Genomic DNA, 72,089 nt, shown 5'->3' on the forward strand with positions numbered 1-72,089 from the left:
ATTATTCCTAGTAATCAGCTAGTCGTACATATATATAGGCGCTAGGCAAAGTTTTACTTTTGAGAAGAGAGATAGCAGTCACAGTGACCCAAATCTTGGGAATAGGGTGGATGCTCCACAATTCATATTGCAGATCCCTTAATTTTCCCATTGCCAAAACACCTTTGTGGGCAGGCGCAATGTCCTGATAAAACAAAATGCCTTTAGCATCCCAAAACACCGATGGCATGACCTTGCCTGCTGATGGAACTGCTTTTGTCTTCTTTGGCGTTGAACAACCGGCTTCTGTCCACTGTTCTAACTGCTCGTTGGATTCTGGTGTATAACGGTGAATTCAAGTCTCATCCATAGTAAAAATTCGCCGTACAAAATCAGTTTTATTCTTGTTAAAACGCTCCAAGCATTGTTCAGAGATTTTCATGGAAGTGCGCTTTTGATCTGTGAGCAAGCCCGGCACCCATCTTGCACAAAGCTTTTTCATATGCAATTTCATATACTTCATGCAAAATATATCCTACACGTTCTTTTGATATACCTATAGTCTCTGCATTTGACAGGCCGCACTTTGACAGGCCGGTCATCCAATATCATATCGTGCACTTGATCGATGATTTCTGGTGTTGTTACACTTTTTGGACGTCCTTCACGTGGATCAAATTTAAGGCTGGTACGGCAACGATTAAATTCGTCACCCCATTTCTCAATTTTGAAATTTTTTCATTGTTGAAATGGTTTGTAAGGAGAAGAGTGCCTATAAATTTTTATGAACTTCGAATGAATTTCTTTTGGCGTTAAATCTTCTTTTACAAAGAATTTTATAACCACGCGATAATCAATTGTATCCATTTCAAGAGATACAGACAACACTTTTGCTTCAAGTAGCTATATAAAACAAACTGCTTGATAGAATGACTTGCAATTTCACAGGGATGGTTATGACAGATGTACTAACTTAGAACAAAAATCTTGTCGACAGTGTTGCCATCTATGGTCGAGACTGAGAACTTTTCAGACCACCTTCGTATATGTACACGTATACGATAGAGAAAGAGAGAGAGAGAGAGAGAGAGAGAGAGAGAGAGAGAGAGAGAGAGCTAACTTAATTTATACGTGGATTGTTTGAAACGTCTGGTAAAAAAATAGGTTAAACATAAAAGTGTTTTTTTTTGGAAAAAAATCACCCTTTATTTCTCAACATAGTCTCCATTGAGGTCACCTTCGGTTCAGAGAGTTTCCAATTTTTTCATCCCATCTAAAAAGTAGTATTTGTCAAATTGTGAAATAGTCATTGACAGCACTGATGACATTATCGTTCGAAGAAATGTTTTCCCGTTGAGCCAAATTTGTAAGTTTTGGAACAAGAAGAATAACATGGAGCCAATTCCGGTGAAGACGGTGGATATGGAACCAATTCGAACCTCAGTTCGCAATTTTGCCATTGCACACATCGGCCAATGTGTGGGACTATGCATTGTCTTGATGAAAGAATACTTTTTTTGTGCACCAATCTTGGCTTTTCTTCCTCTTCTTCTTCTTCAGTTCTTCTTTTAAACGGTCCAACAATGAAGAATAATAGACTCATGTTATTGTTATTGTCTTACCCTTTTCGGTGAGTCTATCATGATAAATCACAGGGAATCCTGAACATTACTGGCCATCACTTTCCCAGCTGACAAAACGGTCTTCGCTTTTTTCAGTGCTCTTTCACCGGGAATTGTCCACTGTTTTTTTACTACTGCTTGGACTCAGGTGTGTGGTGGTGGATTCAAGTTTCGTCTACAGTCACGAATCGACACAAAACATCCTACGAATTGCGATTAAACATCGCCAAACACTGCGCTGAAATCTCTTTTCGCACTCGTTTTTGATCAGCAGTCAACAATCGCAGCCCCCATCGCGCACACATATTTTTCATGTGCAATTTTTCGTGCATGATATTGTACACCCGTTCATTTGAAATGCCTATGATCTCTACAGTCTCAAGCACTTCCACGAGGCGGTCTTCCATAATGATACTATGGTTGAAATAAAGAGCGAAAAGGCTTCACTTCGGCGATGCAAAATTATTCAAATTAAATGCATGTTGAATCTAACATTATTTCAAATCCGAATAGAGAAACTACAATAGTTTCGTTTCGAATATAGAAATTATAAAAGTTTCGGCGAATCCAAGCGTAAGCAAACCTTTGATTACAGGGGAAATTCGTGGTATAGGTGACGTAAGCTCTGATCACTTTCCTTAGTATTTCTCATAATGTAAAACACATCTCCTTGCAGACATGCATGATGCTGTACATTATGGACGGGTCACTACCCAGACCGGTTTCGACTTTTGTTGAGGCCTCATCAGTATATAGGTAGACCCAGGTGTAAATATCCAGGTTGAAGTGATGAAGAAGTTATACATTACCATACGAGTTGCCCATCAGGTGTCACTTCACAAGAATTACTGTAATAAAGAGCCAATTCGGCTTTGAAATAATGCTAGATTCAATATCCACTTAATTTGAATAATTTTTCATCGCCGAAGTGAAGCCTGTTAGCTCTTTATTTCAGTATTTAAATTAAGGGGATATTAAATCCCACATTGTTTTAAAACCGAATAAGAAACTCAGAGATTGGAATCAGAGAGTTTCATGCCGAATATAGTAAACTATAAAAATATCGGCGAATACTATCGTGAGCTAATGCAAGTAGTCCTAGTACGTAGTGCAATATCGGGCAAGTCGTTGCAAAGGTGAGTAAAATTCTGATCGCTATTCTTTGGTATGTTCCATAATGTAAAAACACACTTCCTAGGAAATGTATGCTGTTATTACATTATGGTAGGTGGTCATTACCCAGACCGGTTTCAGCCTTTTTTAAGGCTTCATCAGTGAGTAGTTAGACCAAATTAATTTGAGTAATTCCTGGCTATGAAACACACTACATTAATCTGTTAACTGACTGTGTGTGTTTTCAAGATGGACAGTGCGTTTTGAAGGACGAAAACAAACTCAGGTTTCTGGTAAGAAGGGTAACCGTCTACGTAATATAATGGCTAACGAATGTTAACGCTTTTTTTTCTTTTTTTTAAGGTTAAATTTGTCAAAATGCCTTTTTCCCCCTATGTGAAAATGGAACCTTGGTCTTTGTACCAAAGAGCAATTTCGTTTAACCCTAAACGTAGAGTGACGTGTTTAATTGCGGATGTAACGAATATAAGAATCAAAAGCCCTAATCCCACAGTATGGATAGTTTGCGAATATCTTAAGGTGGAAGATGAATTTCATCGCTAAATCTTAGTAAACTATTGTGATTATTAGACACCCAAAGTAGCCTGAAAAGCACGAATATTTCCTCTAGAGCAGGATTTGATATCCTTAATCCAATACTAATATTTATTTACTAGGCCAACTCCCTTTCGTTGGCAAGATTAACATAGAAAAAAAAGACATATATTTTTGAACTATTGTAGTAAATTATTTCGCTAGATTGGCCACTCCGATTCCTACATAAACAACCATAAACAACACTATAATGACAAGTTTTAACTTAACAGAAGCAAATTATTTCATTTAATTCATAACATTGATTCTTCACAGTTATACTCCTGATCTCGAAGTGCAAAACAAGAAGGGAAGCGGATTTCAATTTGCAGACTTTCTTAGCAAACTCATTTCTGTGTCCATTTGGGGATTACACAAGAGAATAATACACCAAAGAGATGACGTATTTCGCTATGTATGAACAGGTAATAACAGTCGTTTCTGCAAATTGCAAATTCCGAATGGAAAACGTTTTATCGAATTATTTGAATAATCTGAAAGCCTATGTTCATTCATTCCACTTTACTGTAGATAATTAGAAATGGATTATACAAGACAAAGTTAATTTGCAACATCGTTCTGTTTGGGTACTTGAAATAAGGGACGACTTTTGTTTCCTTACGTACACCATAAACAGCAACAAACTGTTCTGATTACCTTAATACCAGACGAAACTGCATTTTCATGCCACAAGATTTCCTTCCTTTAATTACATAACTCACGCTACTACTCCTTTCTTCTCTCACCTAGTTCGCTCAGGTGTATTAATGTGATTACCACCAGTGCTTCCAGCGCAGTTTACACCCTAGTGGCTACCCAGGACTGTGTGCAGTAAAGCAGACATTTTCATCTGGTGGCAAATTTTGCAAAAGGGAATATCTTTCATAATCATTAACATTTATAAACTACTTCGTTCCTTAAATGAATGCGGTTTAATGTGCTTCCAATCATAATTTGTTAAAACAAATTTTACATCTGAGATCTTTATTATTTTAACATCTTCCGCTATTAATTATACTTATTATTACACCATAAAGATTACCTTTGCCTGTATTTGTTCCATGAAATCCTTTCGATAAACAACACATAAATGTCTTCATACTCTTATGAGATTTAAAATATTAATCACTTTATTTCAGGATCCTAAAGAAATAAAAATATATATTTAAAACTTTTAACACAGTTCGTTACTAATAGTCTCCCTAGCACAATTGGTAAAACGATTTATATTTCGACTTTCGATTGGAAAATTAGTTCGCTTTTAGTCATGATGAGAAGATTTTTTATTTTTTATTTTTTATTTTTTTTTATTCATTTATCCGATCTCATACGGTGGTAGCAGGAATTTTTCTCCCGGAAACTGGGATTTTAAATCCCGCATACAAACAAATCAGTCTTGCAAACACACCCAGTTTACAGACAAGAATATTAGTGAAGGTGGTGGACAATACATGACCTTGGTGTAGGTGATGATGGTAGTAGCAGCTCGCTGTAGTTGATGGATAGAGTGGTGGAGACAAAGGGTTGTAGAGTAGGTGTCCTCCCTCGATGAGTCTTCGGACTCCTTGGAGGTGTCATGTAATAATGTAAATGTAAATAGATTAGTCTATTAAGTTCACTATAATACGAAAAGTAAGTAGAATGAGAACAAATTGTTTTATTATTACAGAAATTAATTTCTCTTATAAAAAAAATTCACAGAGGAACTGGAAATATCCAATCTCCATCTTTTCGTGGTGCTGCCGTTTATTAGTATTAAATTAGTATTAGTCTAGTATTTTAAGCGTACTAGAATAGATTGGCAATTTGTGATCTAGCCAACCAAAATGTATTGTCTTAAACTACAAACAAAAATTATGGTAAATCTTAATGAAATCCCACGCGGGATTGGACATCCAGGATTAAATAAGGCCCACTATTTTTGTTAGGAAATCAGCGAGACGAGAAAAACGACAGCATTTAGAACAAATTCAAATCGAGGATTCAAGCCAAGAACCATTAGCTTAAGAAATGTCATTGGAAAAAAGTAGAACACGTTAAATTATTAGAGAGGTTTATCGTGGTGAGATAATTGCCGTTACTGAAACTAAGAACACAACTAAAACAGGTGAGAATCTGAAAAATAATAACTATAATATATGATATCCTTATAGTAGAGTGATGTCAGTAAACTTCTAAATAGGAAAGTTGACTATGAAATGACTACAGATATACAGAATTATTTCAGAAAAATTTGCAGAAAAGAGTAAATAAATAACAATCGTGTCTGTTGGATATCTGTTCAGGACATTTGTTTTTCCATCATTAAAAGGAAAAATAGACAAACTACCTTGCTGAAGTTTCAAGGTAAGATTTATTCAAACATACTTTCAAAGAGATAAAGATCAACTGCTGGTGAAAATTTTGAGGAAGAACAACATAGATTCATATCAACAGCGATTATCTCTTTAAGACAAATAATTGAAAAATCACGAGAAATATAATTAGGACGTGCATTTAAGAAATTCAGATATGGCAAAGGTATGCAACAATGTTTCAAAAGAAAAGTTGCTCAATTCTTTCCAATTATATGAGAGTAAATATAAGAACATTATAATGAGCAATACACAGTCTTTACTTCAGTTGTTGAAAATAAACTATTAGAACTGAAGAAAGTAAATACAGTAAGGTGGTTTGAAGTGAAAACAGGTATCACAAGATAAACATCATCTTGACTATTATTCATCATCTCTATGGATCACATTATAAAAAAAAAATGGCATTAAACCTGATAACAAAATTGGAAATATTCAACTTAGGTTATGTTTATTTCAAATCTTTAAGACTCTTTAACTGAATAATAACTTCTATAGAAAGTTTGATATTAGCAATGAAAAGACGAAAACTCTATAAGAAACTATACAATAGGCAGGAAGCTGAGAAAAATCGGTTACATCCTCAGTGCACATGATCGGTTATATCGTCAGTTCCTAGAAATGAAGTAAAATATTTCAGCTATTTACGTATAATTTTTAATTAAAATGGCAAAATAATTTGGAGATAAGTAACAAAATAAACAAAGTTGGTTTGGAGCTAATTGAATACATTTTATAGGATAAAAGAGAAATTATCCAAACTCTAAATTAGTAGTATACAAGAGATGTTACCTTTGGTTTTGGTTTTGGCTGATAGATCTGAGAACGGGGTCTGAAATAAAGCAGTTGACAAAAAATAATAAGCTACAAACCTGTTCTGAAAAAAATAGGATCTGGATCATATGGCTTCTCTGGCAGAATCGCAATAAAATAAAGCTATTAGTAAAAAACTGGACATTATTAATCTTCAAGAATGTGTGATCAGAGCTGATTTAAGATAGTAGAGTTAATTGAATAGAATTATAGAAGGCTCACAAAGTAGGTGTTTGGTTTCAGAAAAAGAAAAATACCCAAAGGTGACCAAGATGTTGGTCGGCGGAAGCGATCCAAATTGCTTTCGAAGACCGAAATGTTAGGTATGATCACATTAGATATATTGGATATATATAGAAAATCAATTTGCTATGTAGAGAATTTGCTATATAATACTTAGAGAATTAATGTATGTTTTACTGCTTGACGTTCGAAGGGGGATGTTACATTAAAACAAAATCTTTGCCACATTTCTTTATTGAGAATACTTTGCAATCCAACCACTCTATTTTCGTAAATGAACTTTAATCCATTTAAATCGTTTATATCCCGTAACTTTTTGCATTTGCAAAAGAAAAGTTTTGAGAAAAAAAAGTCCGAATAACAGTTTCACTGATATATGAAATAAATAATTTCTTGTCAAATTCATCAAAGTTCTATGTTTCTTTTTCTTTTTTTCAAAAGAGATCTAGAGCAGAACGAAACACATTTGATACCAAAATAAAATACTTCAACTTAAAAAAAAAACTTGCTTCTATAGTCTACCTTTACTCTCGTTCCATAGAAGAAATATTCCAAACTTTGGACAGTTATATAGTATATATAACCTTCAACTGTTTTAACAAATCTAAATGTGTCACTTCTTAAATCAAAAGTTCATTTCAAATTACTCGACTTATTTTTCTGTGAACCAATCAGGTATCTTGGATATAGTTTCGACTTACAGGGTGCAATTTAAACCAATGAGCTTAGATTTCCCCATATCACTATCATGTGAAGCCATTAATCTCTTTCATTTGAAAAAGCCAATGTAAATACTCCGTGCGATTTACACAGGAGCTCAAGCTCTTGTTACTATTCTTTATATTATTTTCAAATATAAATTAGTTATATAAATTAGTTCCAAAGGACCTGTGTTAGACGAAAGTGGAACATCTTGAACTATTATTCGTTTAATTAAATTACAATATCCATAGTCATGTAATTAGTCATTCTCAAGGGGATATTATAGAATTCTTTCCAAAACTCTGGTGTTTCATTCCGAGAAACAATGAAAGGCGACAACGCAGCAACTTCCATGCGTTACATTGGTCTCATACTCATAGTTACTTCGGCTGTAATTCCAAAAGCAATTTCACCAAGGCTGTAATATCTCTCCGTTCTTCATAAAACGTTACTGACATATTCTTGTACCCTGCAATGAACAAAGAAAAGTCTATTACGAATGTACATAAACTTTCTGCTTTAAATTATACAAAAGGCATTTATAAAAATATTGTTTTTAATGAATAGATGTACCAGATATGAATAACAATGATACTTTTCGATGACGTGGTGGCCAAATGTTAGACCACCACCACCACCACTCGCTGTTCACAGGCTGCTGGCAAGATACCTGGGTAGGAAGAGCGTGATGAAATTACAAATGCCATTTGGTTACATAATACTAAATAATATGTTTATAGAAAACAGACGTGAAATAGAATAATGCTCAATAGAATTTGAACAAATTTCGTGAATTTAGCAAATGGCTGTCTTATAAATCTTTCGAAAAATATTTGACGAATCAAAATGTGATTTACACAGAGACTTTCTCTAAATTCCAAACATTGTTTAACAGGAAATAGCTGAGAGTAGCACTTTACTGAGTTATTTAAAGAACAACCAGCGCTAACATCATAAGTAAAAACTGCGTCTTGGATACTTGTGAAGCCATAAATGTGTTTCTAACATGCTTGGAAAAAAGCGTATATGAAATGAAAAATGTTTTGATCAAAAATGTTTTGTTCAGATCAAACAGTTATTTAAATACCGAAACTGATGACCTATCTAAAAACTAACCTTTATCTTAGAAAGGCAAAGTTTAGGTTTTAAGATATCCTCTGATTTTACTCTTCATTCCAATTTTTGTTTCTGAATCAGAATTATTGTCAAACAAATAATACAGGCATAGAATGTTTACCACATAAAAATGGTAGGAGGATGTAGTATGATAAAGGTCATTGATATACAAAAGGGAAAAAAACTGTCACGTTATCTGCCACTAGACCTTTTATATCCATCATCTAACATCACATGTAGTTAGCTTCTAGAAAGGAAACTGCAACCAGAGTTGCAAAAGGCAGCAGACAGACCATGAAATAGGAAGATTACCAAGGAATCATTTTCTGTCAAATGCAATCATGTCGCCATCTACCATTGAGTTTGGTTAAAAAAAAAGCACGCACGCACGCACACACACACACACACACACACACACACACACACACACACACACACACACACACACACACACACACACACACACACACACACACACGCACGCACGCACAAAAAAAACTACAGTATTCAAAGATTTCTTTACTTATCTACATAGGTAAAAGATTGTATTGTTAGTCAGTTGGATTATATTACTATAGTTTCAGATGAGGATTTGATCACACACAGTGCAGTCCATAAGTTTTAGGACAAAAAAAACAAACCTAAAAACACATGACAGAAAAATGTAACATTTGTTATTCTAAACACGATTCTTTGGCATTTATACAAGATTTTACTCGGTCGTGGACTTTTCGGAGAGCAGCAGAAAATTCCGCTTGTTCGATTGACTTTAAATCATTGTTTACATAGCCAAATCATTTAAATCATTGTTTACAGACTTTTAGGATGGCTAGAACATCCACAAATTGATGTCCTTTCATCTTCATTTTCAAACTTTCATTATTATTTTTTTTTCATTTTCAGTAATTTCGTTTTCATTTTCAACGAACACTTTGACTGAGTTTCAGTATACGATCCATAACTTCTTTATAAAATTCCCATTCACTGTTATTCTCCGCTCCTTTACGAATTCTTTGTACAACACGCCTTTAAAAAAAAAAGAGTAGAAAAAAAAATGAATATTTTTGATGCGTGACTTTTGTAATGTCAATTTCTTCGATCAATGAGATATCCCAACAACCCATTCAGAACTCTGTGGCTTTGTTTTGGGATCGTAGGTGAAACATCAACTCTCATATTCCGTAAGGATTTGTCCAAGAAATTTTCAGATGTATCCACCATCGCGATAATGTTTCTGACCAGGCATGACTCGATCTTCTCTTTTTGCTCAACTCTCAAGGCATGTGGGACAAAGTGAGCACAAAACTTCCTCTTCCCCCAAATCTTTACTTAGAATTGCCAGGAATGAGGGATGTGAGTCGACTAGTGTTCTTCACCAACTCAACGAAAGCAGCAGTATTTTGATGTGAAACGGTCACTTTTCTCGTCATCTTATAGCGTTTCCTTCCTTCACAAAATAACATATACCACATGAATACATTAGATCGGTTCAGAGCCTCATTTTCATACGCTTTTTGTATAAATTCTAGGGTTTCTATAGTAGAAAGACCCGCTTTGAAACAAAATTTAATCTCAATTCTCTGTTCCGTTTTCATCTCGCACACACTACAGAACGTTAACTAAACTCCCCCTTTGGGTGTGGACATTAAATGGAATTACTTAGCGCGTTTACCGATAGATCTCCCTATAACTGTACACCCAACAAATCTTATCATCTAGTAGAGAACTGCCACTTTACTTAGTACTGGAATTAAGCAGTTTTAAAATATCCATGTTAATTTTTATAACCTGTTTAGCTCAGCAATACTAAATCTATGCTAGGATGTGACATAAAAATGCTCTCTTGAAGGATTTTGTTTTTTGTTTGCATCTTATGGGATAAACACTTTAAAATCGATCTCAGAGAAGATAATTGAAAAAAAAAAAGAAAAAAAGAACAACTTGTTTTTCTTGCTTGGTTCCAACCAAATTCTTTCTCATTTCGTCCACTTTCCAATAAGTGCATCTTTGTAGTAAGATGGAAATGCGACAGGATATATTTTTAAAGATAGCAACATCGAACAGTAATTAATAAAGAAATTGCTCTAAATTTCATAGTCTAACTGGCAATAAATAAAAATGCATATATTATTGAATTTTGTTTAGAAGAACTGTTATTACAATGTATACAGTGAGAACAAAATGAAGATCAAAACCAGTTATTAAAATTTATCGAAATAATGAAATTCGATACAGTTTAAAAACAAATGTCTAAGTGGTGGAAAGATAGGAGGCGGTTTAAACGCTTTTCAAGCCAAAAATATTATATGATTTTATATAAAAAAGTAAGTAAGAGGGTTCCCAGGGGGAATTTATAGTTTCATACTTAGAATATTAAATAAATAAATATTTAAAATTTATCAAAAGAAACAGGAAATAGGCAAATTGAAAACTCTTCTGGTTTTCTTTGTCTATGGCACGCTTACCTCAACTGTAAAGATAATTGTGTATTTTTTAGTCCTTTCTTCCATAACAGCTGAATAGATCATTGATGATTTAATGAAATCTAAACACAATAAAAAAAAGTTTTATTTTTCCTTCATAAAGGATGGTATTTTCAAACCGCATATGATCAAAACAAATATAAATTTAAAATTTAAGGTTTATTGTATAAGTATCCTTCATGGAAGGGATAAAATGATTTCTATAAATTATAACGGCTTGTTTTCTTTTTATAACAAAAAAGTCAATATGTTTGATTCAAAATATAAGTTTCTTTTGAAAGCGAGGTATTGCATTGATAATAAGCAATAATATAATAGTCATCATCATCATCATCATACGTATCAAGGATTTAGGCCTAGTATGGCCTGTTCCGGCCTTAGAAGTCATCGTTGAATCGTTTAAGAGGACGTCCTGGTTTTCTTTTTCCTAATGGCTTGTACTTTAAGGCTTGTTTTGGTAATCTTTCTGTTTTCATTCTTTGAACGTGTTCTATCCATTTATGTTTATATTTTTTAATTTTTTCAATTACTGGTTCTTGGTTTAATTCTTTCATAATATCTTCGTTTCTTTTGTGATCAAATAGGGTATACTTTGCAGTTTTTCTCATAAACTTCATTTCTGCTGTTGTTAATATATGTCTTTTTGTTTTATTGTCCAGATATCGCTTCCATACATTAAGACCGGTAGGGCTAATGTATTGTATACTTTTTGCCTGGTTTGTTTTTGAACTAGGTTTGGTTTAAATATAGAGTTAATTACTCCTGTTATTTTTAAATATTTTGCAATTTTTATGTTTATATCTTTTTCATTTTCATAAGTGATCATACATCCTAGGTAGGTAAATGAATTCACCTGTTCTAAGATCTTGTTATCTAATTCTATTTTAGTTCTTGCTGGATCTTGTCCTTTAAAGGCAATAGTTTTTGATTTTTCCGTTGATATTATCATACCATAATCTTTGGATATCTCATTTAGATTTAAAATAGCTGTAAGTTATCTTCAGAATTTGTAATTATTATTTGGTCGTCTGCAAAGAGGAGAGTGTTTAAGTTAACTGTAGGTGAAAGTTTAATTCCTTGATGTAAATTTTTACTCCATTTTATTATTATTTCATTTAAGTAGATATTATAAAGAGTTGCTGAGAGGGGACATTCCTGTTGTACCCTTTGGTTTATCTCTCTTGTATATGATAGCTCATGATTTAATCTTATTTGTATTTGATTATTTTCATATATACTTGTGACAGCTTTTAGGATATTATTTGGTATGTGTCTTTCTTTTAATATGTTTCTTTTAACTTTGTCAAATTCTTTTTCAAAGTCAATAAATGCAATATGTGTTTCTAAATTATATTCTCTTCTTTTCTCTATTATTAATTTTAGGCAGAATGCTGGGTCTATACATGATCGTCCTTTTCTAAATCCATTTTGTACCTCTAGAATAAGGTTTTCGGAATATTTCATTAATTTGTTATTTAAGATTCTGCTGTATATTTTGTAACATGAATTTAGTATACTGATACCTCTATAGTTTTTAGGGTCATTTCTATTACCTTTCTTAAAGATAGGAATCACAATTGCTTTTTTTCCATTCTATTGGGGGGATACCAGTTGAGTAAATTTTATTTAAAAATAATAAGAGTCTTCCTTTGAATCTTGTTCTTGCGTATTTATATAGTTCTGAACCTAGATTATCTTCCCCAGGTGATTTTCCGTTTCTTGTTTCTTTCAGGCTGATTTCTAATTCTTCTTCAGTTATTTCCTTTTCATTTTCGTTAATTGTTTGCCAGTTGTCTTTTTTAAAATATTTGTCTGTCCACAGTTCTGTGTAGTAATTTAGAAATTCTTCTAATTTCAATTCAGTGTTTAATTTTATGTTTTCATTGGTATCTGCATTTAGGTGTTTCAAAATCTTATATACATTGAGTCTTATTTCATATAAATCATCTCCTAAATTAGAAACAAATTTATTCTATGATTCTCTATGTCTTTTTCTGACTTCTCTTTTAGCTATGGCTCTTATTCTTTTATATTCTATTTCATCTTCTAATCTTTTACTGCTAAACCATTTGTGATAGGCTTCTTTTTTTTTTTGATTATTTCTTTGATTGTATCATCCCAGATCTTCAGTTTTTTTTCTTTTATTGAATTTTTTGATCTTTCCTAAGCTTGCGTTTGCTGCTGCATTTAGTATCGTTTTTATATTAAGCCATTCTATTTCTATTTCTTCATTTTGTTTTATTTTATCTAGATACTGGTTAATTCTTTGTTCATATAGCCATTGTACATTTGTGTCATTCAATAGTCTAGTTTTATAAACAAATGTTTCAATTTTTCTTTCTGTTCTTGTTACTTGTAGCCATTTAGGTGGTAATCTTAATTTTATTTTAACAAGGAAGTGGTTACTGCTTATTTAATATCCTCTGTGAACTCTAACATCTACTGAAAATTTTGATGTCTTTTCATTTAATATGAAGTAATCTAATATTGATTTCCATCCTCTTGCTGCCCAAGTATATGAATGTCTTTATGTTTATAGAAGGAATTCATTATTTTTAGGTTATTATAAAATACAAAGTCAATCAATTTTTTACCATTTCTGTTTAGAGTGTGTTCTCCATGTATTCCTATATTATTATTAATTTTGGTGTTTCCAATTCTTGCATTTAAGTCTCCTGCTAAAATTATGTAATCATTTTTATTTATTTTATTATATATGTTTTGAAGCTGATTATAAAAATCAATATTATCCTGTTCTCTTCCTTCTTCTGGGGCATATAAACCAATTATTGTTAAATAGCCTCTATCTATTTTTATTCTAGCTTCTATTATTCTTTCATTCCATAATTTATAATGTTTTAACTGTTTTGAAAGGGAGTTATGAATCCAAATCATGACTCCTGCTTGTGCTCTTTGGTCTCTGTCGACTCCACTGTATATCACATTAAAATTTTCAGTTCTCATAGTTCCTTTTAATTTCTTTTTTGTTTCAGTGATTACTGCTATTTTAAAATTTCTTTCATTTAATAACTGGTCTAATTCTATTTCTTTATATGCTATTCCTCTTACATTCCAGTTTGCTATGTGTATTATATTTTGTCGTTTCCATTTTCGTTTTCCCTTTTCCATTCCAGGGTCGTTTCCCATAGATTCAATCCGATTATCTCTTTCTGTCAGCTTACAAGCATGGTTATGTTCTCCATGTCAGGGGACTAGCCTGACGATGGAATAGGTCAGTGGTAGGGCTGCTACCTTAAGGCTTCTGAACTCGCCTTCTTCCGAATTTAAACCCATAGGAGGAATAGGGTATATTGAAGGGGAAAGGGTAGATTATAGAAGAAATATAGTAAGGTCTGTAGAGAGGACATAGTTGTAAGGCCAGAAATGAAAAGGCCCCATGGCCCTCGAGTACTCTAATAGCACAAGAGTCATAAAGTAAGAAGAGTTGGATGATGAGGCCTTATAGGAAACATTAAAGTAAGTGGGTCTTCCTCAAAGTAGAAGAAGGAGAGGATAGATCCAGCTAGGGGTCCATCGGAGTGCCGCTTTCCTTACAATCAAGATGATTGCCCCTTATGGCCCTGTTGGTCCGTGAGTACTTATTCAGTATATTCGGACCACCCCACCATATATATATATATATATATATATATATATATATATATATATATATATATATATATATATATATATATATATATATATATATATATATATATATATATATATATATATATATATATATATATATATATATATATATATATATATATATATATATACACACACACACGCACGTGCATGTACACTCACACACACACACACATGGTGGGCTCCCCTATTCGCCACCCAGGTTCTCTAGGGGTTACAGGGTCCCCTGAGAGTAATATAATATAATAGTAAAACAATAATAATATAATACAGTGATACCTCGGTTAACGAGTGACTCTGCTAATGAATTTTTCGGCTAAAGAAGATTTTTGTCGCTGTTTTTCGGACTCGGCTAACGAATGTTTTAGCGGATGCGCGCACTAACATAAAGCAGAAACATGAACGGTCGGGCCATTCCAGTAGGCTTATCTTTTCCATCTGTATGTGTGTGACAAAGAAATGAGCTGACCACATCACATAGGGGAGACCGACCAACCCGACTAGGTTGTTTACGTTCGAGAAAGCGAGAAATGAGACGCCTCATACCAGTGTCGGTACGGTGCACGCTCCGTGTGGCTGTGAATGCGAGAGGTAAGTGTGATAGTATTTATTCTTTATTTGGCTAAATTCTACTTAATTTTTAATTAGTAAATTCTATTCTTATATAATTAAATATATAATATGTTATATGTCTTATTTCTTTTATAATTTTCAGAGAAAGATTTTCTTGACAATGGGTCCAAAAAAAGTAAGCGACAAACCCAAGGGAAGCAGAAAGTTGCTCACAATTGAGCAACTTTCTGCTTCCCTTGGGTTTGCTTTTTTTTTATTTTATTTCGATTTTAAAAGAAAGAAATAATTTCAGCATATGAAAGAGGAGTCCGAATTGTGGATTTAGCAGTCAAGCATAGCATAGTATCATCATCAATAGCTACAATTTCGAAGAAGAAGGAGGATATTAAGGCATCTTCATTTGCAGCTGGTGTGAAGACCTTGGCCTCTCAATGCCAAAGAGGTTCTGTGAATGAAGAAATGGAAAAACGTCTGATGATCTGGATAAATGAGCGTCAAATGGCTGGTGACACTATGACTCAAGAGATGATCTGCAGCAAAACCAGAATGATTTATGAAAATTTGTAGAAAAATGCGGCAGGACACAGCAGAGGCAGAGGAAGAATTCAAAGGAAGCAGAGGATGGTTTGAGAAGTTCAAGAGAAGGTCAGGGATCCGTAGTGTAATTAGACATGGAGAAGGAACCAGTACAAATAAAGAGAAGGCTGAGAAGTTTGTTAGAGAATTTCAGGAGTGGACCAATCATTCATGGATACAAGCCAGAACAATTGTTTAATTGTGACGAAACTGGCTTGTTCTGGAAGCAAATGCCCAAAAGAACTTTCATCACAAAAGAAGAGAAGTGTATGCCAGGGTACAAAACCTATGAAAGATAGAATAACTCTTTTATTTTGTGCTAATGCAAATGGTGATATCAAAATTAAACCAATGTTGGTCTACCACTCTGAGACACCAAGAATTTCCAAGAAGGAGAATGTTTGCAAGCCAATGCTTAGGGTTTATTGGAAGTCAAACACCAAGCATAGGTAACAAGAAGGATATTCACATAGTGGATCGTGGAGGTGTTTGGGCCCACTGTGAAAGAAATAATTTCTTTCAGAGAGAAAAGAAAACTTCTCTCTGGAGCATTGTCCAGAGAGAAGAAAACTTGCCTGAAAAGGCTGTGCTTCTTCTGGACAATGCTCCAGGGCATCCACCTGGCTTGGAAGAAGATTTGGAGGCAGAATGTAACTTCATCAAGATAAACTTTAATCCTGCAAACACCACATCTATTTTGAAAGCCATGGACCAACAGGTCATATCAAACTTTAAGAAATTGTATACAAAACACATGTTCCAAAGATGTTTTGAGGCAACTTCATTTACCAGTCTGACTCTGAGGGAATTCTGGAAGGATCATTATCATATCCTTCATGCTATTCAAGTCATTGCCATGGTATGGGAAGAAGTTAGGACACTTAATGCTGCCTGGAAAAAGTTATGGCAAGACTGCTGCAAAATAAGAAGTGCTATTTTAAGTGTTCAAGGTGCTGAAGATGCTGCTGTGGATCTTGCTGCTGAAGATGCTGCTGTGGATCTTGCTGCTGAAAATGCTGACATCGTAGATAAGATAGTCTCCTTGGGAAAAGCATTACATTTGGAGGTAAATAAAGAAGATGTAGAAGAATTAGTTGAAGAACACTCAAAAGATCTGACAACAGAAGATCTTGAAGAGTTGAAAAAGCAACTGAATCAGGAAAGAGACAAGGAAGATAAAGAGTGCTCATCAGAGGAAGAGAACAGCAATAAATAGGGAAGAATGCCAACAGGTGACATTAAAAAATGCTGCACTACTGGGAAGAGTTTCAGTCGTTGGCTACAAAGTGGCATCCCAACAAAGCTGAAATGAACAGACTTTGTGACTTGGTTGAAGACAAGTGTCTGAATCACTTTAAAAACATTCTTAAAAAAAGAGAAATTCATTCAAATTTGGACAGATTTTTGACTTCTCCTTTAACAGAGACAGAGGCCAGCTACTGAAGAAGAAGAGATTTACCTTGAATAAAGTTTGAAATTTTGGAAGAAGAATAGTAAAAACGTTGTGTACATATTTTCAGTTTAATAAATTGTATATAATAGTGTAAAGACCGTCAGTTGTTTATTCTACTTTCCATTCTCCTTCCTCTAATTGAGTAGCTGTTCATCTCAGCCTATGGTGAGTTTTTGCCCTTTTATAGTGTGCTTTTTTACTATTTTATAAAACTTTGCTTTAAATAGTAAGTGGCATCCAGAACAAATTAAACGATTTTCTATAGAAACCAACGGGAAATCACGTTTCGGCTAACGAAGATTTCGGCTAAAGAATGTGATTCCGGAACGAATTATCTTCGTTAGCCGAGGTATCACTGTAATATAATAATGTATTCTTACAATGCATTATGGTACTAATTTCCTTTGTTAAGTAGCCAAACAGTGGGAGCTTTAACTAAAAGAGAGTTTTAAAATAACGATCATGTATAAGTAATTATCATATAGTATCAAAATAAAATTCCGCTGTTTTATATATTCTATTTGCTTGGTAGAATGAATAGCATTTTTATTAACACATTTAGCAGTTAAAACATATGTATCCTAAAATATTACAGCCCGAATTTTTGGAAAGTATTAACAAAGAGTTTTCTTTGCACTCTTTAATATTTCGATTATAAGCTCCACTTACAATACTCTTTAATAATACTTTTGAAATACTAATTTTCAGGGAGGTATTTTGCTAACTAGATATATATAAACCTTTATGCTTTTAGTAAAATAGAAACTCACAAAAAACTAATAAAGCGAGAATAAAATGATCCATTCTCTAAAATCCCAACCAAGTCAATAGAGCAAAATAATATATAAAAGTGCTAATATGAACGAAACTGGATGATGTCTACAGGTAAATAAATACGAGCAGTGGCTGTGAAGGCTCATTAGTCAATGACGGTGACATAACGAGAAAAAAAATAATTTATCAAAATTAAAGTTAACAGGGTCAGATCAAAAGCAAAAAAAAATATCCTTCTCTGATAAAAAGTCAGAAAACTAAGGGATGTAGGGATGGTTTTCAAGTTTTCATCTACTGTTGAAGATTATACAGAAATTGACAAGTGTAACCATGGTGTCTTAATAGTGCTCTTTTTCACAACAGTTGTGGTTAGCAGTAAGGTGAACGCTTGGCGTGTTCTTTAGTTTCGCAGCAGCCTACTTCACGCAATTAATGAGAATGTCAAGAAACCGAAAGACCGCACTAACAAAAAGCAAGCAATTTGCTGTAGTTCTCCGATGTACTCAAAGAAAAAAGAAAGAAATGAGAACGAACAGATGATGAAGGAGGTGGAGGAAATGTTCAGTATTTCATTGTTGGATAGATACGTGCTTTCTATAAGAATAATAAAATGAAGGAATTGTTAATGCAGAGACGAAGGAAATGCTAATGTTATGCTAATAAGGGAAATGCTCTCTCTCTCTCTCTCTCTCTCTCTCTGTATATATATATATATATATATATATATATATATATATATATATATATATATATATATATATATATATATATATATATATATATCAATGGACCCTCGACACCGCAAGGTAAAAGAGGGTATAAGGAAGATGACATGATGACATATATATATATATATATCTGCTTCAGACTTTTGTACAGCAACGAATGGTGCCACGAGAATTGATAAAATTGATCTGCTTATTTTATTTATTCTTTGAACATTATTCCCACTCAAAGCTGAAAAGATTTTGAATAGCAATATTACTGCAGTTTTTAGACCTCACAGCTAGTTAACAACATAACAAGTCTGACAGTTCTCAAAATAATTTTGTTAAAAAAATGGACTGATAATGATGATACTGACCTTTATCAAATGTAAAGTAACTTTCTCTACGATCCATGATGATTCTTGTAAAATATAATACAATGTTTCAAGCGAATCACTCTTATCCTATCAGTAAAGGATACAGAATAAAGAAAATGCTGGTTTGTTTATTTGAGAGTTAGCGTGTACAATTTTCAACCATGTCATGATATCGTTTCGATTCCTACTGTGGAAATGGCATTTCTAATTTGAGTCACAGATGACTTTCATCGTCTAGGACAGAGCATCATAGTTCTCTTCTTCATTAGAGGTCATGAGGAGGCTTGAAAAAAGTATCATTTTTGGATTCTAAATCAGGGTTTTGGAGTATCTTAACGTCTTATCCGATATAAAGCACTAAATTGTACTCGGAGTTTATATTGTTTTTGGATTAACGTAAAAAATGCATCCTAATTCTTAAGCGCTAATTAAATTTCGCTATGAAATGGTGATCCAACATTAGTGATTATCACAATTAAAAATACATCACTTGCAAATATGTACTGTACTAAAAGTGATAGTGATTTCTAACCTTACTTGTAAATAATTAGTGTATTAATATTACCACTCATGAGCCAAATCATTATGACTATCTACTTGGATCCGTTGGGGCTCCTTTGACCTGGATTACCCTTCTTGCAGCTGACTCCACTAGACCACAGACGGTGTCCTGGGCGATTCTGTATAACTAGAAGCATAATTTTAGTTACCTATATGGGTAATAAAGACTTAATTACTCATGTATACTGATTTGTATGTTTAATTATTGCATTTAATTATTTAATCGTGTCGATCAATATAACATGCATATAACTTACATATAAGTAATAACTTGTACTTTATAGTTATATCTTTCCTTACAAAAATAATCTCTTCTCTTACTGTATGTTAAGAAAATCGCATCTTAATGTTAAGAAAACACCAATATTTTTGAATCACAAAGCTGATTCAATACTATTAATTTTGAAATTCAATAGTGTTCAGCCCAATACGTAATGGATAGAAGGAGAGGTCATTAATTTTAAGGATGCATAAGTTTCTCAGATTTACAATTTTAGAAGTAATCAAAGAATTAGCTTTTTCTCTTTCGTAAACATGTTATTCCACTAGTACAAAAATGGATTCAAAAATACATAAAAAATATTTAAGGGGTTACAAACTTGCCTCCAGGAAATTGCATTTGAGTGATTTACACTTCATTACTGTAACTAATTTGAATAATAGAACATGTGGGACACGTTCGGTTTTAATTCCAGACATTCGCGCATTATGGTGACTTCTAACAAGATGTCTCTCTTTTAGAGAATCATAAGTATCATGGAATTCTTAATACCGTGTAAGCCGCAGTTAAGTATAGTGCCGTTATTTTAATGTCTTACTAGAATATTTCACTTATGAGATCACTTGCGTTTAATGGGTTAACGTCATTCGGGAGTTATGGTACGCTTTAAATGTTTCATGTATTATTCATGCGTGCGTTTCAAAACTAGTATTATGTATAAGATTAATAAATTAAATGGTTTCAATTTCCAACGAAATGGGCATCTACAGGAAGAAGTTTTCGCATGATAATAACTGAATATGTTATTTAAATGGGAAATTTCACATTTTTTCCCCATCCAACGCTTGGAGTTATCTTGGGAAAGTTTATTGGCACATAAATTTCTTAAACAAGATATTTTACAATTATGCTTCTTAAAAATCAAAATAATCTGCCAAAGGTAATTAACGAGAAGTCGTTTTCTTTTTAAGTGCATAAGTAATGAATACTCTCTGATTAAAACGAAAATAATTAAATATTTATATAAACCAACCTTTCAGAATCTGTTGAATAGTTTATTTTTTATAACATATATTCTCATTGATATTATTAGAATTAAATCATAATTGCTTGAATTTGAAAGTAAAATAGGTCATTCATAAGTTCTCAGATTGTGAACAACAGTTGCATAGTAAACGCCTATGTTTAGGCGCTATGCAATTGAAGTATCTTCTTGAACAATTTGCAAACTAGTTTAAATGACTTCCCCCTCCCCCACCCTCACCACCATCTCTTGTAACACGTCACGCTGACTCAGCTTGGGGTGGCATTCAATTAATGCCATACCAAGAGTTTCAAATTTTCGTTTCTTTCTGATGAATCTTCACTTTATGAAGAGTAAAAGTTATACCGAATCCAAATGTGTGAGTGTGTTCGTAATATCAAACTTGGTGAGAAACTGCCTAAAAATCAACATGATTTTAAAGCGTAAATTTCTAAGAATGTTGCATAAGTATTCTGTCTTTTTTTATTTAGTTTCCTACAAAATACAATATTCAATGTTGCTCATCAGTCGAGATGCCAACACACGTAGGGAACATATATTGTTATTTCTAGTCAATCAGACAGAATACATGGGCGATGCTATCATTAATAAATGTAATTCCAATTATCTCTATATTCCGGAATATATACAAAATCAATGTCGAATAAAATTCTACAATTAAATTACTAGAATAATTTCTCATGGAATTTAATGTGCCAGAGAGTACTCTATATACAATGCATAGGTATATTTATTCCGAAAATGCTTTCTATCCATGTCGTGAAAATCTATGAAACTTAATTCAACGTCTATTTGGAATAATATTTAAATAATTTAAGGTTATCGAGGAGTGCACAAATGGCGTACTTTTGGTGTACAAATTTACCTACATTTTTAATGTTAGAATGGATTTAATTTTTTTTAAAATGTATTTACTTTTTCAAGGATGGCCAGAGAACTAAATTTTATTATAAGTTTAAATTACAATTATTATTATTATAAATAATAATTGTTATTATTATTATTATTCTCACTGCTAAATGCTGTCTCAGCTGAACAAAACACTCAACAGCTATTTTCAAACGCCGTTATTGAACTTCACGAACTACAGGTGTAACGTAACAGAAATTCTTCGAAGAATCACTCAGAGTGCGAGAGCCAGTTCCCCCACAACGAAAGGCGTAAGTGCCGACGGATATGAGAAATTATTTTAAGTTATTCTTCCAAAGAAGAATAACATTCTTCTTTGGAAGAATTTATTAGTTATTCTTCCAAAGAAGAATAACATAAAGCAGTTCGGTTATTAATAGCAATCACATTATTAATTAACTAGTTAAAGTCGATTATGATTTATTTAATAATAATAAGATATGGATACTCAAAAATGGTCAGTGTTAATCATGACTGCTGTATTAACACTAAAAATAAAGATTTTTTTATTATTAAGGAAGCTTTCAAGATTAACATTGACCATTGTTAGATATCAGTGATTTATTAACATATGAACATACCAAATGTTTGTGGAATCATTCGCTGGTAAACGAATAAATTCAGTAACTGAATGAAAGAATTGCCTTTCAGAGATATGAGGGATTTCAAGTTCACTTAAGGTTGTACGTATTTTTTTCATTTGCAAATGAGCTCAATCTAATGTTCTTAATCCTACTCTCTTTTGGAACAAGTTTGAAGTATTACCTCACAATATAGCTTCCTTTTCTCCAATCTCACAATCTAATTTATTCACAATTCTTAAAATTACCTTAAAATTGTATTCTAATGCTCTCAGAAAGCACAATGTAATTTTAATATTGCAAATAGAGAAATGGGCTTTGTCACACTTACATACTTCGTTTTCCGTACCTTGTAATTAGGATGTATTTCACTTCAATGAACTGTAAGACATGTTAAGAAACGAATTTAATATCTGCACCACAAGTAACTCAAACGTGTATAATATGTTTGCTATGATAATAATTCATGGTTTGTATATTTGAACAAATAATGAATATGTATTGTATTGTTATATGTATTGTATTGTTATATGTATTGTGATAAAATGTATTATTACAGAGAAGAATTGTTCAGTCAAATGATAAAATATATTCCTTAATAATATTATGGTTATTCTGTCATTTCCATGACGCATTATGTTCCATTTTCTTTTAAAGTGTCTTTTTTCTCAAAATCTTGATGAAACTTAATGCTTCCAGAGTTTTGAAAATCCAGGATGTAATATATTTCTTAGGGAAAAACATTTCTTATGCCTGTAATTTTACATTTTTCAAAATAACCTCCTCAACATTCTTCAGTATGCAGGTACATGATTTTCCTGCTGAATAGATTTACAATATTGTCCTGACTATTTTATTGTCCTGGTTCGAAAAGTAATATACACCCTTTTGTTTGTGCTCACTTCTCATATCCTCTTATGCTCTCCTCTGAAAGCCTCCTCCTCTCTCTCTCTCTCTCACTCTATTAATCTAAGCAACATCATAGCACAAGTTCTTTCTGGATAGTATAATGCTAAATTATGAGAGAAATATGAAACCGATTGATAATTATCTACAGGAATGAGACCAGTGCTTTTGAATCTACTGCATTGAAAGTCCGGATTGAAATGTAACAGTATTAAGATTAATTCAGTGATTTTAATGTTAAAAGCTGTACGGGTTTTCATGGTTATTTTTTCTCAGATGTTATTCATTTCTATCCACTCTCAACATAGGTTTCAAGAAATCCATTTCTTAGACATCTTACAAATAATTCGCTTCACTGAAGCGAAATATTATCGACTCAGATTTTATATAAAGACTCCACTGCACCCTGACATATATTTTATTTATACATTCCATTATTTTTAAAAAATCACTCAAAAGCAAGAAATATTAAAATATTATAACTTATATTACGACCATAATTACTGGTGTCCTACATCATCGAAATGTATCATTTTATTTACTATGAATCATGAATTTATGCTTTAACCGAAATCACTGATCTCGTTTAAAGCAAATCACGGAATCAAAAAGAAAGGGTAATTCTTATTTTCCTGTCTGGAAAATTATGTAACTACCTTCTTCGACAGGTCACGTGACACGTCCTATCCCATCTCATTTACACCTTAAGTATTACACTTAAATGCTTGTTTTAGCCTAGTATCTTGGTATCTTATAAACTTGTTTTTGATTTTTTCAAATGCATAGACTTATCAGTTCGTGTTTTCTCCGGCTGATTTTTCTGTTCTGTAGGAGGGGAAAGTAATTTCTTAAAAGAGGTGTAAAATCTCTAATTACAACTCTAATTACAACTATAATTACTTTCTTGATGTTAGTGTCTGCAGACACTAACATCAAGAAATGTTAGTGTCTGCATCATAATGAATCTATAAAATATTTTAAAAATGCGTTTAGATAATGAAGAAGTTTTGCATTTTAAGAGCAAATTGAGAAGTTCAGGAATTTAAAAGTCTTCTGTATGAATTTCCTCGTATTCTAGATGAGACTATAACAAAGTATTTCAGATAAAGGGCATCCGATACTATTACTTCGGCTACGGAGATAGCGATGTAAAGTTTTTCCTATATAAATTAATTCATTTATTCAAGGTATATTTAATATTACTAGTCTTAAAATAATCTCAGCCACTTTTATTCTAAAAACGATTTGAATGGATTGAATAGTATATTAAAGTGTTATTGAATTAATGAATAAGAGGAATTTTGTAACCCATCAGATAAGTCAGTCCCTACATACTGCTGACTACTTGATCAATACTCTGGTTAGACATTCTAAACGATTACATAGTTTTACAAAGTATGCTATAATCGTTTAAATTTATATTTGCATTTTACGAACGTATAAAATGTTTGATAATCAAAAGCAAAGATTTTATTAGAAAAATGATCTCGTTTAAAAAATAATTTGATATGCTTAAGCATATGAACTCTGAAAAATTTAAAATGTGATCTCATATATCATACAAAAAATATTGATCCTATGGCTCTTCTATTATTTGATATTTTTAACGAGCTTGTCAGAGAAATTTCTCAATTTACTTCTTTACTTTCCTTAAACATACAAAGCATCCATTGCTCAGTCGGTTTAAACGAAAACCCTTTGGTCGGAAAGACCTGCGTTTGATTCCGATTCAAGACATGAGTAACCTTTTTGCGGTCTCTTTCGAGACCAGATAAAGGTTCCTGTTTTCATACGGAGATAGGGTTTTTTTTTGCCCTATCTTTTTACGTCTCCCAGAACATGCAAATCGGCCCATTGAACAGACAGATATAAAATACATTTCTCCTCTCGCACGCCAGGCTCGGCTATAGGCAAGTTGGGGGGTTGCTTAAAGTTGAAGTACAGAAGTATGTAAGAGGGCACCCTGCACTTGCTTGATATAAAAGCCGGAAAGAAGAAGATACTTTCCTTAAACATATATTCTATATATCACTTTCTAGTTGGTTTATTTTTTTACTATTATTCTCTGATTATGGTGCTTTATGGAATAATTCCAAACAGTATTTCTCTTTGTTTGTTTGAACCGAAAAGAACAAACAACAGATTTCAGACATTTATACTGAATTAGCTTTTACAAGTCATCAGGATATTAAACTCAGTAACACCAGTTGCACAGGAAATAATGAAAGTAACATCAGTTGCACAGTTGGTTTTTATGTGGGACAATCAAATAGAATATCCGATTATTCCACGTGAGGAACCTTTAGTAGCAACGGAGGCTTTGTATGTTTAAGGAAAATAAAAAAGTAAATTGAGAAATTTCTCTGACAAGCACGCTAAAAATATCGAATAATAGAAGAGCCGTAGGATCAATATTTTTTGTATGATATATGAGATCACATTTTCAATTTTTCAGGGAAATGATGAGGGAAACATCGGTTCCTTCCATCTGGGGAACCGATTTTTCATTCTTAAACCCTCCCCCTCACATGGGGGGGGCGGATTTAAGAATCTCTAGAGCATTTCACTCGCTTCTGATAATCAAATCGATAATCAAATAGAATATTTGATTATCGATGAGTCTTTGACGAGTCATTTTGACGACTCTTCAATTTACTTGACGTACCTAAGCAAAACAACATTAGGCTAAAACTAACCTTTGTGTTGCTGAGTGCATTGGCACTCTTCATATTTATGTATTTATGCCCGAAGGATACTTTTGTACACATGGCATACTAAGTTCCGTGAGGTTGAACTTTTAAAGAAAGTATGTTCTTTAATTAAATATTTATATTTTATATCTCAGCGTACTATTAGCTAATAAACATCATTAAGAAAATTGTCAAAATGATGAGGTAAAAATCGGTTTTATGTAATTAATCCTTGTATAGAGAAGTATGAACCCTTCCATATAGGGGGGGGTTTAAGAACCTCTAGAGCATTTCACTCACTTCTGATAGGTTACATATCAAAACGCAAAGGCGTTATAGTTGGAATTTCAGTGAATATTTCTGTATTAACTTCATTCATACTGTGCAGTTTAATCTCAGAAATTTGGTAATAAAGAGCGCAGCATCCTCTTGGTTATCTGAGTATATCCACATGATTCTTGATATCTACTTTAAGAAACGTATGTATAGTTTATACATGATTGGTTTCCTTCATGACGACCCATAGGTTGGCTTCCATTATGCGCGTGACGTCCACCAAAAGAGAAAAATACTATAGACACCATTGCATTTTTACCTATAATTATATTCTACCACATTCCCTCACTGGTCGGGATTTATAATACATAGTAAATTCACATGAGTTTCGATTAGTGTGAGAGAGAGAAGAATCAATTTGCCTCAGTATATTTTCAGAAACATGCCTCAGTATATTTTCAGAAACATTTTAAACTAAACATTTGATAGTTTAATAACTATAATTTCACTGATAACTTTCAATAAATAAGTGCTTTAAACTTTTATGGAGAAAGTTTCAGTCTATTGTATTATTTAATATCGTTTCTTAAGAACAACTACGCAATTATCCATTCAATAATCTGAGTTTTATCCGGATAATCTACTGAACTGTGTTGATTTTATTGGTCTTTGTTCAAGACCTTATTTTTGTCGGGTCATCTTTATATTAATTATCAGAGTTCGTATTAATCTCTTGATTTAAGCACACTTATTCAATTAAATTTAATAGTATGTCATATATAAATTTCCACAAGTTGTTTTCCTTTCTATCTCTGTGTTTCCGGTTATCTTTGAATTCCCTAAAATCTATTATCTCCCAACACGGGTCTACACATCGGAAACGTCAAGCAACTCAATTGCCACTTAAAATCCTTGCAATTGTTTATAGTAAACATTCCAGGATATGTGCAGATTTCAAGTTCTCTTGATTTCCTAGTGATGCATGACACACCATACGTACCGTTTATCACTGAAAGATTTAAATCGATTTACGTCTGAGATAGCAGAACCTAACAGTATCCCCAACGAACGGTTCTGACTGTGATTGACACGGTATCGCACAAGAATCAATAGCAACATAGTTTTCCACAAGTTTTGCATTCCGACGTGTTTACGTAATAACGTTGTACCGTAGCGATTAAGAGGAACTAAATTTTCAATTAATTATTCTTCTCTAATTTCTAGTCATTTGGAATGATGAATTGATTATCTAATTATGCATTTTACAGTGACATCATTGATTTCATTCTATGAAATAAATGGATTGAAATTATTAGAAATGCATTGAAATTAAAATTATATATATATATATATATATATATATATATATATATATATATATATATATATATATATATATATATATATATATATATATATATATATATATATATATATATACACACACACTTAATAAACATAAACAAATATATATTTGTTTATGTTTAGTTTATATATATATATATATATGTGTGTGTGTGTGTGTGTGTGTGTGTGTGTGTGTGTGTGTGTGTGTGTGTGTGTGGAATATATTCTTCATTCTTCCACATAGGCGGTTATTAATTTTATGGCATATTATATGTCCTTGCCAGCCTTTCGACGATACAGCGTCATTGAAGTGTCTGAGAAAATTTACCACATTTTTATATGGAATATTTCTTGTGGTTTGCTTTGTACTATTTTCTTTCTATGCACTTCAGGGATGTTTCAACATGTTTGCCTATTACTCGGCTAATCCCTTTAACTTTTACGAGGCCTCGAGCGAATTTGTCTGCTCTGAATTTCTACGTCGTTCGGATTTACTGTTTTCAAGGTCATCAGTGACATTTATCCCGGCACCATCTAAAATATCGATTCACATGTTTATAACTCTTCGTTCTGTTTAAGAGTTACGTGATCGTATCTCATGTTTTTTTTTTTTATTCTTTAATTACTTTTTTTATTTTAGTAAACGAAAAGCATATTCCATTAACATGGGGATTAAAATCGGCTCGTTATTTTCAGTTTACACTGTTGTAAACATAGTTTAAATGAATGCAAAAAAGAATAAATTTGACAATATTAATAAAACTTGCTTAACTAGAGAAGCTGACTGTTTTCTTATATTGTAGTAAGGATAACCAGTACAAAGCAGAGGAATATTTTGCCATTGGAGCAGTTGCGAAGGGCACTAGTGTCAGAAATGCGCCAGTGGTACGATATTTTACTAATCAATATGGTACGATAGTTTTTATTTATTTCTTACAATAACGCAAGCAAGTGTTCAGCTGTTAATGCATTATAATTGGCTCGACGCACTTACCTCCTTTACGTTGTATGGCAACACACACGCGCGCGCGCTCAACTGTGTGTCTGTGTATTTGTATATATAAAACACTGTGGTTGGTGTTTAACGTGCTGCAAATTATCGAATCAAGACCGCAGTATTGTTTCGCTAACCATATTTGAGTCGTGTTATATACCGGGTGATTATAAAATAACGTCAAATGTTCAGAGCCCTCTAGCGAGTAATGTATTGGACGAAACACACCAATATTCGGTAGACTACACAGTGGAACATGGGGATTCGATTTAACGAAAAAAAAATAGTACCAAAAGTCGCCAACAGGGGAAATTTTGGCGCTATTTACCGAGTAAAATGCATTAATTTGCATCCTTATCGCGTTTGTTGTGAGCGATCATGCAATAAAAGGAAAGCCTGTGGGATTTCTTATCATTCGTAGACGAACTGCTTTTCGATTCCTCTTACCTTACATGAGCGTGCTTTGTTACTCGAACTCTATTATCAGTGGAACAATACTGCCAGTGCTTGTTTTCGTGATTTTCGGCGTATGAAAAATTTACGAAAAGGACCGATTAGTGTAACAAACTTACGAAAACTGATTCAGCGATTTGAAACTACTGTAATTCTAGCAGTGCAGGTAGGCAGGGGACGCAAACATCAATCACTAACAAGTTGAACAAGTTGCAACTGCTATTGTGGAACAGGAGATGACGAATGTGCAAGGTACCAGCAGTGCACGAGCAATAGCCTGGCAAATGGATATCGCATACACAACGGTGTGGAAAATCCTACATCAGATGTTTTTGAAGTTTTACCCCTATAAAATCAGTCATGTTCAAGAATTGCACCCTGATGATGCGACCACACGAATCGACTTATCTTTGAGATTTTTAACGCGCATGGAAGTGGATGATGCATGGCCGTGGCAGATTTTATGGATTGACGAAGTGCACTTTTATTTGAACGGCGATATGAACACATGCAACTATTGCATTTGGGCTGCAACTAATCCGCACGTGTGTCTGCAGATGCCTATCCACTCGCCCAAAGTCACAGTGTGGTGTGGATTTACGGCATCTTTTATCATCGGTCCATACGTTTACGAGGAAAATCGCCAAAATGGACCAGTGACCTGTTCTGTCAGTGCTAACAGGTATGCCAATATGCTACAGAACTTTGTTGTTCCACAACTGCAACAAAGAGATGTCTGGATTCGACCATCTTCATGTAGGATGGTGCACCACCCCACATCGGACTTCAGGTACAGCGTGTTTTGCGACAACATTTCTCTCACAGAAGAATCATTAATCGTGCATTTCCCACGCCATGGCCACCGAGATCGCCTGATCTCAATCCTTGTGACTTTCGGCTGTGGGGATTTCTTAAAAGCATTATGTATCAAGGACATGTACCCGATATTCGAACTTGGAAAGATCGAATAACGTTACACGTGAAACAAATCAATTCCGATATGTTGCGAGCCACTGTGGGAAATGTCGTGCACCGTATGCGGTTCCTGGAACATCAGAACGGTAGTCATATTGAACCTCATTTGTAATTAACAATAAACGTCATGAAATTGATGTGTGCTGTCTCTCATTTACCCTTTAGTCATTCATTAGTCACACCTACTAAAATTAATTTGGCAGCGCCAAATTATCTCCTGTTGGCGACTTTTGGTGCTATTGTTTTTCGTTAAATCGAATTCCCATATTCCACTGTGTACATCTACCGAATATTGGCGTGTTTGGTTCAATACATTACTTGCTAGAGGGCTCTGAACGCTTGACGTTATTTTATAATCACCCGGTATAATAAAAGGCGAAACACTACCTTCTTGCTTCACTCGCATCTTGCAACATCCTCAAGCTCTTGGCCATTTCACTTCAAATGCAAAAGACGCTCCACAATAGATGACTGGGGAAACCGCTAGTGACGTTTCGCTGGGATATCACTCTTCCCCCCCCCTCTCCACAAACTTGCTGATACCCATCAGACAGCTAATCTCTAATCCAGCGCACTAATCTGCTGTCCAACCCTAATGTTTTTTGTTGTTTTTTTAATTTAATTACCAGCGTGTTATGTGTCAATTTATCAAAGACTTATGCGAAATCTAAATACTCCAATATGTATGCGTCTCCCATGTGCAATGTATTTGTTGACTTGCTATAATAATTAGCAAACTGATAAAACCCGATCTTCCTTTAGCAAACATTTTGCTGCTCTCAACCCAATTCTGAATCTTGGTTCTTACTAACGTCTCTAGCAACTTGACCACAACTCCAGACAAACAGATTGACCGACAAATCGAAATCGTAGTCTTATGGCCTCTATTATGAAGTGGAACAATTTTGTTCTCTTTACACTTCTTTAGAACTTGGTCCAGTCTAAGATGCTGTTAACTCTCTTGAACAAATCCCTAAATGATATGCCCTGAGGTATTTACTCAAATACCTCCTGCTCTCTCACCATCAGTGGATACCCCTTCCTTCCCACTGCTAATGTTATATTTACGAGAATAAACTATCTTTATGGATTGCTTCTTTAATATATGAACTAACTATATCCTCCACAGTGGTATTATTCTACCATTTTGACGAACCGGTGTCATCCTTCCAAAATCATTCTCTTGTCTGCTAACAACGTATCGAAATAACTACTAGAATTTTTGTGCGATTAGCTAATTCCTGATAATACTATCCTTTTGCTACCCTTACCAAGCGAGTCACCGTTGTCGCGTGGTCTTTGTACCCTTCATGCAACTGACTATTACCACTCATCTTGTGCTGCCTCCATAATGCCTTCATCCAACCGCATTCCTCATATTCTTCCATTTCACACCTACCTTATTTGATATCCTGAACTGTAGAATATAGTTTGATCTTGCTTCCTCTAGATAGTTCTTGAGTTCTAGCAGCATTCTTCCCTTTCCTTCCGGTTTCTCATTACTAATATAGCTGCATGCAGTCTTGAGAGTTTCTCACCAACTAGAGGAATGTTTGACACCTTCATTTACATTAACATGTTCTAATCAGAATTTAAATCAAAAACTCTTGATTCTTGCGTATCTCTGTTGAGTACTGCCTAAGGTAGTTGTCTCTCAAAAACTAATGAAATTTATTCGCTTTGTCCCTAGATGCTGTCTCCTCATTCTTTCTTTTATTACCATAATTGAAATCCTCTAATATAATCACCCTTTTCTTAATAGCCAGACCAACTCTTCACATGACCAGGCCTATGGCAACGATCCACTAAATATTTCATCCTGTTCCGTACTGCTTCAAAACCACTGTCAATATTTGCTCCCTGCATCTCCATCTTGAATCGGCCTCACTCCTCAGGTACCTCCAATAGCATTTCTCCTCCTTATTGTCTGCGTTATCTCTCTTAACGACAAACGCGATATCCCTCCATCTCTATTCCTGTCAGAATGTCATTCTCATCCACCTCTCACTTATTTCGACAATATTTGGGCGAATGAACTCTACCAACACAACAAGTTCATTCCCCTTATTTTGAATACTTCTGGCATCCGTAGGTAGAACACACATACTAGTTCATTTGTGTTTTTACAACAAGTCCCACCGATACCACTTCTCGGGTGTGACTCATCCACAGCCTGTGACCATCCTCTATGTTGTTCCAACATACCAGATCATCTCAGTCCTTTCTCGTACACGCACATATCCATTACTGTGTATCTGCCCTAATCCTCACACAGCGTTTCCCTATCCGCCATGTTTCTCCTGTTTCCATGTTTGTCTTGTATTCCTTCTCTCTCTCTCTCTCTCTCTCTCTCTCTCTCTTCAGCAACACGTTCACCAGATGACTCTTACCAAAATTTATTAAAATGTAAACTGTCTCTCTTTTACAGCTCTATCCGTCCATCATCATCATCCCCAGATCTTCATGAAAAGAATTCCTTTCTCTTCACACAATCTCCTACTAGCATGATATTCATAATCTTCGCTCGCGATCTCAATTCATCACTATCATACCCAGGACTTCTCAATTAGTGCTCTTCTTGAATTAAAAGTGCAAAGGGGACGGAAGGAGTAGGACAAATAATAAAAAATATTCATATGTTGAAATACAGCGAGCAGAGATACAAAAATAAAATATTTTTATTTTAAATCGTTCGTCGATCATTGTTATTATGTACAAGGAATTAGAGAAAGAACAAAAAGAAAATATCAGGTACAATTCTCCATTAAGTGCTTAGTTGTTAGTTGGTTTGCATATTATTCAGAATGAAAAACAAATCTAGATTTCTGAATTTTCCATATCATACCAGCTAATTCATTATTATTTTAAAACATTGCAAATTATTTTTCTACAAGAGATATCCCACATTTGCTACTGCAAAATATAAACATAATCTTGTAAAGTAGTTGTTATTGAAATAAAGTTATTAAATATACTCTCCTTTGCAGACAAGTCAATTTAGTGCATTCGATTCTGTATGAAGATGATTTTTTTCCTGATGATTGTTTTTTTAAAAAAATCATCAGGTAAATTTTATTTTTTTTTTTTTCAAAAAAAAGACATTTAAGAATCAAGTAATGAGTTTTGTTAACCACATTTCTTAATGGATATAGATGCATTATAAATAGCTAATATAATAGACAAAATAATTTAAATTAATATATATTTCATATAGATTTTATTGCAATTAGAGCGTAATCGCTCTATATAATATTATATTAAATATAGATATCATAGTATAACAGAATGAGTGCTTAACCTATAAAGTTATTTTTAGGTTAATATAGTTTTTAAGAGTTAGCGAATAGGCTCTAGAGCAGGGGTTCCCAACCTTTTTTGTATTCTAGAGCACATTCTAAAATACCGATAGGGTGACGGGCACCATCTATTTTTTCAAGCAAATTTTTTGAATTCGTTTGTTAAATAAATACATACAAAGTTTACATTATAATCAAATGTTTTATTACTTAAAAGTTTACATTATATAAAAATTTAAATATATACAGTATATATGTAAGTTAGTGTGATCTTTGGCATTGCATTTCATTGGCCGGTGCTTCATAATTAGGAGAATATGATGATATTCCAGTTCTTAAACTGGAATGAACAACTTCGAATGCACGTCTACTTTACATTGTATGCGTTTAATACTCGTCATGTGTCATTAACGCATGCTATGAATTGTTGCGTGATTATACATCAAAGTATACGGTACACGGTTGAACAACGGCGGGTACACACAAAATGGTCGACGGTCGCCATGGTACCCGCGGGCATAGGGTTGGGAACCCCTGCTCTAGAGCATAGCATTCAAGTATGTTTAATTGAATATATATGTGAAAGCGTAACAAGTAATATTTTACGGTAAATAGATCAGGAACTTATAAAAATAATTTCAAATTTTCATTCCACTCTTTTAATCATTATTATGGTGGTTTGATGCGGTATGCAAAATATAACTATCTTCATGTTCATACAATATGAACAATCTTGCTTTCTGGAACAACAGAGATATCTGATGATTTATGGCTACTCAGGTTGAGGCCAAGTTATGTGATGCATATGATGCACTGTAATCGTATTGAAATTCTGCGAACAGAGAGATCTATTGTTCTGCATGGAAGTGTCTGGAAAGTTTGGATCCATCGTGCGGTTAATGTTGAAGTGGATATTATTATCAGTGATGTGAATGAACTTAACAGATTTATCTTGTCGTAATCGGTATACATACCGTACACTAGAATCTTAATTGTTCTCATAAGCATTCTATTTGACTGAATATTTCCACTGTGCTTCGTACAGGAAGACGTTTTCTGCTACTAATACAGTTATGTAACTGTATAATCTGTTTTAGCTCAGAGGTTGAGCAGGTAACATTAAATGGTTTAGTGGTCGTTATATTAAACTTTTTGTTGTTGTTTAAGAAAATGGAATAATTTAAAGTAATATTAAAATATTTTATTTTATGAAAAACAAGTATATTTATCTTTAGATTCATTCACACATTATGTGATGCATATCTTGATCTGAAAGTAAGTATTAAACGTAAGTACGTGAAACATCGTCAAGACTAGCTACTTATATAATTAGAATGGTTCGAATTCGCCAGGAGATATTAGGTATTATTTATTAGGTATTAGTATTAAGTAATGTAGTGCATGCTTTCTAGAATGTAGAATGTATACATTAGCTGTATGGAATTATGAAAAAAAAAGTCATTCTCCAACTTGTTTCGATTCTTGTTTAGGTCTATTCAATGAGAGGCTAAACTAAGAAAGATGCTGGAGCTAACTTGATATTTCTACGAGATATTTCATTAATGCTTCTCATCTTATCGATTTTTCTACTTATTTATGCATACGGATCAAAATTGATTTATGATAGTGTGTTCACCTATTGGTTTCACATAAATTTGTGACGAAACTTTCTAATATGTCGTACTCCACAATAAAGAGGAAGATATGTAAAACTGTCGTTCCCTGTTTCAGATGATAATAGGTTCCGCTAGAAATGAAACTTAACCATCAACCAAATCTCAATACTAGCATGATGTTATTCCTTTGTATCATTAAAGTATGAAAGCATAATATAAGATTTAGTAGGCAGGTTTTTCTTTGTATTTGATAATAATATTATCAAGTAATAATATTTGATAATAAGATCGCATGATTAGTTGAGATTCATTATAAAGCATCTGAAAGGATACTTAATAACGAATACATTATAAAATCTAATCCTGTTTCTTTCTTTATTTTGTTAAGAATATTTAAGTAATTGTAAGAGTTCCATATCCTTTCTGTTCAGATAAAACTGAACATAAAGAATGTGAACATTTCTAGAAATAATTACAGAGTTTAATTATTTTCTCGAAATACTATTTCTATGTATTATGGGAAGTGCCTATAAAGTACTGAAGGCAAGTTCCAAAATATTTGTCAGAGCGGATAGACATTCGCTCGGAAAATTTTCAGTGATATGTTAGGAACTTGTGTCTTAGTGACAGTTATAACATATTAGTTTCTGAATTTTTCTTCAAAGAGTTCAATTCCAAAAGACATTGACAAACCTGGCACGCCAACTGGAGACAACAGTTTTGTATTATAAGAGGAAAAAAGACGAGAAAGTCTCACCACTAAATCTGCTGTGTCTTGATTATTGACTTTAACGTCAAGATCAATGCGGAATATTTCACCAATGCATACTCAAAATCAACTATATGCCATTCTTCGCAAATATTTGAAGGAAACCTTGCAAACGTATCCGTAGTTTTGATAATCCTGATGTTGTAAGCATTATGTAACCAGGCTTTTATTGATCCAGTTGTGGAATGTCATGCAAAAGCCTAGTGACATTTGTGGTTGGATTTATGCGTTTCGTTTTATTCTATGTCTTATTTCTTCCCTGTTTAACATTCAACAGAAAGGATTTCAGTTTTATTTTGTAGTAAACAGTATTTTACGTGCATCTGTTAGCCTACTAAATTATGTGCATTCCATTTGATTATCTTTTAATGCTGTGTATTACATTGTAGTGTAAAACTCGACCAACCTCTTGTTAGAACTCAATAATGAACATTCAGTTTAACAATTGAAGACTTATTTTTTTAGTATTCAAAAACTTATTTCACTTCACATGCTGAAGTCAACACATTATTGAATAAGGCATGTAATCTGTATATAATTAACCGGATAATGTTTTCATTTAAAGTCTGATTATAGTTAGAATTCAGTTCTGAAAGCTTACTAAACGCATACAACTGTAAACTGTCTAGCAAGTAAAAAATAAAAAACTAACAAGTTTTTGCACTGATGCGTGAAAAGTGACATACTTTCATTAAAACAAAAAAAAAACAAAAAAAAAAAAACATGAGATCTTGAAACCCTTTTCCCTGTACTACAAATAGCGAGACAGTAGGATTTAAACTACATTCAGCCAAACCGTTGTCTCTACTATCTGTACGCATATATTAACTTCGTTTTTATGACTGGATAAAATTTAACGAAATTTAACTCTAGAGATGAGATCGTTGCAATAATGTGACTAGATCTCTCAATTTCTACTCAAATGGAGTCGAAATTGAGTTTAAATGAAACTCTTTGAAGTGACAAAATGTATATGTTGCAAATGACAATAAATAATCTCATTGTGTAAAGAGAAAGGATAAAGGGGCTCAGGGTTCATTTTTCTTTAATAATGATTGTAGTGATTATATGACATTGCAATTGTTTATAAACTGAAATAATTTACAAACTGATTAACTAAATTAAAATAATAATTTCGGAACTATTGTAAAATGCTATAAAGAAAATGGTCGCATGAGTAGAAGCACAGAATTGGTTGTGAAATGCAGAATTTTATGATCTATTGGATAATTTCTGTATTTGTTTACTATAATCAATATAATATATATTGTAATTACGTAACTTGTTTCTCACTGCAAACCAACTGGGTAGGCTACGGTCAGTTTGAATTACATATTAAGTAACTACGATTATAATGTCAATATATTATCGCCATGATCTGCATATATATTCCAGGTATGCCTGTTGTGGTGAATGAAAAACCTAGATTTCCAGGTAGGATACAAACGAAAAGAAAAGAAAATTATTCACATTCAAGATAAGTCGGTTACCTTCATTTGAAAGGATCTTAAACCTCGTGTCAGAGAGAGATAGGATTTGAACTCGGATCATTTAAAGGAATAGGTAATGTTATAGCATCCTAGCAAACAAATACACTGGGGGTCCATATATGCCCTTTGAATGGAAAGACCTGGGTTTGAATCCTATTTATGACGCGAAGACTTCCTTATTCAATTAAAATATACAAATAAAAAGAATGCGTACATTCTTGAATCATTCTATGCATTATGTTATTTTTCATTTAAACAAGTTTCATAAACAGACACATTGAATGATAGAAGAGGAAAGTTTTCCTCTGAACGGTGCTGCGCATGGCCGCTGGTTTCGTTCCTATCCGTCACTCTTTACGTTCACAAAGGCAGATATACCGGGAGTCCACTTTTCACTACATTCCCAGCGTAGCAAACAAAAGAATCAGTGAAGGTTAAACGCTGTCGACAACTGAAATTGTGAGATGCGTTTCCTAATAGGATAACAGGCTCAGTTTCAGCCGAAATCCCTTAACAGCCATTGTCCTGATATCCCACCGGACACGAAGGGTATCCTAAATTCTTTATTTAGTTTTTTCCTTTTTTTTTCATCTGTACAATAGAGCGCGTTAAAAAAGCGAGATAATCCGGGAAGCATTAACTATTTAAAAGCTTTCTTATCATGTTTTACGTTTCAGTAATCAAAATGCTATTGCAGAATTAGTTTTTTTTTTAATATTGTCTTAATGCTTTTGATAATCCCTTGACGCTATATTTAAGTTATTCTTTTAGAACTGCGTAGCTCATTCCCAACGATGTCGTGATATTTTCCCCAAGATTACAAAGATTTTAGACTGATAATATGAACAGAAAGTAAAATATTTTCTTCTTCAGGTTATGAAGAACTAATGTAAAGTCAAATTTTTTTAATCCTTAAATAAGAACCGTTTGATTAAATCGTTTCAACAATTAAAATATGTCCCGATGAATAATTATTAATCAATGTGATGAATAAAATTTCATTATCTTCTTTAAATATCATTTTACTCTCGAATTTCCATAAGAATAAAATATTACCATAAACTAAAAATAAATGGAAAACAATTTATAATTGTGACATTATATGATCTCAAACTAAAGAAGTTTGAAAAGAGGTTGGTTTCCCAAGATATAAAGTTTGCCTGTTTCTTGATGTTACATCAGAAAGATTGAATTAATGGATTAATTAAATTATCTCTGCATGAACAAATCTTTAAGTAGCTTGAACTAGAGAACAACTCTTGAGTTGCTTAGAGACCTTTGTTTTTTTATGCACTTGATGAAAAGAATCAAACCTTTGCCCATTGTTTAATTTTAAATGAGAGGTTAGCATTGAGATGGTATGGATTTGAAGAGATATTCAATGGGCAAATAGAGTGCCAGCTTCGTGAGAAGGTTCACTTAATTAAGTTGTTGTACATAAGTTGGACATGTACGTTCGTCAGACCAAGCGAGGCTAACAGACCAAAACTTCTCGGCTTATGGCGTTAATTTAGTCTGATAGTCACACACTCCTGACTAAGTGATTTTCTAGTGAACTGAGCTGGTAATTCTTACTTAATTACGTTACAAAGTTTAGGCCTTATGCAAATGATAGATGTCTGGGTTGTACAGTGTTGATAATGAACTTAATCAGCAAAGCAGAAAAGTTAAAATATCAATAAGGAGTTAATTACGCTTATATATGAGTATCATTGAAAAAAAATTAGGTCCTGTAAGAAACAAAAAAAAAAAATATTTCATTCGGAAAATATTGTGCATGACTTAGGATGTAAATTGAAAGAAATAACCGAATATGCAATTTCGCTACATGTTTTAATTACTTTTTTGCAATTGGCGATTAAATGCATTGTAAGAAAGTACATTTTGGTATTATTTTTCCACATATTAATGTTTTACAAACGTTGTATTCAGATATTTCCGAAGTTCAGCATCCAAGGTACCTTTTAAATTTTTGAACTTGCATTAACCATATATCGTAAAAAACTCTACAGTTTTTGTTGTTGTTGTTTTGTAGTGGGTTTTATCTTATGTATTTATTTCTTTTTAAAATAAGCCTTAGTGATTGAAATTTCTTCTTAATATCTCAATATTCTTAAGTATAATTTCTACGCAGGATAAAATGAACGTCTTCTTGTGTGCACTAAATACCTTGGTCCCAAATTTATTTTTTATATCATTCCTATCATTTTTACCAAACCAAGGTCTCAAAGTTGTAGTATATTTTACTTCGGGAAGATAAGATTGTTAATTGTATTTATTTATTTTTGCATAATCAAGACGGCTGCATAGTCTTTATCTAGAGACTAAACATGCTACACTGAACATCCAAGCATTCACTCTATATTTTATATTCACAATATACGAGTATTTTCGGAAATTCCATGCCTGTAGGTAAAGGATTAAGTTATAACTTCTTAAGACGTTTTTTTCTTTATTGTCCATATATTATACAGATAAATAATATAGATGACCTAATGTCTAAAAAAATCTATTTTTGGAAAATTGACATTGACTATCCTATTGTGTTTCTTGATATTTTTATGTTTCCTAGTTCTAGCCGATGGCAAATGACATCTAGAAAGCAGAACTGCTTGTTTTAATGATAGTATTTTATATAATATACCCGTCCTTTTTAATATATTTTAATTTAGTAAATGATCCCTCTCTCTCTCTCGAAATGAGGTCGTAAAATTACCTTATTCATATTCGATATCTGTTTTACATTCATATTAAAAGAAAGAAAATAATAAGCATAAGTTTTCGAAGTTAAATATTAATAAAAGTAAGATTTTTATATTGCATTTCATATATTTTAAATGAAATTCAATTCCGTACCATTTAATAAATGATAGTTCTCCTTCCACCATGCGAACTGATCATGATATCTTTATTTCTTTTTTACTAAAACTCATGGAAGTCATATGGTGTTAAGTCTATATTATGCCAAAAATGACTTAACTGATTTCAGATATATGCATATTTTTCCCTCCTGACAACAAAATGTCAGAAGGAAAAAAAAACATATTAAGTTTTTTTTCCTCCTGATTAATAATGGCGAAGATTAAGGGTAACCTTAATATTCGCCATTTATGTGAATTCCACCACGAAATGTTATAAACTTATTGCACCATTAGGATTAAGGATTAAGAATTACATAATCTGATTCCCCTATTTTAGAGATGAAAAGGAACTTTATAAAGCCATTTCAGGCATCCACGTTATCCCCATTGCAAGACACTTTATATTGCGCCGGTGACGAAATTCTCCTTCCAATTACAAACATCCGTGCTTAATTGGAATTCGAACCTACTTGCTGTTGTTGGAGAGTGAACAGCAGCTGTCTTAATTCCAAAACTCAGAACTCATCAGATATTATTCCAATAATTGACTTCACGAACCCATATAATGCTACGCAGAATGGATGGTTATGATATGAACAAAGAATATAGAGATGAAATATATGTTACAGGCAGGAATAAAATTCCACTTTAATGACAGTTTGAGAAAGACTTTATGAAAAATCTAAGAGTAAAAATGATTGCATTGTATTAAAGAACTTTGTGCTTGAAATTCTAGTGTACATTACTGATGACACACAGCACATTGTCGCCTATAACGCCTTCTATGTTATTCATAACGTACAAATTAAAATTCGGCACACACGCACACACACACACACACACACACACTATTTAAATTAATGGTTAGTAGTAAATTAGCTAGCATTCTCTCCAGTATTTTTCTTACTTATCCATTCTCATCAAAATTTAAATCAAGGCTCGTGCCCTCAAATTTCAGTTTTATGAATATTTCACTAAATAACAGCAGTATAATAAAAGAATGATGTTTTATTTCATTTAATCGAATAAAATCAGATACTGTTTTCAACAATAAAATGGAATAAACTCGGGAGCAGAAAACTTACTTATATACACAAAAACGTTATTTTTTTCATTTATTTTATTTTCAAAGATATGATGCTTGATAAAATGTGCTGGCTAAAAGCAAACCATAAATAGCATTTTTCTAAATTTCATACTAGCAACTTTTTTGAGGAAAGAAACTTTTGTAAATCAGGTTTCCACAGTTTTTTTTTTCTTAGATTTCCTTACAGGCCGATCTTTTCAACAAAGGATTCAGAAAACACCAAAATAAAGAATACCAGAAAAACCAAAAAGAAAGTCAAAAGCAAAAAAATGCGTTTGAAATAGAAACTAATATGGAATGAAATTTGATAAAGATCAGAAAGGAACTGCTGAAAGACACGCGAAAGGGAATTTTAAAAATGGATTTATAGAATACATCTACCCATAAATCTTTATTTCTTTTTAATTTATGCCATTGAATCAATTTATTTCTATGACATAAATTAAAAGAAATGCTTTGAATATCCTGTAAACGTTACATTTTATGACATGCATTGCCCAGTTACAAATAAAATAAAGAGGGGAGATGTTTTTTTTTTAATTAAGGTTTTTTCTCTAATGGATTTCATATTATCATCATCATCGTCATCATCAAATTCCTGACATGCACCCTCAAGGGGTGTACAGGATATGACAGTACTACATGAAAAATTTATATTATTACTAACTTCCTATCTACAATTTTCCTCCAAATCAGTCTATTACTTGTCAAGACTCCAACGTTATCGTATCTTATATTTCTATCGTCTAAGGCACTTTGTACCGTATCAATCCACCTATATATATTGGTCTTCCTCTGGGTCGTTTTCCTGCCAACCTGGAATAGAACAATTGTTTTGCTAATCTTTCCTCTCCTTTTCTATTTAAGTGACCATACCACCTGAGATTAGCTCTGCTAACGCATTCCTGGATGCTGACAATATCTAGTTCTTTCCTAATATCCTCGTTTTTAATATGATATTGACATTGATGCCATCTGTTCATGCCTCTAATCTTTCTCAGGACTCTCATATCTGCGGTCTCTAGTTTTTGGTCAAGTGTTTTTTACTTCTGACCCAGCTCTCAGATCCATAAGTTAAAACCGGTTTGGTCTGTCTTATATATAGCTAATTTAGTGATTCGACTAATTTCTCTCTTATTCCATATCAATTTATACAATTGACTTCCTACATACCAGCTTTGTTGATTCTCTTGACTATTTTCATATTTAATTTACCATCTTCACTATAAATCGTGACTAAGTAGCTGAAATATTTTACTTGTTCCATGGGTTCTCCGTTCACAACACTGTTGATATTTTCAACGATTCTACATATTTTCATTGTCTTTGTCTTTTTATTTCTGACCTTCATGCCATATCTATTAACAACAGTTATTCAATTTAGTCAAGGAATCTTGAAAACTTGTAACGGATTTATTTAGAAGTATAATATCGTCCGCATAAAGCAAACAGCTGACATTAACATCTCCAATTCTGATATCATGTTTAATGCTACATTCCTTCATAATGTGATCCATATAGATAATGAATAACAGAGGGGATAATGTACATCCTTGTCTCACACATTAAACATTAAATTTAACATGAAACCATCTTCCTGTACTTCCTTCAATTCTAACTGCTGACTTGCAACTCAAATAAAGACTAAGTATTGTTTGATATAATGCTCCATTGACACCATATAACTGTAGCATATTGAACAGCTCCACTCTTGGCACCTTGTCATATGCCTTTTCCATATCGAAAAACTTAAATACAGATCTTTGTTATATTCCCATGCTTTCTCAACTATTTGTCGTAAAATGAAGATCTGATCCTGACAGCCTCTATTTGGCCTGAATCCAGCTTGTTCTTCACCAAGCTTTTCTTCCACAATTCTGCTGAATCGTTTCTTAAGCATACTAGCATAAAACTTGCTAGGAACACTCAGTAGGGAAATACCTCTGTAATTCTCACATTCAGTTTTATTTCCCTTTTTATATATGGGTACTATTATAGCTCTACTCCAGTCTCGGGAATTCGTCCCTCTGTCCAGGCCTTCTGAACTATGCAGTGCAGCCACTGTAAGACTTTTATACCACCATACGTCAGCATTTTTAGTCGAATATCATCTACTCTTGCTGCCTTTCCACATTTCAAGCCTTTGATGGCTTTTTCTACTTCAAGTATGGATATGTATTCCTGACTGTATACTTCTTCAGTGTTTTTTTTTACCACTGTGCTATCACTGCTTGTTTCATTTAGAAATGTTTCGAAGTAATTACTCCATAATTCAAGGATATCTTTTTCTCCTGTTTTTCATGTCACCTTTATCATCTCTAACTCCTTTTACAGCACTCTTTCCTCCATTTCTAAGCTTCTTCAACAACCCCCAGAATATCTTACCACCTTCTTGATATTTATTTTTTATGTTCTTGCCAAAGTCCTCCAATGACTTTTGTTTAGCTAGTTTTACACAGTGTTTAGTTTTCTTACATTTGTCTCTGTATTCTCTAAGAGCACAAGCTGACTTATGTGCCAGGAACCTTTGATATGCTTTCTTCTTTTCCTTCACTGCCTCTTTAACGTCCTATGTCCACCATGGAGTTCTGATTTTTCTATCCCTGCACACAACCTCACCACATGCTTCTCTGGCTGAATCAATCAGGGTTTTCTTCAAGGCTTGCCACTGAATCTCCATGATTTGGTTCCTGTTCTCAAACTATTTCATTTTTTCTTCAATAACCTTTATGTATTTTTGTCTACAGTTCACATGTGAGAACTGCTCAACTTTTGTTCGCTTTAAAACTTTCTTACATGTTATTCTTTTCAATATTAAATTCAATTTTATCCTGCTCAAGGCTAAAGAGTGATCACTTCCAATTTCAATTCCTCTGTACACTCTGGTGTCCTGCACCATGAAGAAAACATCATTATCAACAATAACATAGTCAATGAGACTTTTCTTATTCCTTGCCTCTTCTCTCCATGTGAATTTGTGCACATTTGTATGTTGGAACATGGTATTAGTAATAACCAGTCCATGTCATGAGCAGAAATCCAACAGATATTTGCCATTATTATTAGCTTTGCTCTTTTCTCCAAATTTTTCCAAAATATTTTTGTAAGTCTGACAATCATTTCCTACTCTGCTATTTAGATCCCCAACAAGGACGAACTTTTCCTTTTTTATTCTGTCAGTTGCTTTCTCTAAAGCATTAAAAATTTCCTCCACTTCTACCTTAGTAGAACCTTCTGTGGGACCATAGGCACAAATAAGTCTTATTGTCCAATTCTCCATTCTAATATTTGCCCACATCACTCTACTTGAGACTACCTGCCATTCAAGAAGATTAGCCTAGTATTTTGTGTTGAATACTATGGCTACTCTTTCTTTTCCTTGATTGTCATTGCCTGAATATAACATTTTGTATTTATTGCTCAGAAATATCTCATCAGTTTTTGTCTTTTTTGTTTCAGTCACCCTATTATGTCAATCTGGTACTTATCTAATTCCTCAGCTAGCTAGCTTTCTTTACCATTCAGGCTTCTTATGTTGATAGTACCGATCTTTAACTGTGGTGATATTGAGTTCGGGTGTGCTTTCAGATTTCATATTATAAGTTTTGATATTTCAGTATGTTAATCTTCTTATGGCGATATTATTACTGATTATTACTTCATGTTAAGCTCTAGATGTCTACACAGAAAAATAAGAAAAGCGACATTTGCCATTTGACTGAAAACATGTCGGTGTTTATTTTTTCTGCTTCTACGATACTGGATTACATCATCTAATATTCTCACAGCGCAGTATGATACAATTTAGTAAAATAATTTAAAAGATTTAATGCAGCGTGCAGAATAACAAATAAATAATGAAATTTCTTTCACTTGTTTGAAAACAAAAAGTTTATTTGTCTGAATTTCAGAAGGTTGCCATAAAAGTTTGTCCTTAATAATGTTTGACCTTTGACATTCAGTACACTAACAGTATCTGACAACACCTTCTTTCATTCACTCTTACACAAACTACTGAAGAAATTATGAATAAAATACTAAATGTTTTATTAAAGGTTTATTTACGTAGAACCAAGGAACCCCTCCACAAGATACATTCCGTTAAATGCACCGCACCAGTTATTAATTTGTCTGTGTAAATTCTTTTATTCATTTTAATCTGCCTTAAAATAATTAAAATTATAAAGAAAAAGAATACGGTTTTGTGATTAAATTTCTCTTTTTAGATGAGTTTAATAACTCTTTTCACACATACGATTATAAATATTTTTATTATTAATCGCCAACTACTAATTAACTAATACATCCTTGAAAAGGGACGTTCATCAGTGTTCCAAATGTAAGAACAGATTTTGAAGTCTTTCAAACTAAGACTTCAAACTTCTGTTCTTCTTTCACTTTTTTATATGATGTCTAGACGATGGCAGAAAAGTTTGCAGTCTTTCTAATTTTCAGCAGACACTTTTATTTCTCTTCTTGGTCTTAATTTCCGCCTGCTTCAACTTTCTTTTCAGACTTTATTTTTTTCTTAAGTGTTTAGGATACGATTGTGTCTAACTGTTGTCTCGTAGCGTCAGTCCAAACGCAAACAGTAAAGTTCTTCAGGTTGCGTTTCTCCATCTGTTCTCCAAATAAGCAGGACCTAATAAATATTTAAAGGCTCTGTTACAAAAGAAAGCATTCGTTATTCTTTAGACCCAAGGAACACCTGCACTGAATATCTTGCAACAAATCGTTACTTTATTTAAATGAACTGCACCAATTCTTTAATGGTGTATAAATGTGGAGAAAGTTAATAAAACAGTTTGCATTTATCTGTTGATCTTTTTTTTTCCCTTCTACTTTTTAGGGTGCTTTAATCTTTTTCCTTCGAAGGAAGTTTAATCTATTTTAGAGAGATTTAATCCTCGTCATGGCTGAAGTTCGAAATTCAAACTATTAAAACATGAATAAAGTATGATTGGCTTTCATACTACTCCTGCTGACTCAGTAAATTGAAACTGAAATGGCGAGTGTTGAGAGACTTTCTGGAGCAATTGTCCTTAAGATGTGGAATCTAGCTCCATAATATTTATTCCCAAGAGCTTCCACTCTTTACATCTGTAATATTCAGGTCGCACTCTTTTCATATTTCCTTATTTCATGGAAAGAAAACTGAAAAAAAAACTGCTTATACTTCTAAGAATATTCTTATTATCGTTGACAGTATTATATCAAAGGGACGTTTTAAATCCGAGATTAAGAATCCATGTTTATTAATGGTTAATCAGTATAAATAATCGAAACGCAAGTACTGACACTGAAGTATCGAATATTCATTAAGAAAAATTGGCAGAGAAGACTATCCTTAACACATTCATTGTCGATCACGCGATATCGCGCTACGCGAGTTCTCACCGAATGGCCGATCACGCGTTATCGCGTTGACGTCGCTAACTAAATAAAAAAATAAAAACAATTTGGCCACCACACGAAATTCCAATTTTCAGCTTGGTAATGAAAGTGTTAACGAATATTCTAAGTCCACTGTCCAGATGATACTATTTTCTGATACTTCTCCTTAATCTCAACATCCACTGGAGAGACTCAGTATCGATTCCCCATTCCATATATCAGAAATCTTTCTTACAACCGTGTTGCTTATGATAAGAGGGTTGCTTACATATCCAAACTGATCGTATTCGTCTAGTTTTCCTAAAGATAGCAATCCCTTTCTACAAACATCGGAATGTTTACAGAATTCCATACTCAGTAAATTTTGAAATTTACTGAAAGACATCTCTGACCTATAAGATAAAGAAAGAACTTCCCGGTGATATATTATACAGCAAGGGAAAAAATTAGAGCTTAAGTATCATCCAACTACCACAAATAACAGCTTCGATTGAGATAGGGCCACGCGCCCTATCTACAGAAAAACTTCCTTTCCCATCAAATGAAGGAATTCATTCCATGTTGTCATTCACCCCTCCCCCAAGCTCCTTCAGCAGAAACTTTGATTCATTTTAAACTATATTTGGAAGTCATTAATCAGATCTCTCAACATACTTGAGTTCAACTTTTCCAGCAATCATCTCCAAAAAATCCTATGGCGCGTTGTTTTGATTGGTAATATTCTTAAGGCATATCTGAGTTTTCATTTAATTTGTAATTCTTTTTTTTTAATTTACCAACTTTAATGTGTGCGAGTCACGTAAATATGAAGCACCTACTAATCCTTAGTGAATGAAACTGGTAGAAATTTTATGTGTTATTATATAATATTAACGACTATTAAAACATAGTTAATATCATAAACTTCTCATTTGGATATAAAATGTAGTGTATTACCATCTTAACGTTGTTCGTTTACTCAATTAATCGTTTCATGTATTGATAATAATTTCTCATAAATGTCATACATATTTTGTTATTGTGTTACATCTCAGTGGCTTAAATTTTTTCTATCAAAGATGGATAAAACCTGATCATAATATTTTCGGAATCTTCAAGGTATCTTGACGTTTAATCATAAGCTTCACGAAGTTGTGTGTTGAAGAGAATCGTTAAAGTGAGATACGACAAAGTCAGATTCAGGCTCGTGTAGCGGTTTTCTCTGAATCAATAAATATGAACACTTATTTAAAAGCATAAACAGATCTTTGGGACTTTATTGTTATGAACTAACATTGAACAGCAGTAAATTATTCCCCTATTACTAATAAAAGAAGCAAAATGTATTACATTTTGCCTTCAGTGAAGATCAAAAAACGGTTTCCGATTAAATATGAAATAATGTCTGGTCAATTTAACTTCATTATTTCTTTATGCAAAACGAAACATATTACAAGATTTAAAGAGAAGCAATATATCTTATTACACAGCTACACAGATTTTAGTTTCTAAATATTTAGAAACTAAACAGATAAAACAACTAAACAACGAAAGACTATAATTTTGTCAAAATATCAGATTATTTCTTTTTATTTCGATTAAAAAAAAAACAGGAATGAGCCATTATTTTTCTGAAGTACTTTTAGAATTTTCTTCGTCTACGGGGACAATTAGAATGTTCTTTTATATCCAGAACCAACAACTGAAGAAGTGTTGGCGCCTTAAGCAATCTCGTTTTTGTAATCCCACGTCAATTTCAAATTGACGTACTTTTTGAGAATTGATATATTATTATTTTGAAAACTGTAAAAAACTGTAGTTATTTTTAAGTTGTTTATATTTCTTTATGGAAAATACTTAATTGAGTTGCTTTATCGATAGCAAAGACGAATATTAAATAAACATTTTTTGTTTATGAGCTCATTTATTCTTTAAAAAGTAAAAATCAGTTCAGACAAATAACCAGAACAGGAATTGTCATTGTTTGTTGTAGTATTTGTTTCACTGAGAGGAAATGTTTTTAATACTTAGCTTAATTTAATTTGAAATATTTCGTAGTATATGAATTCGAAATGTTGTCTGAAGGGATTAAGTTAAAGATCTTTGTAATCGTTAAAAACAAATGAAAATATTTACTTATATATATATTTATTTTATGAACAGAAAGAGTAACGTACTTCACTGAAATGAGTCACCACATAGATATTTTGACATTTATAATTTTAAAAATTTAATTTACAAATATTTTAAAACACTTAATTTACAATCATTTTAAAATAATTTCAAAAATAATATTACAATTTAATGTTTAAAATCTATTTTAAAAATTATTTTTTAAAAAATGTTTTTATTCCCAGTTTGAATTTTTAAAAATTTAGAAATTTAAAACTATGATGTGTATTTGTCGAAATCATTGCAAGTCTAAATAACTGTTCTTCAAAATCGATTAAACTAAAATATTTCTACAATTATTTCTACTTTGGAGAACCACTGCCTATTTGAAATTATAATCCCAGAATGTTATTCTGTAATACAACTGAAGCTTATAGCAACTTATTTTGTAAATCAAATTCAGTTTAGAAAAGAAAATCTAAAAGAACTGAAAGGACTTTATGTTCTGCGGTTTATTCTCTATTTTAGTAAGAAAATACAATTCAATTCAATTTTGTTTCAATTCTCGTTTAGGATCGAAAATTCTTATGCTCTATTCCATAAAATTGGCACCTGATTCCATTTTGAATGACAGAAATCAAGTGAATAATAAATAAATAAATAAATCATATAACGTTCATTACTCTTCTGATATATAGTATAGCTTTTCCGAAGTAAAAAAAAAAAAAGAAATCTACCTTTGGGTATTGAAGGAGATAACTAGAAGGTGCGTTTTTAAGAAATAAAATGTTTTTCAATTTTCAGATCTTTTTCACACCAACATGAAGATTCTTTTCAATCAGAGCTGTTTTCTAAAAATGGTAACTAAATACTTATTAGAATGGGATACAGTAAAATATTGCGATTCCAAGTTAAAAAAAAAAACCGTAATTTTTATATCTAAAGATAACAGCTAATTTGTACTAGTAATAACAAGTTATCTGGTAATGTTACTTCAAACCATATTCAATATATCATAATAATACTAATAATAAGAAGAAGAAGATGGCGCATACCTAATTTTTTTCAATATATCCAATAGTAATTGAGTACTGAAGAAATGGGAATAAGTAATTGTCGGTTTTCTCTCGTTTCTGTGTGGCTAAGATCACCTTCCCTCCCTAAGAATTTTTTTAGTGTCAATAAAGGAAACAAACTGCGAATGAAACACCTCACGTCGTCTGATGCACCTTTTGAAGAAACGTTTAAAAATATTCTCCCTGAGCGTGCCGTATTTATTTTATTGAAAGGAAAGGTTCCGGTATACACGGAGTTGTTGTGCTGAATAACTCCAAATGGAATTTAAAAAAATCTTTGCACTATAGTTTTTCTTATATACTTAAATTTCAATCGCATACTAAGAAGCCTTTACCTCTGATGTAAGTAAAGCTATTGGCAAAATAGCAATCCTGAATACGCATCCCTTTTAGAGCAACCAACTTTAGGAAAGCACTGTTTCAAATAGTCAAATAATGTATTATTATTAGCATTATTATATGCTTACTGCCTTAATTACCATAACTTTTATTGCGATATTTAAGGATGTAATTGTTTTTCTCTATTATTTACCGAATCTTTTATTCTTCGAAACAGGATTTATTCCTCTTCTGAAGAATTAACGTCCGTTTTAATTAATCAACAACGCTCCACGCTTTGTTGTGCTGTCTATTGTACGTGATTTGATTGCATCAAAACACGACGTTGCACACTCTATTTTAATTAAAGCAAGTCTCACAAACTTGTACGATGAAAAGCATTTATCGTATTCATCTTTTCCGATATTGTTTGTTCAGAACTATGGCAAATTGCATCAGGAGTTACTGATATGGAAATCAATGCCATTTTCAAGGGCTCGTTGTTTCCTTATTACGAATAAACATTCAAGGCAGAAATAATTAATTCCTTTATTTTTGCTTAATTGGCAAAAGCAATTTTGGTGGATATGCATATTAGGCTGAAGCATTAATGTATCAATCAGATAAGTTTATAAATTGTTTCATCTAATTCTTAGATTAACCAGATCTAATTCTTGAGAATTATAATATCTTTTCTTGTTACGAAAATGCGATATTTTTTTCGATTTATTTAAATTTTAGTTTTTTTATTATATATTATACCCATGATTAGCCACATCGTAATATTCATTATTCAAAAACTAACTTTCTCTATTCTTGTTGTTTTAATAATACCATTAGTACACTAATTGTGTTATTAAAATATAAAACCAGCTATTTCACTGCTTTGTTTCATTAAATCCAGTGAAGTAGATATCCACCATCAATTATGTGTTGGTGGTTGATATTCTAAAGAGAACTATAAACATCTCACGAAACTACGTAATTATTCAAATAAAGCTGCTCAAATATTATTCCACTGTATCTTTCCTCCTATTTTAGGCAATGTTGTTGGCGTCGTCCGCTGGTTTTTGCAGGCACATCCATTTCCAATGACGCAGCAACTTCAGCTATTTTAAATAGTATTACTAATATTGTATTAGTGAAAATACTAGAGACTCTGTGCTCAGCGTGTATAGACGAAGCCCTTTGGTAGGAAAAAACTGGGTTCGATTCACGTCCATGACGTGAAGAACCTTTACCTGGTCTTTTTCGATTAAAGGTGAGTTAGCCGATCTCATACGGAGTTAAAGCGTTTTTTCTCCCGGAAACACGGAGTTTTTCGTCCCTCAGAACAGGCAAACCGGCCCCATAAACACACGCTGCTACATTCAAAAAATCCTTAATCTCTCAGGGATTAAGTATTTTTCCCTGAGGGCTGAACCAGTCCTAAGGGGTGGTAGAGGAAAGTGGAGAACCCCACACGAATAAAATAAAGTGAAAATAATGCGCGCACACATTATAACCAGCATCCAACCGCGTCAGTATGTTTCGAACTGGTTGGTTCTCTTCAGAAACCAAGCAGAAACCTTAACAGAGCAATAACTCTTGTTCAGTACTAAGAGACTTGAAGGGTCAGAGAAATGTATCTTTTGTATGCGAACTCTCGGTGTGCATAAAAGTAATTTGTGTGTGCATATCGGTGTGCATAAAGTGTGTATAAAATCGGTGTGCATAAAGTGTGTATAAAACACTTAATCCCTCAGAGATTAAGTTTTTCCCTGAGGGCTGAACCAGTCCTAAGGGGTGGTAGAGGAAAGTGGAGAACCCCACACGAATAAAATAAAGTGAAAATAATGCGCGCGCACATTTAACCAACATCCAACCGCGTCAGTACGTTTCGAACTGGTTGGTTCTCTTCAGAAACCAAGCAGAAACCTTAACAGAGCAATAACTCTTGTTCAGTACTAAGAGACTTGAAGGGTCAGAGAAATAGAGAAATGTATCTTTTGTATGCGAACTCTCGGTGTGCATAAAAGTAATTACTAAAAATAAAGAGCCAGACAGTGTAATTTTGCATCACCGAACTGAATCCTTTTGGCTCTCTATTTTAGGAACGCTACAAATTTTATTTCATAAAATATTTCCTCATTTCAACACGAAAATATTAAAATGTCCTGTGAAAGCTATGAAGCATTGATATTTTAATTGCGCTTATAAGGTCTATGGAGTCCAGGAAGTGTGCTCGATTTTTTTTAACTTTAATATTTCACAAGTGAGTGTTTATCTTCTCTTCTCTTTTCTTTGAAGATCTCCTTTTCATTATATATGCTGTTCGTTGATTAAGTTTAAGGCGTGTGCAAAGTAACCCATCATTTTCTCCTGTCTTTTTTTTGTAGGTATTCAAGTAGATGCACTGCAGCAGCAGAGCAGAAAGCTTATGCTAAAAATCTTACTTTAATTTTCATTTCCCATGGAGACCTTCACTGATAATATCATAAGAAAGAGAAGCTTAGTAATTTTATAGTAGGAAATTGAGAATCAAAATTTGAGAAGTTTTAAGATTTTTATAACTTTTATGGGAATATTCCAGTTATCCGACAATTTTCTTTGTTTCTGCCAATTTTATTTCACATTTTAAATGTTACTTCGTTTAAATAAATTTATTACAAAATAGGCTTAATAACCGGGTAATTGATGATAATTATGTTATTCCTCAGGGAAAAAAATTTCACAATACTATTTGGGTTTAATTCAAGGACGAACTCCGCAGATTTCAAGGAGATTTTAAATATTTCAATGCCGTTTCAAATGTATGATTATTTAAAACATTCTGGGGTAGTTTTAATACTGATAATTGTATATTATCGTTATACATGTAATAGGAGTGTTACGTGATATACAGGGTGTTCGGGATAAATTTGACAGTTTCGTAAGGAAAAAGAAAATCTTCTTTGTATCTATTAAATTTAATGAATTGACAAAAAAACATTACAGGCAGAGTTAATTACAATACTATCAACAAGATTTACACAAAATAACCACCATTAGCATCGATCACAGCTTCAATTCTGCTTCGGAACCTCGAACAAGCTGATGCTACAGTCTCCCTGGGAAGGGCCGCAAAAACTGTTTTAATTTTATCCATTAACTGGGCTTTTGTATTACTGGAAGTGCGATTGGTGTCTTTTTCAACTGCGCCCCATACAAAATAATCCATGGGGTTAAGGTCTGGGGAGTTTGGAGGCCAAACATTTGGACTGGTGAAGTCGTAGAAATTTTCAGACAACCATTTTTGACTTTTCCCAGAGGTGTGGCAAGGGGCCGAATCCTGCTGCCATACATACGGCCTACCATTGGCTACCCTTGTTATCCAGGGCTTGACTACAGTTAGCAACTCCACGAACAAAGCCCGAATTCCAATGCCAGGGTTCTTCAACACCTGTTCCTGCAGATTTGCGAGGAATTCTGCTGTACGAACGCAATCAGATCGTCTGCTAGGGATCTTTCTTCTTGCTACATCCTCGTAGTCACCATTGCAAGTCTCTAGTTCATGCCTGATTGTTTTTACTGTATTCAGGGAGCATTGGGCAGCAGTCGTAATATCCTTATTTTGATGGCGGACACGAATCATCATGATACAAGTTATTCTCTTCCATGATTCAGGTGGGTTCCAGCTATCCATCCTTTCTGACATCTTGTATATGAATGAAGAAGGGTCCAAACTTTTAAATGAAGAGAAGTGTGTGTTAATACATGTAACTTACGGAAAAATATAATTAATTATAAATATGTCAAATTTATCCCGAACACCCTGTATAGTACACATCTACTAGGAGTACTAAGCGATTAAGTGTTTCTCTTCTATTTAGGTGGGATACTGTTTTTATCGATCCACGGTACAATAAATTCAATAACAAAATTCCAAATATTTAAACAGAAATATCGTTTCTAAACTGAAAATCTGATAATGTTCTACTTCTTATCTGGAGAAGCTCCTGTTTTTCTGCCTTTATTTTAATGAGTTTTTGTCTTGAAAGTGACGCATAAGAATGAAAATGGGCGTCTCCTTACGTAATATCCCATAAAGAAATCCAGCTGAGAGTAATAGTAAACGTCTGCATCACTTTAATTACCGACTGTCAGAACCTTCTGCTTTCTTCGTATACTGAAGATTAATCATTATGTCGTTGTCATCAGTAATGAACATTTAAAAATGTAAATGCATATCTCTTCTGGTAGAAGATCCGTTCAGGTACTGATAATTTATCATCGAAAGAATTTTGCAGAAGTATCAACTCTATTTTGGGGGACAATAAGTAACACATGACTACATGATAGTTATCATTTCAAGCGGAGACAATTTCAGCAATATTTGACTTAAAACTTATTTCTCTCCACTCAATGAAAGCCAATATAGAGGATAGAAAGAATTCAAATAGCTAAGAACATTAAAAGTAAAACCCATTAAATGCTTAATATGCTACTGCACACCTTTCAAAATACCTCCAATAATTCATTTAATTGAATAATAGTCAAGAGCGATTTAAAAGAGTTAACATAATGAATTGACATACCATTTTATAAAAAAATTAATGGTTGCCATACTGCGATTGACAATAGATATACTTTCTTTATTATCACTGTCAATTATCACTGGTTATAGAAGATAAGGTTGATGTTAAACATAAATTTTATGAATACCTAGAAAGGACATAGGATTCCTTTCCTGAGCGTTGTGAGAAATTATTTATGAGTCATTCTAACGCTAAAATAGAAAAAATAACAAGTTATAAATCAATAGTTTTCATGTTATTTTCGATAACAATCAACAGGATATTAACCTTCGACTTCTTCATCGAGCTTACAATAAGAAGTATAAACTTTCTAAGAAGAAATATTTGCAAACAAATTCGCACTCCTTTGATGTAACAGCAAGGTCAACTAAATACTGTAACAGTAAGAAACCGCGTAGGTACCTATAAAGGAACAAGTGATGCAAATACTGATCATTTTTAGGTAATAGTATATTTCAAGTTAAGTCTTTCTGTCAAAGGAAGAAATTGTAATAGAAATAAAAACAATACTATTAATATCGAAAAATGTGAAGATTTAAATATATAAAGCAGAAAATACAATACTAAAACCCATTTATACCTGAGAGACATAAATTGGTACAAAGTAACATCGACTAGCGCGACTTAGATCATTTATTTAATATGTTAGTGATGAAAGGAGGACCTTATTGATCATGACACATTTTATTTCTATAGGATCTCTATATTTATTCTACCTATGTGATTACGCATTGCGAGCTTCCCATTTTTGTGAAGTAAGCATCTCTCTTACAGTATCCGTGTTCCTTCGTTCGTTGTAATCTATCTATTTATGATTTAAAAAGAAAAAAAGGTAAAGGATCCATATGTAATATTATTTATTGCTTTAAAGTATTGAAATATTATGCTATAATTCAAAAAACTGAAGAACACCGAGCCCACTTTTTACAGGTAATCGTTTCCTGATATTTCTGCATGTTTCCAGCTGTCTGAACATTTTATTGTGACTGTGGTGATATGATCCTCCCTTAAGCTATGAGAGTTGTGTGCTTGTGTGTGTGTGTGTGTTTAGCTCGACAGGAAATTACGATGATAAGATTTCCCGACAGGGGAAATGAAAATTACAAATGTTATCAGTTATTATTCTTTGCTGATGGCTTTTTCCTTCGGTTTTATGTTTTCTGTTTTGAAAAAAATTGCGCTTAAATTATGAACGTATTTATATCATATCGCAATTGTTTTATAATCAAGAGAATTCTAAATATCTTGCACTACACAGCAGGAATTTCAACTAGAGTTCTTATGAACCAATAGAGATTAATTAGTTTGTTATGAGACTCCCACTCACAAATGTTGGAAAACCTATATTGCGTAAATAGTATAACTAGGCCAAGTATTAAATAATCTGGAACATAACTCTAAAAACAAATATGATACGTACATTTTCATGGTACTTCCTGTGTCCAATGCAAAGAGAATGAAAGTAATATACTTATATAGATTCACAAATATTCGGGGCATAGTGGAATTCAATTCATTCAATTCACACTTGTAAGGTCTGGGAATTATTGGTGTTATCCTCAGCGCATATCAGCACAACCTGCAGTCTGCTGCAAGACCAATTGGATATTTTCACACCAAGGACATCACTCTATGCATGGATGAACAACTCAAACCAAAAATTAATTGTCCAGTATAGTAAACATTTTTCCCGGTACGTAGGAGCCAAAAATATCTCTGGATAGGGTCACTGAACTTCAAATATTAATGAACACACAAAAATTCGATACACTGTATAATGAATGTCTAAAGAACCAGTGACGCAGCCACCTGCCGGTAATTTAAGAAGAACGCATTAACGTTCAATATATATCATATTAGAATTTTATATATACGAGTATATATAAACCCACGTATATATATATATTAACATTCTCGGCCTCGACCATAGATGGCAACACTATCGGCAAGATTTTTATTTTTTAACTTGGTACATCTCTCATAAGCATCAAAGTGAAATTGCAAGTCGTTCTATCAAGTAGTTTGTTTTATACAGCGGCCTGAAGTAAATGTGTTGTCTGTATCCCTTGAAATTGATAAAATTGAGAATCGTGCGATTAGAAACTTCTTTGTAAAAGTAGCTTTAACACCAAAAGAAATTGATTCGAAGTTCATAAAAGTTTATGGGCACTCTTCTCTTTCGTTTTCAGCAATTAAGAAATGGGCTGCCGAGTTTAAACGTAGCCGTATTCGCCTTGAACTTGATCCACGCGAATGACGTCCAAAAAGTGTAAACACCAGAAATCCTAAATCAAGTGCACGATATGTTATTGGATGAACGGCGACTGAAAGTGCGTGAAATTTCTGAGACTACAGGCATTACAAAAGAACGCGTAGAATATATTTAGCGTGAAGAATTGCAAATGAAAAAACTGTGCGCAAAATGGGTGCCGCGCTTGCACACAGCAGATCAAAAATGCACTCGTATGAAAATCTCGGAACAGTGCTTGGAGCGTTTTAACAAGAATAAATCTGATTTTGTGCGTCGATTTATTACTATGGATGAGACTTGGATTCAGCATTACACACCAGAATCCAAACAGCAGTTAAAATAGTGGACAGAAGCCGATTATTCAGCGCCGAAGAAGAATAGTCGGTTCCATCAACAGGAAAGGTCATGGCATCGGTGTTTTGGGATGCTAAAGGTATTTTGTTTATTAATTATCTTGAAAAAGATAAAGCAATAACCGGGGAATATTATTCCAATCTTTTAACCAGACTAGATGAAACATTTCGTGAGAAAAGACCCGGTTTGCAGAACAAAAAATCATCTTTTACAAAGACCCGGTTTGCAGAACAAAAAATCATCTTTTACAAAGACCCGGTTTGCAGAACAAAAAATCATCTTTTACAAAGACCCGCACTTGCCCACAAAGGTGTTTTGGCACGAGGAACATTAATGGATCTGCACTATAATTTGTTGATGTATCCACCATATTCCCCAGATTTGGATTCCTCTGACTTCTGTCTCTTCCCAAAACTAAAACTCTTCCTCGATGGTCATCGTTTTTCTTCGAATCAAGAGGTTATTGTAGCTGTAGAGAGTTGTTTTGCAGATCTTACTGAAAACCACTACAGGGACGGAATAATGGCGCTGGAGCATCGCTGTAATAAATGTTATAGTCGTAAGGCAGATTATTTTGAAAAATAAAAATAATTTTGAAATTATAAATTCGTTTTTTTCCTTGTTAGGCCGAGACCTTTTCTGACCACCCTCCTATATATCTTTATTTCCGCCACTCAGGACACTGTATTTTCCCTAACATTTAAAGAATCATACTTGCTTGTATCATAGTTTATTTAAGGAATCATAGAAGAAAGTTGTTTATGGCAGATAGCATTCAAAATCTTCTTCCTTATTCATCCCTGTTATTGAAGATCATTACATATAATACCTGAATAAGAGAAATAAAGCAGTTAACGTCCTTGGAGTTCAGTCTAAAAATATCCGCATTTCCTAATATTAAGAAGTGCAAGAACTGTAGCTGCTGGAATTAATTATTTGTCTCCTGGGTTAAAACTGTTCATGTATTATTATGCAGCGATAATAATATTCATGTGCATTACAGTATCGAAGTAACAGTACGAAGGTGTATTGGAGACAAAGCCTATATCTATCGATATTTCGTTGTTAGGATAATGGGTTTTACATATTAATGACAGGCTTTTAATAGAGACAAAGTAATTTATTTTTAGAGATATTCATAATTTTTGGGAACGCTTTTGTTTTTCTCCATTTTATAATTTTCGTTAAACTTTTCGCTATATGTATTCTAAGTTGTTCTAAGTTTCTTAATTCTTCTAATATGCTGTAATATTATTGATGATCTAGCCTACATTTGCACCGTCATAAATCCTTTGTTCACAACTCAGCTGAAATTTACTAAGTTTTTCTGATGTTCTTCACGCTTTCTCAAAATGCATTACCAGAGATAATTATTGAATTTGTTCCACCATTTGGTTTATCCTAATGTAGTTGTTTGGTCATTCATCATTGTCAACTGCTTTTGAAATAATTTATTTCTATAGATCAAAACACGCATATTTGAACATACCCCAAATACCTAAACGTATTTAAATGTTTCTTGATAAATTTTCTGAAATTCTTGGGTAGAATCTTGCTCCGTATCACCAGGCAAATTGTTGTTTAAATAATATATTTTTTTCAATTATTTTATTTTAAAATAAAATAATATATTTTATTATTATTTTATTCAATTATGTGAATAAAATAATAATAATAATAACAATAATTTTATTTTTTTATATTTCGCATACTTGGCGTTTTTTTTCCTCTGGAAAATTACACTATATGACATCAGCCATATGAACGACTTTAGGATATGATGTAAACCATTTCACCTAAGCTAGGTGATTTTAAAACAAACGCTTGTGTTATTCAGTTGATGCTCTACACCAGCAAATATTGACGTTAAAGGGCATTCGTTTCTTTCTTTACTTGTTTAAATTTCCCTGAAGCTAGTACAGTTATTACATTAATTTAGGTTAAGAAACAAATGAATAATAAGCCTTCGATTACGGACCCTTCCATTAGTGTGTGTGTGTGTGTGTGTGTGTGTGTGTGTGTGTGTGTGTGTGTGTGTGTGTGTGTGTGTGTGTGTGTGTGTGTGTGTGTGTGTGTGTGTGTGTGTGTGTGTGTGTGTGTGCGTGCGTGCGCGCGCGTCATCTGGTAAACATAAACGTTGGCTGTTAGTGTGTGCAGTAATGTCAGTGCAATTATTCTTTATTTGCTGCTGAAGAGCATCAACAAAAAATTCTTATTTCGAAAATATCATTTATATTTATCAACTCATTTAAAAAATATTGTATACAATATAGTATTCAGGTAGTGGGGTCAGACAGTTAAGTAGATAAACGGTATTACATTTAACATTTTTACAAAAACTTACACTCGGAAATAATGTTAGGATTAAATATTATTTTTACATATTAATTATAAAAATACTGCTTAACTGTCAGACTCCACTGCCTGAATATTATATTGTATACGATATTTTTTGAAATGAGTTGATAAATATAAATGATATTTTCGAAATAGATTTTTTTTTTTATTGAACAACTTACAAAACTGATCTTATCTACTTCAACGATGTCCCTAACAGACAGGGCATGATACACCATCTCTTTATTATCATTATCCTGTACAATAAAACTCCAGAATCTATAGCAGTTTCATGCTCTGTATGTTCCTAAAATAATAATAAATAAAATGGCACAATGAAATTTTCCACGAATACATTAACTGCAGAATCCAGGAACCTCGAGTTTTTGGTTTAAGACCTTTCACGTGTGAAATGAAATACAAAAAAGCGTAATTGTCACTGATAAGTGATAAAAGATCATCCAAAAATGCATTTTCATTTTATTCCATCCTTGCTTCTATGTGGAAACGCTTTTGTACTTACACTATGTCTTTGTCTGCCGAAGTAAACAATAAAATTATTCATGAAGAACGTGATGAAATTGAAATTTACAGCTTTTCGTAAATTAAGACGTGTATAAACTTGCTTATGATCACTTAAAGGTCAAAGCTAGATAAATGAGAGGAGACTTTCACATAGCCATTACTGAATGCGGAGAACCGAATCTGACCTCTTACGGATGTCGACTGCTCACTTTCAAAATGGTCATGGGGTGGATACCTAGTAATTGATGTGCCCAGTTAGTAGGTATCCATCTGAGTACTGAAGAAACAAGATGATAATTAATTTTGAATTCAGGGGAACACATCGGATGCTATATTTGGTTAAAGCGAAATACAATGAAACCAGGAAAAACAATTAAACGTCAGATGCTCCACGTCCGCAGAAATTAGGAAGAAAACTTCAAAGGAAGAAAAGAACATCAAACCGGTTAAACAACTAAAAAACCGCTGTCGACATAATTGGCGTTTCTGAGACTAAGAAGGCTAAACAATAGGTAGAATGATGCTAAATAATAAATATATACTTCATACTTTTATGTTTGGTCAGTAGTGATCAGGGAAACAAAGGAGTAGTTATGATATTCAACATCAAACACGAAAATAAACTTCATCGTCAAACAATTTCAAGTTAAGTGATATAGATAAATTTTGAGATAATTGAAATTTAAAACGGGAAGATGAAGCATATTTGTACATTTTACTCACAGAAGGTTCTGCTAAGAAAGAAGTGGAGGGATTCTTAAGGTCACAAAAGAAGATGACATAATGAAAAAGGAAAACTGGACCTTGATGGAAAATTAAACAAAAAAGTACCAAATGAAATACAGACGTTTCTGAAAAATTAGGAGAAAACGGCAAAGCTAATAATAAGAGGAATCCAGAAGGTGAGAGCGGATGGATTTCTGTTCAGGACAAAGACTATTCTGCCTTAATGCTATGTTCAGCATAAATATGTGCACAAATTTGGAGACATGGAAGAAGGGAGGAGTCGCATCGACTTCTTAATTGTTGATAGGCATTGATAAAGATTTGTTTAGGATTAAATACCACGTAGGGGATTTAAAATCGGTAGTGATTAGCATTTAGTTTTGAAGAGGATAATACAAATTAATACCATATTGAAAAGCATATTTTGAAAAGTATTAAAAATAATCAATACTGAACGGATTTCATAAGTGAACTGTAAACTCAATATATAAATAATATTCAAGAAAAAAATTGAAAGGTTGAACCAGGAACCAAAAGACTCGTTGATAGGCACTGAATAAAACGTTGATAGATTCGAGTAGGGATGCATGTGACAAGGTTATCTACAAGGATGGAAAAATCCAAACACGTGATGTAAAAAAGTCAAAATGGTATTCCTGGATGATTAGGGAAGAAAACATATTAAAATTCCTGGCAATTAAGACAGCGGATGCCTGAGAGAATAAAGAGAATAACCTAAGAAATCTTTAAGAATGCAAAGCTATGCGCAAACCTCTACCATTATAATTTGCTAAGAATACATACAGAGTAAATATCACAAAGATGGCAAAATATTTTGAAGATTATTACTCTAGAAAAAAAGAGGAAAAATACATTAAAAAGAATGGGAAGATGGCAAAGATATTGAGAAAACGTTTCAAAGTTGCCCGCTGCATAATACACAACGCATGACCAAATTGAATATGATTGAAGTAGAGCTCTCATAGCATCTATCTATAAAATGGACAATAAAACTGAATGTGATATAGTATTACTCTGCATTTAGTGGTCCACATAAGAGATTCCTACCTACAAGTATCAATTAGAAGAAGTTATGAACAAATATGGAATTGAAACTTGGGGAAGAACAACAAACTGATCTCAGACCAAACAGAAATTGTTAAGATCAGTTTTTCATTTTAATGTAGGCGAGAAATTATTGGAATAAAACAATTATCTGTATTTAATTTTTCTCACATTGGAAAAGCTATTAAGAGGAAAAAAACTTTTCACAACTACAATTACAGAACATTATATAGAGCAGTACAACCGCTATATATAAGTTGAAAATCGGCAGTTAGAATACAGGAAAGTAAAAAAAAGATGATTAATGTATACTCAGTCGTAAAGCAAGGATACTATCTCCATCGTAATTCATCGTCTATACTGCTGACGGTATATAGCAAGTGGAATTCACCTTGATCTCAGAATTAGATATGTTAATCTCATCTCTTTACTTTATACATGAGAATATCATAATTTTAATTAAATCGGTTTCCAGGATTCCTTATCTCATTGAATCACTGCTGTAACAAAGTTGGCTTGTGAATTATCAATAAAAATACCGTATGAAAATATGTGTTAAGAACACCGAAAACTTCGACCGCTTTCTGAATGGCGAATATATAAAACTTTTCGACTCTTTTAGATAAAATTTTAGTGTACATGAGAAATTAAATATGGAAATAAATAATACATAATAGGATAAGCAAGGTATGTCGAGGGAACTATTTGAATAAAATCATTTGAAATATGGAAAACCTAAACACTGATCTAGAAGCATATGAAATTGTGTTAACCACCTCATGAATGACAGTATCATATTAAAAATGAAGGTATTATAAAGGAATTGCCATTGTTAGCATTAAGGAATATGTGATGACAGCTAACCTGAGGTGATAAGGGCACCAACAATAATAGTAAATAATAGGAAAAGGAAAGATTAGAAAAATAAGCGTTTTATAAATTAAAGATACCAAGAAATTATATACTTAGTTTAATCCATTATCCAAGTGTAAGCAAACAAAGTTTGCGCCTGAAGTATCTTTCAGGACTGGGTCAATGCGTGGGAACCAGACCTGGAGGTGAGATACCAAGGTTGAAGTAATGCAGAAGTCATATTTTCCTATATGAGTTGCCAAAAGGTGTCTCACCTTATTATTAAAATACTCTGGATTAGAGATAGATAATTGTTGAAAGTTTTTCGCTTGGTTATATTATATTATAAATTAAAGATACCAAGAAATTATATACTTAGTTTAATCCATTATCCAAGTGTAAGCAAACAAAATTTGCATCTGAATTATCTTTCTGGACTGGGGAAACTCGTGGTAAAGGTGGAATGACTTTACATCACTTGCCTTAGTATCCCATAATGCAAAGCACATCTCCTTGAGGACATGTATAATGCTATGCATTATGGGAAGGCAAGTGATGTGAAGTCCTACCACCTTTGCCAGTTGCCCCAGTCCTGAAAGATAATTCAAGCGCAAACTTTGTTTGCTTACACTTGGATAATGGATTAAACCAAGTTAATTTAATTTATAATGAGTTAGTTTAATTTATAATATAATATATAACCAGTGAAAAACTTCAACAAAACAAGTGTTTTTCTAATCTTTCCTTTTCGAATAAGACTTATAGATTCTTTTCTGTTTGTTTCTTTTTTTTTTCATTTTCTTTTTACATCCATTTGCAAAAAACATTGCATGCATAATTTAGAATACTATTGCATAAGCACTGACTATCATGTTTAATGACAATAAATATATATTAACAGCCACTATAAATATTCTATTGAAATCGCAGTTAGGATTTTAATTTACAGAGGTAGATTGCGTAGAAATCATTAAAATATTCTTCACCAGTCATCCCACACTTATTACTGTTATATCTCCAGGCATAATAAACTAATGCAAAGATTAACATTTTAATATTTCAAAAATCAAAATTTGACTTCCCTTAAGTTCTTCGCAGCAACTCAGGTATGGCAGATCTACATAATTAAACACCAAGACACTTTCGACATTTTTAACACGATATTGTTAGTCAGAGTCGCATTCCAAAGAGGTTTCACCTAAGAGCAATTTTTTCTTCTCTTGCATCCTCTTTAAAGTTGCCAAGAAAGTTAGAAACCTTAAAATTATATAAAATGCTGTCAAGTTATAGAATAGAAGGCTTTTAAATATAGCCCAGTTTTCAAAATTTTTCATTTGGATAATTATGCTCTTAGCTTTGCTCCTTCTTCTCGAAACAAGTGTAATTGTTTAACCACTGCATGTGCTTCCCTCGTGTATTGTTAGTATTCTTGGAGATAATCAACACACATTATGAATAATAAAGTGAATAAACAATGGGTGTTTTAATGCTAGGAAGAGCAATCTGAATTTAACACTCGTCACTTTAGTAACTTAACGTTCTCTTTCTTAATGGACTAAGAAATTCGTTTATTGTTTTTTTCTTTGTTTATTTATTTGATGATGATTATTGTTATTTTTGTTAGTATTCCGGTGCAGACTACTGTGAAGAAGTATCTCTTAGTAAAATTTCGATGTGCACAAAAGGAACTTTTGAATAATAAATTATTCTAGAATACTGTAAAGATTAGATTTAAAATTATGCGAATTTTTTTTTTTTTTCAATCTGCACTAAATCACTTTTTCTTAATTCGAATCCGTAGTGGTAATTATATTTAAAAATAGAAAAGGAAAGAAATTCAGGATTTAATCCTCTGACTGACGTCACAATTGATTTTCACTCTTTTGCCTTTTGCTCTTTACTCTAATAACTAATAAATTCATAATATTTGAAACTGATAAGAATAATAGTAATCATGCTATGATAAATTGGCTTACAACATTTATCTTTAATATAAATTTTTCAAAGTAAGAAAAGGGATTATCAATAACTGAAATGCTGATTTGTAGTCATGAACACAGATTTATGCATTTCTGAAACTCAGTTTTTCTTCTATTCTCAGTAATTGTCTCTATATTTTAATAAATATTAATCTACCATTCGCATTTGCACTCCACGCAGATAATATAATACAAACGTATGGATTTGTTACTGGCAAGTAAATACAACATGCAGAAGCTTTTTGTTTTAAAATGTATATTTAGGAATAGGCAATTTAGTGTATATTATATATAATGTAAATTACGTGAAATATAATTTTATGTTACGCATTTTTTGTTGGTATGTTTCTACAACTTGATAAAACTGGAGTTGAATGGTGCCATTTAATTATGGGTATTAAAATAGCAGTGCACAGATTATAAATGGTGAACATAACAATTCATGAAACAGTGATGGTAGCGATGATGGTAACGTTGAATTACCTTTATTTACAGTTGAAATGGCTTTATTTAGCTTCATTATTAAAAAAAAAATTAAAAAATCGCGTTACTATAATTCAGTCTTGTGATATACATATATCAGTATTTTTAATTTTCATATTTTGTCGAGAAGTAGATGATTTCAATGTGTTAAGTTCAGGGTTTGAGAATTGAGGTGAGTTGTGCAACAATTCTGATTCGCTCTCTAGATCCTGATCTAGAGCTCTTCACCCTTATACCCTTTCAATAAGTGCCCCTAAATCTGATATCGATTTCTCAATATGTTTCACTTCAATTTCTTCTAACTATGAAAACATGATCGGCTGTTTCATATTTAATAGGTTGAGAAAAATTCCTGAAAATACTATAACACATTCCTAGGAGTGATACTCTCATGATACTTAGCAACATAGTTTGCCATTCTAGCCAATGCATGTTTATATTTCTTTTATTACAGAGTTTTTAACTGAATGATTTAGGCTAAATTCTGGTGTAATTTTAAAAGATGAATAATTAATTAGCAACCTAATATATTACATTAGATCAAAATATCTTCTACAAATGCACGCGAAGTGTTTCAATTGATATCAATTTGAATATCATTAATAATATATAACAAACTATTATAAATTTACTATTATAAATTTACCTTCATAAATTTACCGGTGCTCTTTTATGAAAGGTTGGAAATGAAATCGGTGAAACTGTATAATTCCCTATCGAACAAAGTGTGTTAACGGTTAGAGCAAAGAGAAAGTGTCCATGATTAAAACAAAAGCTTTATAATAGGAAAATGTTTCATTCTCTAAAAAAATAAATAAACAAATAAATTTAATAAAGGAATAAGCGTAATATGCTATATTTGAGACAGAAGAACTTTTATTTATAAAAGAAGTTCTTGATATATTTACTTAAAGCATAACATAGAAATCCAAAATTCTTATAATCAACATACTCTTCTCATTTGTGAGAATATGGTTTATATAATTTTGAAATATCTTTCTATCACACATGTCAAATATTAACCACAGTTATCAATATACAATTAACAATATAATTGCATATTTCCATAATTACCTGTGTGAAGCATACTCGTGTTTATTTATATTTTATTTGTATACTTCTCTCTATCTAGCAAATCAATAATCATAATTGACTCATATACAAATTTGCCTCTCAGATGAAACAACACCATTAGACTCATTCCTAAAAGCATTATTCAATTTTATATTTTAAAATAGGATATTCCATTTCCATTTAAAATATCAGATAAATACATAATAAAGAAAATGACAAATCAGAATTATTATAAGAATATAAATCAGCTGAAGGTAAAGAAAAATCATTGTAATATTTCCATATTAAAAATGTGTTTCGTAGATTTAAGCAAGCACATATAGTACAATGTTTGGAGTATTTGAATTTTTGCTCCAGTATTACTCAATGAAATAAACCGTGACAGGATTTTCATCTACAGAATAAATTTAATATCTATAAAATATGAACCCCTTTATTAAAAATTACGTACTGCAATTTTTAATAAAGGGGTTATTATTTTATACTGCAAATTTAAAGAGGACCTTTAAATTTGCAGTAGAAATTCATTTCATTCTAACTTATAATGAACATTATGCTAGATTAGTGGCACTCCTGCTTCCCCTCCAGCTTAAAATTTAAATAAATGTATAAAACCCAACTATTTAGTTCATGGACTTACCATTCATAAAAACCGAAACATTACGCCATTGCTTTTACTACAACGTAGTAGGCACAAAAATAAACTCCATCGTTCAAGGAAATTACCAAACCTTTTGAGTCTGGTATATTTCTAGAGAATTATCAACAGCTGGTGACCTTTTCGATTTTGACTGAAAAGAATTTACTAGATGCGCATTTGCATTATCACAACTCCAACATCTATCACAAAATGCATTGTTCTTACCAACCTTATATCCTTTACTCTTCTTTGTTGTTTGCGCAACGAAGGCCATTAGAAAAAGCGTGACTGCCGTCGTTATGTTGATCACCTATGATAAACTAAAGCATTTTCATAGTTTGGTAGAGAAAAAAAAATATTGTTTGAGTATATTTCTCGCATCTTTGTTCTGAACAAATCCAATTACTACAAACATCTATAGTTCTGTATATAGAGAGAAATTATGAATATTATTATTATTATTTACATGAGAGGTCAAGTAATTATTCTTTTAGTGATAGTGATCTATATTTTGATAGATGGTTATTTAATTTGTAACCATGAAAACCAAAGAATGCAGACCGAAAATAAATTACAGAAGATATTTGTTATGTTATAAAGATATAATAAATGTTATATTTTGAAGTGGACGATAAATTTAAAATCATAAGACTATAACTGAAACATATAATTGGAAATGGAAAGAAATATCAGCCTTTAGATTGAAAATGGACTAATGTGTTTTTCATGATAGTAAAATTTTAATGAATACGGTATACTTAACTTTTATACAGTTTCAGATGGAAACTATCCGTTACATCATATTTCTTAATTTTGATGCGAAATGAAATTTCCCACATCCTCCTCGAAATATCGTTTCAGTGAAAGTTGCTACAAAACTGCTTCCATTGAAATTTTCATGAGTATATAAATTAGGATTTTCAACACTGAATTTCTTTGTTTTCATGGCTTTTGTTGAAACATTACGATAACTTAGTATGCTTACTTGACGATCCTCATAAGTTTTTTTTTCTTTTTTTATTTAAATACGAAAACTCATCCAACCAGAAATTTTATGATTATTAGTTAGAGAAGAGATTATCCGATATGCGTGCATGTTCTTACCAACCCACGTGTTGAAAATATGTAGAGATGACATAACCTGTTACAAGAAAATGTCTCATGCAATGTATTAAAGAATATTACTTCATTAATAAAAGAACAGTATCTTCAACACAACGGAAGAACTCCAGTTATATACTAGCAGACATTATTATGATATTACACGTTATACACCCTTGTATTATATACTTCTGCTTAGTATTAAACCTGCAATATAGTAACTGGCTGAATATATAGTGGATAATACTCAGTTTTCATTCGTTATATTAAGCTGAAGGCTAGACGTATTGCAACTAAGCAGGAATAAGAGGTGCCTTTGGTTTTCAAATTTCAAATGATGCACTGTTAACAGGTTCATCATCTGTAGATAATTTGCATTCAATGCTTGTTTTTCAGTTGTTGTTTTTTTCTTCAATTGACTCCTGCTCAAAAAAAAAAAAAAAAAAAAAAAATATATATATATATATATATATATATATATATATATATATATTTGATGATCCTGCTTAATGTAGTTTTACTCTGCAGGCCTTTGCTGTGCCAGTTTAGCAAAAAATGCTCAGCAGTAACTCCTCAGGGGCTCCTAAATAGCACGTACATGTGATTACTGTGGGTGTCAACAATCTTAACCTTTTGCTTGCGTGTCGTTAAATGCTCACAGTCCGCTAGCTATTATGCTCTAGTCTGATTACGATGGATAGAACTGGCGTATCGGGAGGTCAAAGGCCTTATTGAGGTCTACGGACCTGTACCCAAGGATTTCGTTATTGCTAGCTCCATCATAATCCCAGTATTGTAGTTATAATGTGTGCGTTTTCGGTGCCTATTGTTTTATGGAATAGTAGTACAAATGGGAGATAAAAGATGAAAGCTTGCCAGAATTTTCCCTTTATGTTTCATAAAGGGAAAATGAAACACAATTAGTATGCTATGGAATCATCTTTCAGTTTTAAATAATCAATTTTTAAGAACACTGATTTTGGAGTTATTTCCCGCTGTAGGTAAATAACTTGTAATACTCATAGCTGACACATCGCAGCTGTAAAATTTAGTTTCCAGTAATGTGCGTTTCAGCTAATAAGAATCACATTTCTTACACATTTATGGTTTTTGCCAGACATCTTCTTTAACTTCTTTATTACTTTTTTCGATGGACGTTAACTTTTTCTTTCGTTTCGACTAAATTTAAAGTCAAACTTTATCAAAAGGTTCAAAAACCGATATAAAGTAGTTATTTTCTGATTGGATGAGGTTTAATAACATTAAATATTTAGAATTTCCATTAAAAAGCTGTTGAACTAGTTTAATTTAGGTTTCATATGAGCCATTTTCTATCTTCGTTGCATAAGTTAGCAATTATCGAAATGATCCGAGACAGTAATAAAGGTAGATTTCCCTATCTTTTTTGTATAGTGGAACATCGCTCATTATCGAAAAAATTGAACATTAGCATTTCCAGAGCGTTTTAATTGGAGAATTAAATAGGTGGCACGGCGAGATGTAGGAAGCGGAGTAGAGTAGAATGCCCTCCCGCGATGAGTCCTTGGACTATTAGGTGTCATGTAATAATAATAATAATAATAATAACTGATCGAATTTTTGCAACTACTGTAGAATGGATATGACAGAAAATAAACTTAAACAACCCGAAGAAATTTCATGAGATCCTACTTCAATAAATTCACTCCAGTCAACAGTGAAATTATTACTATCATTTTAAACTGTGTGTGTGTGTGTGTGTGTTCTGAATGTCATAAAAACTGAACTCAATGGACAACTTTTAATTTATTAAATGGCATTCTGTTATGAGGCGAAATTATTGCGTTTTAATTTCGAAACCTTTTGGGCGCTTTTTTTCACTTGTGTGACTGAAAAATTTTCCTATGGATTCCAAGTAACAAGGGTTACATTTTGATGAAATAATTTCACAGTTATTGCTAACATGGTTAGCGAGTAGATACCCCTCATAATACTCTAATTGTTGTTTCGGGATAACGTAAATCAAATTTCATGCAGAGCAAATACAAGAAAAGCAGTTTCATGATATACAATGGAAAAGGAGTCAACAAAAGGAGTAAGAAAATGTTTTTAAAAAATATTAAAGAATTAGTTACTAAGCATCCAATCCAATGAGAGTCGTAGATGAGCAACATTTGGAAATAAAACTGGATAATTTATTGCAAACATGGGAAGAAAAGTGAGGCGTTTGCTGTTTTCGTTTTTTCAGAAATCCATTAAATCTTAGTGGGAATGTTAAACATAATAATGGATACATTTTTCTCATCCAATTGAGAAGTTAGACACTCCATTCGCACTGGTGAATATTGATATAGATGAAAATCTCTAGGCAGTATACAGAAGGACTAGTCAACCTCTGAACTGAAGAAATTGTTTATCAATGGGTATCTCCATTATCTAGGGAAAGATGCACCTGCAATAAGATAATCGAAGTATGATAAATATTTGTCTCCATTTCAGGAATAGCATGAATATAAACTGATGCTACAGTATGGCGATGATAAAGGAAGGTGCACAGACATTAAATGGAATTTAATATCCGATTAGCGTCTTGAGAACAATAGGTCAAAATTATTAACAAATATTTTGATGTACAGATTTGGCAAATATATCATTCTGAGAATATCGATGTCCTACCACATCTTACTGTGTATTAAATGTATATTTATCTATTTACCCTAATGAATGAATTTATATATCGGATTCATAAATGGTGGTTATGCGAAGCAGTTTAGAACATTTTTATACATTTTTTTTTCTTTATAGCACGCATCAAGGAGGATACTTGTTATAAATAATTATTAATTATCTTCCTTTTGCAAACTCCCTGTCGTTCTATCGGTAAGGATAATTCAATTTTTTTTTCTTGGGATAACAACAATGTCCTTGATTTGAAAGGGTTTTCAATCTCTTCCTCAACGCGAAAACATTTATAAGTGATTTTTAACTGATTATGAATTTGTCGATGTTGTATAAGAGCGACAGATACGCAGGAGTTTATTTGAGAAACAGATTTTTTTTTTTAATCCTGAAAAACAGGAGGAACCGCTAGAAGACTGTTATACATACTTTTCATTTGAAATACCTGGATTCAAATCTGCCTTGAATGAGAATTACATTTATGAGTTTTCGACTGACAACTTAGCTGATCTCTGTGCAGGTGAAGGAGTTCCTTGGGGAAAAAAAACACCATAAGTCGTTCAGTTACTATTAGGCTATAACAATAGCCTAGTAGTAACTGAAGGTATTTAGTTACCAATATTTACTGCACTTTTTGTGTATATATTTATTTATAAAGTTACTATGGTATATAGTTATGCAGTGAGATCTCATATATTTTAATATTCATCACATAATTTACATATTTTCTTTTTCAAAAAATAATTATTTCCAGATTTAACAAAGAAGTAAAAAATATTTTAAAAAATTTGGAAAAGTTTAATTTTTCATATTCTTTCACATTTGGTGTGACAACCCCAACTATTTGCTGTAAACCAATCGTCATAAATACCATGTGTGGGCCAAAGGTTACGTAACCGAGGAGTCTTGCTCTATAGACCAACTATCGAACATATTCAAACCACGTTAGATATGCAAAACGTATTAAGCCGGTTCACACTACGTGATGATATTCACCGTCCACCTGATCATATCTGCAGTTCAACAGTTACTGTTACACGCCTATAGGTTGGAAAATTACCTACTCAGCCATACCTGATAATATCCTTTGAAATGAATACATGGAATATCCACTTTGTTTAATTTTTTGCATATACCGCAAAATGTTTCTACAAGAAATATATGGATTTCTCACGACAAAGCCTTATATATTAAAACTGTTCCGCTAGTTGTATATACTGTTCTTTACAATCGTTATTCTTTATAGTTACTAAGCATAATAAAATACCGTAATTTTCCTAATTATGCTTATATTTAAGATAATAACTTTATTCTTATCATCACAAGATATCTGATTATTTCATCGATTTGGAAATCGTTTATTTAACTTGATACTTGCTAAACCAAAAAAAAATTTATTTCTC

This window comes from Typopeltis vanoorti, chromosome 8, assembly GCF_054136105.1.
Source record: "Typopeltis vanoorti isolate ZY-2024b chromosome 8, IOZ_Tvanoo_1.0, whole genome shotgun sequence".
NCBI lineage: Eukaryota > Metazoa > Arthropoda > Arachnida > Uropygi > Thelyphonidae > Typopeltis > Typopeltis vanoorti.